Source organism: Pongo pygmaeus, chromosome 3 (assembly GCF_028885625.2).
Source record: "Pongo pygmaeus isolate AG05252 chromosome 3, NHGRI_mPonPyg2-v2.0_pri, whole genome shotgun sequence".
Classification (NCBI taxonomy): domain Eukaryota; kingdom Metazoa; phylum Chordata; class Mammalia; order Primates; family Hominidae; genus Pongo; species Pongo pygmaeus.
Window position 1 is genome coordinate 65,350,450 of NC_072376.2, and position 72,089 is coordinate 65,422,538.

Below are 72,089 nucleotides of genomic sequence, written 5' to 3' on the forward strand. Positions count from 1 at the left end.
AGGCAGGCCTGGCTCTATGGTGACATAGCCTTCTTTTTCTTGAACATACAAATATATCTTAAGTTAAATGTATAAATCACACAGGGAGTAAAATAAACTTAGATGTTTAAAGAAGGTGGATAATGAGAAACAAAGAGTATGCTCATGATCTCCCAAGGCGCAATAGTTGTAAGTATGGATGGGCTATGAAACTGAGCCAACATCTAGTGAGGTAGTCATAGGCTCTGGTAAGTTGAAAATAAATGAACATGGAAAGAAAAATACAGTAAATATGAGAAAGTGTCAATGCAAATATGTAATCAATAAATGGTCATATTTAAAAATATAACAGCCCCTAGAAAAGAGAGTTGATCTCTTTTATAGTATTTTTTATTTGTAAAAGTAATACTTTCTTGGTTTGAAAAAAATTATAGAAATATATGAAGCAAAAAGTACAAGTTCTCATCCCTCTGCGTCTGTGCCTCAACGATTTCCCCAAGGTAGGTATTTTTTTGGTGTGTACACTTCTATATATTTTCTGCAAAATTTTCTATTATGCATGTATGTCTCCATGTATCTCTTCTCTATATCTATATTTATATCTCAAAGAAATATAGAAAATATTATCTTTTTTTTTTAGTCAGTGTGTCACTCTGTCACCCAGGGTGGAGTGCTGTGGGGCAATCATAGCTCACTGCAGCCTCAGCCTCCTGGCATCAAGCAATCCTCCTGCCTCAGCCTCCTAAACTGCTGGGATTACAGGCATGAGCCACCATACCTGGCCAGGAAATATTTTTGAACAGTTGATGTTCTTAGGCGATGAAGGTATGTGTGGAAGACACCTAATGAAAGGCCTTGGTAACAAGTACTTTAAGGAAGAAAATTAAACATCTGTTGAATCCTTATTATCACCATCACCATTTTACAGTTTATAGAGCACTTTCATGAGATGATCTCATTTGAGTCTTGTAACAGTCCTTAAGGTAGGTAAGAATTATTATTTTCATTGACAAATGATGAAGCTGCTGCCTGAAATGATTAAAAGATAATGCTCAAGGACATTCCAAATCCTTATTTTCACCATATCAAGGAAAAGACAATGGAAAAGTTAGTGTTATATTGGCCTGGGCATCCCTTTGATTACAGTCATTTAAAACAGATTTTTTTTTTTTTTTTTAAATCATGGAAACTTTCAAACACGTAAAAGTAGAGAGAATAGTCAAATTAATCTTTAAGCACCCACTGTTCAACTTCCACAGTTTTTCTTTTTTTATTTTTTTAAAATTATACTTTAAGTTCTAGGTTTAATGTGCAGGTTTGTTAAGTATGTATACATGTGCCATGTTGGTGTGCTGCACCCATTAACTCGTCATTTACATTAGGTATATCTCCTAATGCTATCCCTCCCCCCTCCCCCCCACCCCACAACAGGCCCCGGAGTGTGATGTTCCCCTTCCTGTGTCCAAGTGTTCTCATTGTTCAATTCCCACCTATGAGTGAGAACACGTGGTGTTTGGTTTTTTGTCCTTGTGATAGTTTGCTGAGAATGATGGTTTCCAGCTTCATCCACGTCCCTACAAAAGACATGAACTCATCCTTTTTTATGGCTGCATAGTATTCCATGGTGTATATGTGCCACATTTTCTTAATCCAGTCTATCATTGATATTTGTGTTGGTTCCAAGTCTTTGCTATTGTGAATAGTGCCACAATAAACATACATGTGCATGTGTCTTTAGAGCAGCATGATTTATAATCCTATGGGTACATACCCAGTAATGGGATGGCTGGGTCAAATGGTATTTCTAGTTCTAGATCCCTGAGGAATCGCCACACTGTCTTCCACAATGGTTGAACTAGTTTACAGTTCCACCAACAGTGTAAAAGTGTTCCTATTTCTCCACATGCTCTCCAGCACCTGTTGTTTCCTGACTTTTTAATGATAGCCATTCTAACTGGTGTGAGACGGTATCTCATTGTGGTTTTGATTTGCATTTGTCTGATGGCCAGTGATGATGAGCATTTTTTCATGTATCTGTTGGCTGCATAAATGTCTTCTTTTGAGAAGTGTCTGTTCATATCCTTTGCCCACTTTTTGATGGGGTTGTTTGTTTTTTTCTTGTAAATTTGTTTGAGTTCTTTGTAGATTCTGGATATTAGCCCTTTGTCAGATGAGTAGATTGCAAAAATTTTCTCCCATTCTGTAGGTTGTCTGTTTACTCTGATGGTAGTTTCTTTTGCTGTGCAGAAGCTGCTTAGTTTAATTAGATCCCATTTGTCAATTTTGGCTTTTGTTGCCATTGCTTTTGGTGTTTTAGTCATGAAGTCCTTGCCCATGCCTATGTCCTGAATGGTATTGCCTAGGTTTTCTTCTAGGGTTTTTATGGTTTTGGGACTGACATTTAAGTCTTTAATCCATCTTGAATTAATTTTTGTATAAGGTGTAAGAAAGGGATCCAGTTTCAGCTTTCTACATATGGCTAGCCAGTTTTCTCAGCACCATTTATTAAATAGGGAATCGTTTCCCCATTGCTTGTTTCTGTCAGGTTTGTTGAAGATCAGATTGTTGTAGATGTGTGGTATTATTTCTGAGGGCTCTGTTCTGTTCCATTGGTCTATATCTCTGTTTTGGTACCAGTACCATGCTGTTTTGGTTACTGTAGCCTTGTAGTATAGTTTGAAGTCAGGTAGTGTGATGCCTCCAGCTTTGTTCTTTTGGCTTAGATTTGTCTTGGCAGTTCAGGCTCTTTTTTGGTTCCATATGAATTTTAAAGTAGTTTTTTCCAATTCTGTGAAGAAAGTCATTGGTAGCTTGATGGGGATGGTATTGAATCTATAAATTACCCTGGGAAGTATGGCCATTTTCACGATATTGATTCTTCCTATCCATGAGCATGGAATGTTCTTCCATTTGTTTGTGTCCTCTTTTATTTCATTGAGCAGTGGTTTGTAGTTCTTCTTGAAGAGGTCCTTCACATCCCTTATAAGTTGGATTCCTGGGTATTTTATTCTCTTTGAAGCAATTGAACTTCTACAGTTATTAACCTTTGACAAATCTTCATATAACTTGTTAAGACATGGAGTCCAAAATACTGTTGGTAATGTAACCAAATTTGGAGATCATGGAGAGTAATTTATGCAGTGTGCTTTGAGTATGAACAATGTATATTCTGTATGTACAAGCCCAGAAAAGTAGCTGGAGACAAGAAGTGCTTAAAGATTAAATTAAATTTGTCTTGGGTGAGGCTATTACAATGATTCCTCATTTAAGCTCATCTTGACATTATTTTCACCATCATAACCCCAGTTCCTGGTTCAATGCGTAGCATATGGTAGGTACTCAAAAACTGTTGAATGAATGAGCCTGCTTTGCAGTTTAGATCTCAGCAGCATGAAGAAGCCCATGCATTGTAGTATAACTAACCTTTGCGGAATGTTTCTTAATGTGTATCTGGTACTTACTATGTTCAAGATCTTTACTAGCTGTGTTGGGGCCTACTCCAAGTGACTTACATGCAGTAACTCCTTTAATTCTTGTAAGAACCCTATGAAGAAGGTACTATTATAATTTTTTTTGTATTTCATAGTTAAGTTACTTGTAAGTTGGTAAAGATCACACAGATTGTAAGTGGTAGATCTGGGAATAAAATCCAGGCAGTGGCCCCAGAGTCTGTGCACTTAGCTACTACTCTGCTGTAGCATCTGAGTAGCATCTATGGAACACTCAACACATTTGGGGCACTTTGCTAGGTGCCGTACTGTTGGGTCAACTCACAAAAGTCACTCCTTTGCAATGCCAGATAACGAGAGGGTGCTGCACATGGAACAGACTTTCTTTTCTTTTTTTTTTTTTATTTTAACAGACTTTGCCATTTTTTTTGTGAACCTAAGGCACTTCTAAGTGCTGTGTGGGAGGGAATGTGGTAGACTGATTTCATTGAGACTCTGCCAAATTCTGGTCTTGCAGCCATCAAAGACGCATCATTTCCTCCAAGACTTCTAAAGGGGGCTATTACCACGGGCCTGCAGGTTCTGGTTTGCATTCAGAGGAGACACTATCTTCCTAAATGAGACATGGAAGAGGAAGTGTCATGAATTGTAAATAAGGCTGATAGGGAATTGTTTGGTGATGGGGATGGAGAAAAACTGCCCTCTCCAAACCAGTTTCCATCTCCCACCCCTTTATCCAACTCTGCCAGAGTTCATCCTATTTTATTTGCTAAGTTTACTAGCAGGAAGAGAGGAGTTTCTTTAAAGATTCTCTCCTCTCCCCAAATAAATACCTCCCAGATAAATATGAGTACATCTATACAGTAGAGCACCATGCCAACATTGAAAAGATGGAAAGATGGAGCTTTGTTCGCAGCCAGCTTGGGCAACATAGTGAGACCCTGCCTCTATATAAAAATAAATAAATAAATAAATAAATAAATAAAAGATGGAACTTTAAAGGTTGATGTAGAACGAATCTCCAATGTATATTATAAAGTGAAGGCTGGGCAGGGTGGCTTATGCCTGTAATCCCAGCACTTTGGGAGACTGAGGCAGGAGGATGGACTGAGTCCAGGCATTGGAGACCAGCGTGGGCAACATAGTGAGACCTTGTCTCAGATAAATAAATAAATAAAATTTAAAGGGAAAAAAGCCAAGGCTCAAACAGCATTTATATCAAGCAATTGTGGGAAGAGAAGGGTGACATATCTACATACTTGTGTTCAAGAATCTGCTTGGAAAAAAAAGGAAACATAAAAATGCCTCTGCCAAAAGAAAAGGTTTCACTCTAAACCTTTTTGTGTTTTTCCAAATTTTTTTTTTTGGCCATATACATTCATTATATTTCAGCATTAAAATATTTCACCTGTCAACGTGGAAAAGTAAAAGCGTGAATACAGTAAATATTTAAAAACAGATGAAGATAAGTAACAGGTTACATTAATTGTATACAATCAATCTAGTTTGAATTAGGTGTAGATATAATAATTCTGTGTGTTTATCTTGGTGAAGAATGGTCCTTTAGGTTGTCATTAAAAAGCACCTCTGGGAGGTAAGAGACATAGGCATCTGGAAGATTCATATTTAATGAAGTTAGGGGACATTTGATGTCACTCCCCAGGTGTGGGGAGATATGGACAGAAAACCAGAAGGAACGAATGTGGTCAGGAAGGAATTGGAGTTCCCCTCCAAACAGCTGCCACAAGAAGTCCACACACGTGGAGACAGTTGTGCAATTTGGTCACAGAGTGTCCTAGGTGCTTTTGCTTCATTGCTCCTCCACTGAAGCCCGCTGGCAGCTGGCCTCCTTCCCCTGGGCTTAAGGATATCTTGGCTGGAAGCTCTGCTCTGAAAAGGGGCATGGCCAAACTTTCACTAGGGCTCTTCCTTGGGGAACACGATGGACAAAAGCCTTCTAGGCAGGTCACTTCAAACTTGGAGCCGCCAAATATTTTGGGAAGTAGCGGGAATGTTGGCGAACTGGGCGAGTGAGTTTTCTGATTAAGAGCAACCAGATTCAGCTTTTTAAACTACAATTATGCTGGTCAAACAAAATACCTTAATACAAAAACCAAAACTACTGGCAGGAGTCGCTGCCAGCTTGCGACCCGGCATACGTGGCTGAGTATCCGCTTCTCCCTTGTGGCTCCAAACTGCTGCAGATTCTCGGACACTTCAGACGCGCGCGATGGCGAAGAGGGTCCTGCACTTTGACGCTCCTGGTGAGGGCGCGGTGCCCCTCGCTGCGCTCCTGGTGATGCTCCCCAAATTTCGGGGACCCGCAAGAGATTAAATCTTGGAGTGGCTGAGCGCCCGTTACCGACTACTTTTTATTTACACCAGAAACAAAGTTGTTGCTCCAGGATGTTCTCTCCTGGGAGACTTGGGGCCCAGCGCAGTCCAGGTGTGTGAGGAAATGGGGAGATGTAAATGGGCTTGGGGAGCTGGAGATCCCCGCCGGGTACCCGGGTGAGGGGCGGGGCTGGCCGCACAGGAGAGCCCCTCCTCCGCCCCGGCCCCGCCCCGCATGGCCCCGCCCCCGCGCTCTAGAGTTTCGGCTCCAGCTCCCACCCGGCACTGAGTCCCGGGACCCCGGGAGAGCAGGCAGTGTGTGGTCGCTGCGTTTCCTCTGCCTGCACCGGGCATCACTTGCGCGCCGCAGAAAGCCCGTCTGGCAGCCGGGATATCCTCTCCTACTGGCATCCGCAGACGCCCCTGCAGCCGCGGTCGGCGCCCGGGCTCCCTAGCCCTGTGCGCTCAACTGTCCTGCGCTGCGCGGTGCCGCGGGTTCCACCTCCGCACCTCCTTCTCTAGACAGGCGCTGGGAGAAAGAACCGGCTCCCGAGTTCTGGGCATTTCGCCCGGCTCGAGGTGCAGGATGGAGAGCAAGGTGCTGCTGGCCGTCGCCCTGTGGCTCTGCGTGGGGACCCGGGCCGCCTCTGTGGGTAAGGAGCCCACTCTGGAGGAGGAAGGCGGACAGGTCGGGTGAGGGCGGAGAGGACCTGAAAGCCAGATCTAACTTGGAATCGTAGAGCTGGAGAGTTGGACGGGACCTGACACTTTGCGATCTTTCATTTACCAGTGGGGAAACTGAGGCTCAGAGACTGGCCCAAGATTACCCAGCGAGTCTATGGTCGCCTGTGCTCTAGCCCAGTTCCTTTTCCAGGACTCTGGTTTGCGACAGGGACCTCGGCTGGAGCGTGTCCTGAGGTGCAGACACACCCTCAGGCTCTTGGGAGGCAGGGGTGGGAAGGCTCCCGGGGCTGGCAGGCAGGAGGTGCCTCCGCAGGCGGGAACAAGCGGTGAAAAGTTGTCTGGCTGCGCGCAACATCCTAGTCCGGGCCCGGGGAAGGAAACCTTGCAGGAATCTCAGGCCGGGTCTCCCGGATCGCACGGTACACTCGGTTCTGCCTCTTTGCGGGACCCGGCCCGTTGTTGTCTTTATGCTCCAACACACTTGCACACCCACTGTGTGAAATGGGGTCTGGGGCGGAGAGAAACCTTTTTTCCTTCCTTGGTGCAGGACGCCGCTCTCCTTGCAGAGCGAAGAAGAGGGGGAATAGGGACTTGTCCTGGGGGTTTGACAGCTTCCCCAAGTGTCTCCAAGTAACAGCCAACTGTCCTGCGTAAAGCATTGCACATCTTTCAAAGCGCTGTGGTCCTTGGAGTAAGCGCATAGTCAGAAGTTCAAGCTCCGAAAACCTTTCCTGTGGGCCTTGGTACCTAGCTTTAGTGCCAGTCCTTCCTCTCCCTGCCACCTAAAATTTCCGTCTCCTTCAATTAGAACACACACGTTCTTCATGCAATAGCTGTCTGTCTTTTCTTCCTCACTTCCCTTTCTCTCCCCACCCCTTAGATAATATTTCTTTCCTACAGCCAGTTTGCTGATGTCCAGATTTCCACCCTTTGCAGGGTGAGAAAGGGGAAAGGGTCAGAGAAAGAAAAAAAAAAAGTCGAATAATTCAGGGAAAAAAATTTCTCACTTCCTAAGACAAGAATCACATGTCTTAAAAGACACTCACACCCACATACAGTACCAAGATCATCTGTCCATGGTTACTGAATTTTCTTTATAATGACTTGTCATGGTCCACCATGGAGACTCATTTGTCCCTGACAAGCCCTCTCTCTCCCCCTTTATGGGAAGAGAATGAAGGTCTGGAACATGTGGTTGCTCTGTATTCCACAAAGAAGTGAGTTGCTTTTAAGCCTGGGGTGTTTCCTAGCGCAGTAGTAACGGCAGGCGGGTCGCCCTGAATATAATGGTGAACTTGCCCTTTTGGAGTGCATTACTTGCTTAATTGGATTGGGCTGTAATTGGTGCCATCAAATTCTAGAGACAGAGGCACTGTTGTTTTTCCTTCCCGTCTTTGAGCTGGAAGGGTAACAGTGCACAAATTAATTAATATTGGTTATGGGATTTGAACATAGAAGGGCTTTTTATTGAGTAGTAGCATATGTACCTCTTACAGTTATTTCTTTAGAACTTTCTGAAGAGTCCAGCTCAAGCTTGCCAATGAAAACGAATGAAGTTTAATGGAGCAAAAACAAAAAACAAAAAACGGTGTTGGCCTACAAATATGAATTTGAAGTTATTGAGAGCCTTGTTGAATAGATTTTTGTTGCAAATGTATCTCTAGAATAGTATGGCATTGTCTCAGCTTCCTATGAATGAAGGACATACCTTTTCTTTTTAAAAATATTTGTTACATGGGAAAGTGTGTCTAGAATGTGATCTGTGGCAATAAATTATGAGGGACCTTCAAGAGTTTCTGATTTTGGTAGCCGAGTGGGCACAGCTTATTAAGAGTCATTTTTACTGCCATTTGTTTTCTCATAAGAATGTGCCCAAATAATGGTTTTTTTCTCATTTGGATTGCAGTGTGAATTGTACATCATGTTTTCAGCATCTTTCTCAACCTAGCGTTCCCCAGTCAAATTTGAAATCTGTGTTATCCAAATGAATTGTTTTCATTTTCCTTTTCTTAGACAAAGTAGGACTCCAGGTTTCATTTTGCTTTTAAACATTTTGGCTTTTTGTTTGCCTGTTTTGGGGGCAGTTATTTCTTTCATATTAAAAAGTACTGTGCAGGCTGGGTGCAGTGGCTCATTCCTGTAATCCCAGCACTTAGGGAAGCAGAGGCAGGAGGATCGCTTGAGTTCAGGAGTTCAAGAAGTGCCTGGGCAACATAGCGAGACCCCATTGTCTATTTAAAACATAAATGTAATCCCCCTTCCATGCACAAAGTACTGTGCAAATTAATTAAACATGACCACCCAGACCAGCAACTGTCCAAGAGTGGCCCATAGACCATCTGTGGTAGGATAACTTGAAATGCTTGTTAAAATGCAGATTTGTAGACCCAGGGATATTCTGACACAGTCTAAAGTCTTAAGAACAAAACTGCCCTGAACATAAGTCAGTACCAATGCCAATTAATTTCTGAGATATATTGATATAACTTAGTTTCCAGTTTTTTAAAAACCATATTATTGACTTAAAAACCATGATATTGACCAGTTATGTCAGTAACTTATTTTGCACATCTGTGTGGTGTGTGAGAACATGTGCAGTCACTTATTCATTTTGCCTGCATTTGTTCACATTGGGATCCTCAGATTCAATGCATTGGATGTTTGCACTGGATATTTACTTATACTCTCTCTATTTATACCGTCTCATACTTCCTCCTATTTGTTCATACTCTCTTATTTGCCCAGCAAGGTCAATGCCAGTTTAGGCCTAGGGAGTCATTTTTTCTTAGTTGATATGACTTAGAAAGCTTGGGTGCCTGCCTAGCATCAATTACTTTTTTAAAGCTGGTATTTTCTAGGTCTTGATATTTATTAAGACCCTAGCATAGTGGACAATTTTTCTTTCTCTCATGCTTTTTCAACACCTTGTAGCTCTTCACATTTAGTTGACAGAGAATTCAATTATCTTGCTGTAGAGTGACCCATGGTGAGGAATCTATGCCGTCGTACTTTTCTGGCTCTTATCCCTTATAGGTAAAGACAAGTTTCTTATGTCTGAAGCTTGATGTCAGGATGAGTTGAGGGCTTTGATGAATAAGTTCAGATTTCCCAATTGTAATTCATTAGCATTACACTCAAAAAAATTTATATACGTTTTTAAAAAAGGGTAATGCTAATGAATTACAATAGAGAGAAAAGTACATTAGTTTGCATGTATGTGTGAAATTGGGAAAATTTTTCACCAAAAAATTCATATACTTTTTAAAAAAAGGGTACTGCTAATGAATTACAGTAGACAGAAAAATATATTAATTTGCACGTATGTGTAAAATTGGGAAAATTCCACACATACATAAAAGTATATTAATATGCATGTATGTGTGGATTTGGGGAATGTTTTCTCTTCCTCAGTTTCTCTCCCTTCCTTTTAATGTACAGTCTTTATGAGCCATTATTTCAGCTGTGGCAGTTTGGTTACCAGAGGAAGCGCACTAGAAAATTGATAAAGGAAAATGAGACAAGGTCATAGATTCTCTCACTCCCTTCAGGGTACGTAGATGAACTGTATAGAAATCCGTCTAAGTGGGATTCGTTAATCAGCAATTTAGTCAAATGTGTACATCCTATGTTTTATAAGAAATGTCAGTGGGTCCTTTCCCAAGGGAGTGAGATCATCAGATGAAGGTTCATTTGGTTTCAATGTCCCATATCCTTTTGTAAGACCTTGAAGTTGGCAATGCAGGAAAACAGGAACTCCACCCTAGCTCCATGAATTGCAGAACTGTTGTGTTGGTTTATGACCATCTGCCCATTCTTCCTGTTATGACACAGCTTGTGAACTTTTACTGAGAATGGTGAAAAGTAAATTCCCAGTTTTATACAATGAATTGCTGAAGAGGCCTTTTAAAGTATAGAGTATGCATTGTTTATGGAAGGTGTTTCCTATTAGGTCTAACTCAGTGGCAACTACATTCATTTATTTAATTTGTTTCTAGGTTTGCCTAGTGTTTCTCTTGATCTGCCCAGGCTCAGCATACAAAAAGACATACTTACAATTAAGGCTAATACAACTCTTCAAATTACTTGCAGGTAAGGATTCATTCTAGATCTAGATTTCTTGTGTTAAGTAACTGATTGTTTATTGAGTAGAAATAATTTCCAGTAGAGCAGAATTATAATAGAGCTTGTAGTAATTGTTCATAAGTGGTGAGGTTTCTAAGAACTGATGTAATAATGGAAAATGAGAAGAATTTTCTCTCAAAAATTCTGTACAATTTTGCTGGTGTTTTTATACTATTCTCTGCCAACATGCATACACACACACACACACACGCACACAAAAACACACACACACCCACATTCCAATAACCAGTACAGCCACCTGGCATATAGTAGACATACGCTCAATAAATATGAATGAATAAATGAAGTTGAGGGCATACATTTAAGGAATAGAGTTGAAAAAATTGGGGACTATATTTATTATGCTCAGTATGATTCTTGAGCATCTTATTATCCCTTTCCAAAAACTTTGCTTTATAAGAAATTTATTACTGTAATTACTTAGGCAGTAATATTTAATAGCAGTTTAATATTTAGTGGGTAATATTACTGAGCGCATGATCTACATAAATAATGGACTTCAGGCTCTGCCTTGATATTCTGGAATGCATCTTTCCCCATTTGCTAGCAAGAAGTCATGCTATTGATTTTTGATAACTGGAGAAGTAGACTTCTTTGTCAAGAAGAAGAGGTCTTTAAATTTTGCCTTTCAGCCCTTACCCCAGGATGAAAGATAGAAGACCCTTGGGTTTAACATAGTGGTCACACATGAAAGGCATGGAGCCTTCTCGGGACCTGTGTGTTTTTGGTAGAGACTGTGACAAGTGGAGGTGATGTTACCCTCCTGGAAGAGTGCTGGGGGTCCACAAAGGACCTTGGGTAGCTTATTGCCATTGCTTCATACTTGTTGAGTACTAAGCATTAAACCGAATGACATACATCTATTTTAGACTGCAGTATAAAGAACATCCTAGCCCCTTTCCAATACCCAGCCCTTGGGAAAAAACACAGTAGCAGGTGCTGTTTCTCTAGCTTTACTTCTTTAAGACACATTTCCCATTAGATTTTCCTTTTACCGACCCTCGATAACAAGGTTATTTGAAATCCCCAAGGATCCCATGCTCCCTTTTTAAAACTCTGCATAAACATTTCTTATGTTCTGAAAAAAACCATAGAGTGTGTTAAAAGTAACTTCATTGATTTAGCTGCAACTTCCTGGAAATTTTAAGTTCTTTGAATGAAGGGCCAATAATGTTACATTCTTCTTGATGTTGACTATCTTCTTATCTTCCTTGGGGCCTTGTAGAGCAATGCTGCAGTACAAGCCATCTATGTTTTAATGGGAGGTCCTTACAAGGTCCTGAGGGACTCTTACTTGCACCTCCTTCCTTCCTAACCTCACTTCTTACTCCCCTTTGCTCACTCTTACCTGGCTGCTCTGGCTTCCTGGCTGTTCCCTTAATACTCCAGATATGAACCTGCTCCAGGGCCTTTCCATGTGCTGTTTTTGCTCCTGTAATACTGCTCTTCATGATGTTCCTATGGCTAGCTTTAACAAGACCACCTCCTGCAAAATTCTTTACCCTTTTCTTTGCATCTTCTATATTTTTCTCCATAGTACTAAACACCATCTTTTATACAATAAACTTTACTTACTTTTTAATTGCCTGTTTTCTCCAGTTAGACTGAGGTTCCATAAAGGCATTGTTGTCTGATTTGTTCACTGCTCTTTCTCTAGTCCTTAACAAGTTTGGCACATAGTAGATGCTTAATAGATATTTGTTGAAAGAAAGAATGCATTAATTAATGGAAAACTCAGGAATCTCTATAAGTGACTTCTGAAGCTGAGTTTATAACTTTTCATCATATGTCAATCCGACTTGTTGGTAGAAGACTTTGTTTTTTTTTTCTGTTTTTTTTTTTTTGAGACAGGGTTGCCTTCTTGCCCAGGCTGAAGTGCAGTGGCATGATTTTGGCTCACTGCAACCTCCACCTCCCAGGTTCAAGCAATTCTCATGCCTCAGCCTCCTGAGTAGCTGGGATTACAGGCATGCGCCACCACACCTGGTTCATTTTTGTATTTTTAGTAGAGGCAGGGTTTTACCATGTTGCCCAGCCTGGTCTCGAACTTCTGGCCTCAGGTGATCCACCCGCCTTGGCCTCCCAAAGTGCTGGGATTACAGGCATAAGCCACCATGCCTGGCTGTTAGAAGACTTTGACTGTGTCTGTTGAAGAGTTTATTTAAGTTTCAAAACCAAATTTTCTGTTTTCTTAGAAATAGCCTCACAGTCTGGCACTTCATATTAATACCTCCCTGAAATTAATTTTTCAGGGGACAGAGGGACTTGGACTGGCTTTGGCCCAATAATCAGAGTGGCAGTGAGCAAAGGGTGGAGGTGACTGAGTGCAGCGATGGCCTCTTCTGTAAGACACTCACAATTCCAAAAGTGATCGGAAATGACACTGGAGCCTACAAGTGCTTCTACCGGGAAACTGACTTGGCCTCGGTCATTTATGTCTATGTTCAAGGTAAGTGGTGAAATAAAATTCATTTCCCACATCTCTTTACCAGTTATGAAAGACAATAGGCTCAAAGAAGAATTGAGCACAACAAAGGGCTTGCTCTAAAGGCTGTTTGCCAAGAGGAATACACAAAATTCTTCTCTCCTGAGGCTTTCTCTGAGAAACAAGACTCATTGATTCTGGAGCTTGGGCCGTGTTACCTCTCTTTTGCCCAGTTAGTTTGGGTCTGATCTTTGTTTCCAAGGTAAATCTGTGTTCACTATTGGCCATTGAGACTTATAAAAAGTCTTCTTATGTTTGAGAAGAAAACCTAAAATTCTTGAAATAGAGGAAGATTTGGGAGTGAATTATGGAGAAATTTCTGTGGAGAGATAAGTTATCTACAGCAGAGTAGGAGATTTTCCCAAGAATGCATAGGAAAACATTTTTTGCCAAGGGCTCTGGAGTTTTTTGCACATAGGAACTTTTTTTCTTACTAGTACTTCATAAAAAACAATTCCCATACTCATGTGCAAATAAAGACATTGCTTCAGACTCTTTTCAGGACAATGTTTCTTTGCTTTGCTTGTTTGGTGTGAGATCTTGGATGATATGCTGTATCTTTCTAGGATGTGCAGTTTGGGATTGATATTATGAAGGCTGACTTAACATCCATAGAGTATAAAATAAATGTCACACATATTCTGCATTTATGATGAGTTATGCATTCTTTTGTGTTTCAAAAATCTTACACTATCTTATTTTTTCTGTGAAAACCTGACAACTAATGAGATCCCTATGATATAAATTTAAGTAATGTAAGGGCTACATCATAGTTTGCTTGGATGTACCAAATATTTTTCTTTTCAGTGAAGATAAACAGACATTTTATGTATTTACGTATATGCCTTTTTACATCCCAGAGTATTTGAGACAGGTGAAGATGACTTAGACTTTTTTCCCAGAAGCAGCTTTTACAGGGCAAGAATTTCATCAGCTTTGGGAAACACACTTGTATATCTCTGCTTACATTTCAGTAGTGTAATATGGTCAGTGCAATGAAAAAGTGGAGACCACATCAAAATAACCTATGCCACTGGATTCACAATGTTTGAGAAATATCTTTGCCCAGAGTAAGCACTGTCCAAGATAGAATTCTGTGCGCTCCTCCTTCCCTCCACAAGATTTGAAAGAGACAAGGCTCACATCTTGGAGAATTTCTGGCTCCTTTTGACCTGGCAGTCTTGAGAGATGCAGCTCGGTCAGAAGATTGCAAGGATTTCCTGCTTTCAGCCTGTCTAGAAATACTACAAGATGAACCTCCCCATATCTCATTATTTACTTCTTCCTAAGTCAGGAAACTTGGAGACATGTGAAAATTCATTTCATGAGTTTCAGTAAATATTTTATTTTGAGAGGCTGGGTGGTTGTTTGGGTTTCTTTTGTTTATTTCCTTTTTTTGAGATACCGAAATAGAATTGATTTACTAAATAGGTTTAGTCTTACGTCAAAGGGTTAATTTAGCCTCCAAAGGCTTGCTCTGTAAGCAAGTTATGTAATATTTCATAACATGTGGATGAAAGGTAGGCAATATTAAGAAGTGGCAATCCCTAGCACTGTTTATTGGTACACTGCCTGTCTTTGGGTATACCATTAAATTCTGCTTCCTGTCTAAGCCTAAAGTTCTAGGAGTTGGGCTGTCCAAGATTTTGGCCATGAAGTTAAACAATGGGAAAGGAAACACTGAAGTATTCTCTATGGATAGGTGTTTAATGTCCCCTCTGGTCCCCACCTTACTTCCCTAGTCTTCTGACCCTATTCTCTTCAGCAATGGATGGAGCCAGGAAGTGAGCCCTGGCCTCATAAGATAATGGCTATGGCATGTGGTGGGCTAGATTGGCTGCTTTTCTGTGCTTTCCAGCTGGGAAGGAAATCAAACTTCTGCTGTTGCAGGGAATTAGCTGCCTTTGTCCCCTGTGGTTTAATTAACTCTTTCTTCACTTTGACTGACTATTATGAAGCACTCTGAAAATGCTTGATCAGATGTGTTGGGCATAGCAATGTGAAATTTTATCTCTCTGAGATTTCAAGCATGACTCCACACCACATCATCTCTATCTCTGGGGAATGGACTAGGTTTCCAGCAGCGTGTTAACATTGTATGAGTAATGTTTGAATGGCCTTGAAATCTTTTTTTTTTTTGAGACAGAGTTTCGCTCTTGTTGCCCAGGCTGAAGTGCAGTGGTGCTATCTCAGCTCACTGCAACTTCTGCCCCCCTGGTTCAAACAATTCTCCTGCCTCAGCCTCTGAAATAGCTGGGACTACAGGCGCGTGCCATCATGACTGGCTAATTTTTTGTATTTTTTATAGAGATGGGGTTTTGCCATGTTGGCCAGGCTGGTCTCAAACTCCTGACCTCAAGTGATCCACCTGCCTCAGCCTCCCAAAGTGCTGGGATTACAGGCGTGAGCCACTGAACCCGGTCAGAATCTCTTCAGTTTTCTTCTCAGTCTTTGGAATGGCGACTTTTCAAATGTTTGTCATTGAAGATATCAATGACTGCTAAATGTTAAACTAAGTGCAAAAACAATTAAACATGGTTTTAGAAAGAAGCATATCCCTAGTCTTTAGAATCTTAAAATGCTCACATGAATGGTCCTCTTGAATAACCAAATTCAAAAATGTTAGCTGTTTCCTGTTAATCTAAAGATCCTTTGGGATCCATTCATTTATTTTAATGGAATTTACATTACTTACCTAAAGAGAGAGCACAAGTATTTTAAACATCAGTAAAACTTGTCGGTAAAGTGTATAGATTTAACTTTAAATTTTAAAGTAAATATTATCCTTCATTTTGAAAAAATTATAATGATTAATCTTTTAAAATGTGAAATCTAAAAATATATTCTACTTGACAGTAAACTTTGTGAAAGGAGTTAATCTCAATTGGGAGTTTTTTTCAAAATTTTTATACACACAAATATATACACATGCATGTGCACACACACACACACAAACCCTCCTGTAGCACAGATATCTATCAGCAGAATAATCTGTGGATGCCTTTGCTTGTGTGAGGTGTCACTTCCAGTCATTCACTTGTTTAGTTAGAGTTTAGGAACCTGAAAAATGACCAACTTTTCTAGTAAATACTATTAACTCATTAATAAAACTAAATTTTCTTCTAGATTACAGATCTCCATTTATTGCTTCTGTTAGTGACCAACATGGAGTCGTGTACATTACTGAGAACAAAAACAAAACTGTGGTGATTCCATGTCTCGGGTCCATTTCAAATCTCAACGTGTCACTTTGTGCAGTAAGTTGCATCTCCTCCAATCGTCTGTTAAGTTTTTATAATTTTAAGCTAATATTAAGATGGGTAGCCTGTTTATAATATTCACAATGAGTTTTAAGGATCCTTTAGGAAGGGTCAAATGCAATGAATAAAACTAATTAGTATTCTTAAAAATAAGATGAATTCTTCAGTGATCATTGTACATGGCTCTCATTTTTGGTACTGGATTAAATATTTGATATGTCTTTTTATTACCCAGAGGTACCCAGAAAAGAGATTTGTTCCTGATGGTAACAGAATTTCCTGGGACAGCAAGAAGGGCTTTACTATTCCCAGCTACATGATCAGCTATGCTGGCATGGTCTTCTGTGAAGCAAAAATTAATGATGAAAGTTACCAGTCTATTATGTACATAGTTGTCGTTGTAGGTAAGAGGAAAGTTCCTTTCCATATCATTAATAACATATCCTTGTATTAATATCTTGGAGATAACGACATACAGTGAAGAAGGATATTGAAAAGTATAGGAACTCAGGATATGGTGTTGGGCAATTCATCTGCTCTTCCCTACCAAATAAACCCATGTGCAATTGAGGTTGTCTCTTTTCTTGCCAAGATCAAGGAAGAAAAAGAAAACTTTTTTAAAAAAGGATGAAAACGAATGGTATTACTCAAGCACATTTTATGAAGAATTCAGTGTTCAGAGCATTGCTTGCTATCAATTATTTCAATTATGCCTATTTTATGGAAACTTCAGCAATTTGCTAAAGCTGGCCCTACTGGCCTAGGGCTACTGACCACTGAAAGTTTACTACTTTTCTATCCACTGGGTTACAACATCTTTGAGATCTGCGAAGGTAGTGCTTTGTAAACCTCTGTTGGCCATTTTCCTGGGAGCTACCAAGTATTGGTGAGGCCTGCAGGGAAAAACAATGTGGCATGTTTTAAAGTTGCATTACTTTAAAAAATAAACCTGTGCAAAGTTATAGGCTTATTTTCTCTCTCATGTTCTGTTTTTTCAATTTACTTGCTCTAGGGTATAGGATTTATGATGTGGTTCTGAGTCCGTCTCACGGAATTGAACTATCTGTTGGAGAAAAGCTTGTCTTAAATTGTACAGCAAGAACTGAACTAAATGTGGGGATTGACTTCAACTGGGAATACCCTTCTTCGAAGGTAACGCTAATGATTCAAAGCCAGACCTCCAAACACTTAGATAATAAGCCCCAATGACGTTTGCTTGAGAGATAGGGGCCTCTTTGGCCAGATAAAATTTAAGAGCCTTAAACACACACACACCCACCCACCCACCCACCCACACACACACACACACACACACACACAATTTAAGGGAATTGCAGAACAGATAGCACCCACAAAAAGGTGAAATACCAGGAATTTTGTCCTATTCTGCAATAGCCAGGCTATGAATATTAGTTTTCTCTAGGTGATTACATCTTTCCACATTATGTCATTTCTCTGTTCTCCAAAGTTTTTGATCTACATTCCTTTTAAGGGAATTTCTCTTTAAGAGGTGGCATGAGATACACTGCTCCTTAAACAGTGGTCACATTTACTTGTGTTTCTGCAGTTTATATCCATCTCACTTTCACCATGTGAGGTTTTAAAAATCCTAATTCAGTTGGTTCCATTTATTTCTCCTGAAACAAAATATATTTGTTGTCTGCATGAGGTTAAAAGTTCTGGTGTCCCTGTTTTTAGCATTAAATAATGTTTACCAAAGGCCAGATTTAATTCTGTGTGTTACTAGAAGGTATTGGGTAATGTTATATGCTGTGCTTTGGAAGTTCAGTCAACTCTTTTTTCAGCATCAGCATAAGAAACTTGTAAACCGAGACCTAAAAACCCAGTCTGGGAGTGAGATGAAGAAATTTTTGAGCACCTTAACTATAGATGGTGTAACCCGGAGTGACCAAGGATTGTACACCTGTGCAGCGTCCAGTGGGCTGATGACCAAGAAGAACAGCACTTTTGTCAGGGTCCATGGTAAGCTATGGTCTCCTTGGAAATTATTCTGTGCCTTGACAAGTGAGATAATTTAAATAAATTTAGGTCATTTAGTGATTCCTATTTTGTTCATTCAGAAGATAGTTTCTAGTTCTTCTTGTTAGGGAGGCCACATGATCTAGAGGTCAAGAGCGTAGCTTTGTAGTCAGGAACTTGGGTTCAAACCTCAACTTTAAAGATGAGATGTGCTGATATATAGTGAGAGTTCACTTAGTATTACTTATTATAGTTATTGCTGCTATTAGGATTGTTACTATGATAAATAGTATTAGCTAAGGTAGTTTTTAAATTTTCATTTTATTGCAAGGCTAAGAGGCCTACTTGAATAAGCATGAGCTTTGCAAACTGGGGAAACATTTAGCAATATACAGTTGACCTGTGAACAACTCAGGGATTGGGGGAACTCAGGGGAGTTCCCCTAACTTTCCCTCCTCTGCAGTCAAAAATCCATTTATAGGCTGGGCGCGGTGGCTCATGCCTGTAATCCCAGCACTTTGGGTGTCTGAGGTTGGTGGATCACCTGAGATCAGGAGTTCGAAACCAGCCTGGTCAACATGGTGGAACCCCATCTCTACTAAAAATCCAAAACATTATCCTGGTGTGGTGGTGGGAGCTTGTAATCCCAGCTACTCAGGAGGCTGAGGCAGGAGAATTTCTTGAACCCAGGAGGTGGAGGTTGCAGTGAGCTGAGATCGTGCCATTGTACCCCAGCCTGGGCAACAAGTGTGAAACTCCTTCTCAAAAAAAAAAAAAAAAAAATCAAGGTATAACTTTTGGCTTCCACAAAACGTAACTAATGGCCTACTGTTGAATGGAAGCCTTACTGATAACATAAACAGTCAATTAACACATATTTTTTATGTTATATGTATTATATATTGTATTCTTCCAATAAAGCTAGAGAAAAGAAAATGTTATTAAGAAAATTGTAAGGAAGAGAAAATATATTTACTATTCATTAAGTGTAAGTGGATCATCATAAAGGTCTTCATCCTTGTCTTCACGTTGAGTAGGCTGAGGAAAAGGGGGAAGAGGAGGGGGTGGTTTTGCTGTCTCGGGTGGCAGAGGTGGAAGAAAATCTGCTTATAAGTGGACTCATGTAGTTCAAATTTGTGTTATTTAAGGGTCAACTGTAATTGAACTAGAATTAAATTGAACTGGCCTTGAGTAAATCACCTTAATTTTTTGTTTATTCTCTTTCATTTACATAAATGTCTGAGTTTACATGGCAATTTGTGTGGCATCCTACTTATAAGCCTTGGAAAGGATTTTGGAGTTTATATTATGAGAATGCATCAATACAGTGAAATTTTAAAAATACCTTAGATAATGCTATTTATTAGAGTTGTAATCATAAAAGTGGCAACAACTATAAGAAGTATGATTTAGTGAGCACTTACTTTATTAGCTCATCTCATCTTTGAATCTGAGATTGGAACTCAAGTTCCTGACTACAAAGCTATGCTCTTGACCTCTAGGTCATGTGGCATCCCTAGCAAGAACTTGAAAATTTCTTCTGAATGAACGAAATAGAAATCACTAAGTGTCCTAAATTTATTTAAATTATTTCACTTGCCAAGATGCACTTGTCAAAATACACAGAGAGAGATGTGCTCTGGCTTATGTTTTTATAGAATTACTCTTGTTCTCCAGAATACTTCAGAGAAATAGGGGCAGAAATAAGGAGGTCAGTTGGGAGGCTAATTGCAGTTATCCAGGTGAGAGTTGAGGGGTGGCTTAGACAAGGGTAGTTGAGGTGGAGGTAGTGAGAAGTGATCTGCTTCTGGATATATTTTGAAGGTAGAGTCAACACGGTCTGCTGATCAATTCATTGGTTGTGGAGTATAAGAGAAAAAGAGTGGAAGATGACTCGAGCATTAGCGTGAGCAACTGAGTAAATGGTGGTGTTATTTACTGAGATGGCAAAGATCGAGAAGGCAGTGAGATTTAGGGAAACAGTGTTAGATATGTTTATCTGGAGATGCCTGTTAAACATCCAAGTGGAGATATTTAATATATCAACCTGGAACCCAGAGGAGTCAGGGCAGAAGATAACACATTTAGCAGGTACGTGAATGATACTTTAAACCTGAGGCTAGAGGAAGGTGTAAATAAAGAGGAGGTCTGAGGACTGAGTCCTGGGGCCTCATGGTGGAAGAGGTGTGTGGAGGCTGTCATGGGAGTGGAGGAGAAGGAGCACCCAAGCATCCCTGGGGGACTTAGAGAAAGCTGCACAGAGGAGCAAGTGTTTGAGTTGAGACTTGAGCAATCACTAGGCTTGTGGGAGTGCACTAGTGGGGAGAGAAAAGCAAATGCAAACACAGGAGGTGTGGGAGAAACACGGGAGGTGTGGGAGAAGCTGAAAAGTGACCCACTGAAAGGTAGTACAGGAAATCTTGGAACTGCAGCTACTCAGACCCTCAAGGTCTTCGACGTTTCACTTGAAATGAAAAACTAAACCAAATGACCATTTACAGTAAGTTGACTTTTTTTTTTAATTCTCTTCCAGAAAAACCTTTTGTTGCTTTTGGAAGTGGCATGGAATCTCTGGTGGAAACCACGGTGGGGGAGCGTGTCAGAATCCCTGTGAAGTACCTTGGTTACCCACCCCCAGAAATAAAATGGTAACTACTGGAAATAAATGCAAAGCATCATTTCATGTGAGAGCAAATCCTTTGACTATACTAATTCCTGAGAATTCTTTTTCATAGGTATAAAAATGGAATACCCCTTGAGTCCAATCACACAATTAAAGCGGGGCATGTACTGACGATTATGGAAGTGAGTGAAAGAGACACAGGGAATTACACTGTCATCCTTACCAATCCCATTTCAAAGGAGAAGCAGAGCCACGTGGTCTCTCTGGTTGTGTATGGTGAGTCCATTCAATTTTCCTCTCTGCCCAAGATTTATTATGATACATTTTCTTCCAAATCAGCCAAGCCACCATTCCTCTGCCTCCTGCTGCTTCACTCACATCATGGCTGGGCCTGTGTACAAAAGTCATCTGGCATGGTGAAGCTGAAGTGAAACGTAGGACTCTGTGCTCTGGCCATGTTTGTTTAAGAGGCCATGTAAATGAGCTTTGTGGTAGTCAAATGCAAGATTAAGGTAGTGATACCCTCGATAGTTAAATGTTGTGAAATAAGAATGCCCACAGGGACAGTTGTCAAGCTAAGTTATACTACCATGTTCCCCTCTCACGGAATTGCCCACCTGGTACACAGATGTGTAAGACCCTTCTCCTTAGATTTTGTGCAAAGCTTCTAGTTTGATATTGTAGTTGATGTATCAGAGATGTACAGGCACATTCCAACTCTGAAGGCTTTTGAAGTTGACACTGTTGGCTTGGTTGGGAGCTTTTTTTTTTTTCCTTTTTGACAGGAGTTCAGGATCTGATTTTGAGTCTGTAAAGGAAAGATAGTAAGTTTTTGATTTAAAGATAATTTGAACTTTGTTTTCTGAAACTGAAAGGTACAAATAAGTGTTTGGAATGGAGTGGGGAGAAGGGTGCCATGGTCAAGTGAGGATGAGAGGTGCTAAGGTGATGTGTAGATGTGTAACAGGTTTCTTTATTGCAGGACTTCTCAGAACCTTTTATATGCTAATATATATTGGTATTCTCCAGGAGGACAGACATAGAGTATTCAAGGTTTAACAAACCTGTTTGACCAGAGCACCTTTTTTCCCCTGAGCAAATTCATTAATCTCTCACTCCAAACAGTTTGAGAAATGCTACTCTGTTGTAATTCTTTGTTCCCCCTTCTGGTGCGGCATATTAAAACTTCGGGATATTTTCCCATGATATTAAGGTGCTTCCCTACGTGTCCTGATACTCTTCTGTAGGCCGCTGAACTTGGCTTTATTATTCTTTTTCAGGGAATATTTTAAAGATAGGCTGGGTGCCGTGGTTTGCATGTGTAATCCCAGCACTTTGGGAGGCCGAGGCGGATGGATCACCTGAGGTCAGGAGTTCGAGACCAGCCTGGCCAACATGATGAAAACCCGTCTGTACTAAAAATATAAAAATTAGCCAGGCGTGGTGGTGGGCACCTGTAATCCCAGCTACTTGGGAGGCTGAGGCAGGAGAATCACTTGAACCCAGGAGGCGGAGGTTGCAGTGAGCCGAGATCGCACCATTGTATTCCAGCCTGGGCGACAAGAGCAAAACTCCATCTCAAAAAAAAAAAGTAAACAGGTTCCAAAAAGGTTGTTTAGAAGCAGCATAGGTGTAGGGGACTGGGAAGAGGAGAAACTGGAAAGTGTATAAGTAGGATGGGAGGAGGAAATGAACAGGAAATAAAAACAAAACACGGACAGCAAATAGCCCATTTTATCAGTTCATGAAGCCACTAAATATTTTATTCACTTTAGCAAATTCTCTGCTATATGAAATAAACATAAAAAAGAAGTCAAGTCTTGAAAGCATAATCTGAGGCTTTAGGTTGACAGTAATAAGGAAATAGTTTTGACTTTGGAGTCAAAAAAGAAAGAAAGGAAAAAGGGAGAGAAGAAAGAAGGAAGTGAGAGAAGGGAGAAGGAAGAAAGGGGAAGAGGGAAAGGGAATGGAGAGGGAGGGAGGGAGGAAAAGGGAGAGAGAATGAAAAACTCAGCTGATGGTGGCAGGAATGCATTCTCTAAAGATTTACACCTTCCTTTAACATGGGGTGGTTTACGTATTTGGGTTCAGAAGTCAGAGTGTCTAGGTTTGTTCCAGGTTTTGCTGTTCGTTAACTGAGTGACCTTGGGCGAGTCATTTTTTTCTATGTTTCATTTTTTCTCATGTATAAAGCTGTGGACAGTAATAGTGGTTGTGAGGATTAAGTGAATGAATTCATGCAAAGCACTTCAAACAATGCTTGGCACATAATAAATGTATTTACTATGCTATTTCAGCTATTTTCTGTAGCCTTCCCCTGACCTCGTGAACTTGAGAGGACAGAGAGAACTATCTCTGTAATACAGATGAGAGGCACAGGATTTCAACACTTCCATAAAGTCATTCAGCTTGTTGGTTTATTATTATTATTAGCTTATTGTCATTTTTATTTTATTTTGTTATTTTATTCCTTTTTTTTTTTTTTTTTTTGTAGAGATGGGGTCTCACCATGTGGCCCAGGCTGGTCTTGATCTCCTGGGCTTAAGCGATCCACCTACCTTGGCCTCCCAAAATACTGAGATTACAGGCATGAGCCCCCATGCCTGGCTAGTTATTATTTTTATGAGTATCACTAGAACTCAGGTCTCTTGTTTCCACATCTAGGTGTTCTTCGAAAAAGAAAGTGGAAGCAAAATCATATGCTTAAAGAAAGTCAGCTTTAGTTGCTGAAATCCTCTATTTCCCATTCTTCAAAGCTGACTGACAGTTCAAAAGTTGTTTTTCCTATCTTCAGTCCCACCCCAGATTGGTGAGAAATCGCTGATCTCTCCTGTGGATTCCTACCAGTATGGCACCACTCAAACGCTGACGTGTACGGTCTATGCCATTCCTCCCCCGCATCACATCCACTGGTATTGGCAGTTGGAGGAAGAGTGCCCCAACGAGCCCAGGTGAGTAAGGCCACACGCTCTTTGCTTTCCTGCCATCTTGCATTTCTTACAGCTGAGCGATGATATGACTCCATCCTAGATGGAGAAGCCTAAACCAAAAAAAGTTTTCTCTCAAGAGGTAGCCTGAATCTCCATCCATCTTTCTCTGTGTCTTACATTTTAGGGGATGTCTTTGCTTGGAGTATCCTACTTTGGGATTAGCTAAGCTCAGCCTTGTTAGGTTAGCCCTGAGGTACACTTCTCCAAACACAGGCTATTTGCTCAGTTTGCTGATTGCCAGTCTTTGGTTTTTCTCCTGATACCAATCAGCTGGTGAATAACACATCGCTCCTTCTTGTCTGTGTGAAGATCCATCTCTCAGAGGAAATGCTGATAGATGAGAGGCAGTGATAGACCCAGCCCCAGTCCTCAGGGTCTCAGGCCCAGCTTATCACGCTCTGACACAAGTCCAGACATCCTTAGAGAAAAACACAACAACAGCAGCCAACCCACCACCACCCTAAGCAGTCCACTTCCTGTTGTTGTTTTTGAAATGGCCACTATGAGCTTCTTCCTCAGCTGCTGATCATTTCCTTCACAGAGACCATTGGTCCCAGAGAAATTACTTTAAGGAGCCCAGTGGCTTCTAAGTTTCCTTGCCTTCCTTTGAACTAAATTAACTTGAATTGTCTTGTCGATCCAATTTATGAATGAAGGTTTGTTCCCAGAATAGCTGCTTCCCTCCTGTATCCTGAATGAATCTACCTAGAACCTTTTCCTTCATTGTCAATGCCTATTTTTAATTGGCGCCAAGTCTTGTACCATGGTAGGCTGTGTTGGAAGTTATTTCTAAGAACAGAATAACCAAAGTCTGAATCTTTTCCTTACTCTTGACTCTAATTAAAGAAAAATTAAATCATAATATGCGCTGTTATCTCTTTCTTATAGCCAAGCTGTCTCAGTGACAAACCCATACCCTTGTGAAGAATGGAGAAGTGTGGAGGACTTTCAGGGAGGAAATAAAATTGAAGTCAATAAAAATCAATTTGCTCTAATTGAAGGAAAAAACAAAGTGAGTTTGAAGTTTTAAAATTTGAAAATCTCTCTCTCTTTAATGGAAGGATGGTACAATAATATGTGAGGCATACTGGAGATTAATAATCAAATAGTCTGGATGATAAAATAGTAGCATATTAAGTCACTTTGAAAATACCATTGACTTTTAGCAGTACCATTAACTTATTAATAGCTTATCAGAGAAAAATAAGAACATCTATGACATTAAATCTATGCATCTGTGTAGGGTGATTCTGATTTTATAAACATGAGAATGAAAAAATGTGTATCATATCATATTAAAACACATCATTAGTTTCATGGCTTCCAAAGCCCTTTTTATATAATGTGTGAGCTCCACAGCAGCATAATTATACAAACTGAGTAAATATCCCAAACCTAAAAACCCCAAATCCAAAATGCTCCAGATTCTGAACCTTTTTGAGTGCTGACATGATGCTCAAAGGAAACGCTTGTTGGAGCATTTTGGATTTTCAGATTAGGGATGTTCAACTGGTAAGTATACAATGCAAATATTCCAAAATCCAAAAAAAAATCCAAAATCCAAAACACTTTTGGTCCCAAGCATTTTGAATAAGGGATACTCAACCTGCAATTGCATAAATTTGAGAGTGTCCAATCACTGCAGAAGTGGGAATGGCATAGGCAGGTTGGAGTGATTGTGGAGACTGCTAGACTGAGTGCTTGTGCACAAACAGCCTGCATTGTTTATGGCCTGGGATTTGTTTTTTCCCCCCACAGACTGTAAGTACCCTTGTTATCCAAGTGGCAAATGTGTCAGCTTTGTACAAATGTGAAGCGGTCAACAAAGTCGGGAGAGGAGAGAGGGTGATCTCCTTCCACGTGACCAGTAAGTACTCTTCTCTGGAGGGTTGGGCTGGATCACTCACACAGTGGGTACTAAGCCATGTAATTCCCTGTTGTTTTTGCCATTCATGTGAGTGGCATGGCATTTAGGAAAGAGGACTTGGATTGATCATTGATGCTTTCATTCATAAATTAAAACTTCTCAGGTATCTCCTGGGCTTATGTGAAGTCAGTGCGTCTAACTTCACTGGAGAGAGAATGGTTTCACAGATGCTTTAAACCACAAGCTCTGTGTGGTATTTACATCTCAGTCTTCAGACTCTGGCACAGTGCATGGCTTATTGAGCTTCAGTACATATTGGTGGGCTTGCTGTGGAACAGTTGATGAGGGTGGGCTTTATGGAGGCAATCAGAATGACATAGGAGCAGTGCCCTCCCAATGTTGTTGATTTTGCCTGTGCATCTTAGTTTTATGGATAAGCTTTAGCTGATTGTGCTGAAAGGAATATTATAGCCAGGGCTAATTCATTGGCATAAATGTAGCTTTCATATCATTCAGGTTAGTGTTAATGAAGACTAATTTTAAAATTCTGTTAGGATTAGAGATTTTGCTTTGGGTTTTTAAAATATTAAACATTGCGTAGAGCTCATAGTGGAGATGTGGTAAATATCTGAGGAATTCGTTTACATTTTCAAGTAATATGTTTTGGCCAAATAAGATATTTTGGGACCTGAATTGTCTAGTTTGTTTGTCAAGTTGTAGTACATCACCTGGAACTGATAGAGCTTCATTTCTTTTGGTACTTTGTAGTAGTCTGAAAGAAGCAAGATGATAGTGAGCTGTACCAAATTAAATCACCATTCAATAACTATGGCCTCTTTATTTTAGGGGGTCCTGAAATTACTTTGCAACCTGACATGCAGCCCACTGAGCAGGAGAGCGTGTCTTTGTGGTGCGCTGCAGACAGATCTACGTTTGAGAACCTCACATGGTACAAGCTTGGCCCACAGCCTCTGCCAATCCACATGGGAGAGTTGCCCACACCTGTTTGCAAGAACTTGGATACTCTTTGGAAATTGAACGCCACCATGTTCTCTAATAGCACAAATGACATTTTGATCATGGAGCTTAAGAATGCATCCTTGCAGGACCAAGGAGACTATGTCTGCCTTGCTCAAGACAGGAAGACCAAGAAAAGACATTGCGTGGTCAGACAGCTCACAGTCCTAGGTAGGGAGACAATTCTGGATCATTGTGCAGAGGCAGTTGGAATGCCTTAAATGTAGTGCAATTCAGGTGCTATGCAAATATTACTGTCCTCTAGGAGATGATGTTGTAAACTGGTGCACACTTCTTCACCGAAAGTCCTTGAGGCAGAAAGAAGCTGATAATAATGAAATGATGTATCGAAAAGAGGAAATAACAAAACCTGATGATGGAGTAATTCACTAGTATATGCAAGGGATTAGCTTGAACCAGGGAAACTTCTGCCTTATCTTGGGCATCCATTTATTTAAATAGACACATATTTGTGGAATGCCTGCTATGAGCTAGGAGAGTGTCAGAAATTCACAGTGGTAAACATGAAGGAAAGGAGGAGAACATAGGCAACCACTGGGAAGTCACAGCACAGTGAGGTCTCTGTGTCCATGAGGACAGGAATTGTTCTCTGTTTTGCTCCCTGCTGTAGCTCTAGTCATAGAGCATAGCAGCATATGCTGAGTGCTCAATAAGGCACCTGCTGCATGAAGAGTGGGATGATGGGCTGAGTTTAAGACCTAGAAGACTCCATGGGAAGGAAGCTACATTCACTGTCTGTACCTCTGGGTCATCCCACATGATCCAGCGTAGCCCAAGGTCAATGGGACAATCACTTCAGTGAGCAGATAGCCCTGTAAATTCCTCCACAGAGGCACTCTCTACCCCTTGTGTAACCTCATGCCTTGTGCAAAAGCTGGGCAGCCATGGCTTTGTCTGTGGGAAAATCAGGCAAATTTGGGGACTGTCTCTTTGTACCACTTCTCTCCGTTTTCTCCTCTTTTGGTGTCCCTTTCCAATTCCTAGGATATATGTGCCCTCTGTTTTTTTTTTTTTTTTTTTTTTTTACTGTTAGGAAGGGAATTGCCCAAGTAAATTCACCTATACCACAGTTTTAGAGGGTAACGTCTTCATCAGAGGCCTTGGCGTATTTGAAGAGGCACCTTCTGACAGACACTAGCATAAAGTTCGCTAGTTTTAAGACTCAGGTGTCATAATAAGAGATACTTTGGGGTCAAGTCATCCCCAGCATCCTTCAAGTCACACCACATAGATCACCATGGATTTTCTGTTGGCTTGTCTGGCTTCAAGGTTATGGCAGAATTGAGAAAGAGATGTGAAGTAGGCTCCTGGCCTAGTTGTGCCCAGAAAATATGTGCTCACAGTTAGCTGCTTTGCTTCCCTAAGGACTCCTAACTTGTTTTCCTAAAACCTATTCTTAGAAATAGGCTAGAGTCCAGTACATTTGCTTAGACTTCAATGTAGTACGCTATTGAGGTAATCTCATTTTGCTAAGTGTTGATGTGGATTTTTTCAGCATGATTCCTTTTGATGTTCAGTTGGTTGGGACAAGATATTTCCACAGCACTTTGATGATCTGAAGAAAGAATAAGTCTAAAGTGTTCTTGTACACTTAAACAAATACCCATGGGCTTCATTTTCTTTAAATCCAAGACTTCCCTTACGGTATTGTTGTTTTGTTTGTGTTTTAGTGGAAATAGCACTGAACTGGTCTTTTAGCCTCACCAGATTCCGTAAACAGTTCAACTGTTTACTTAGTTGTAGGGACATGGACAAGTGGTTTAATGTCACTGAATGTCATTTATTTCATCTGTGAGATAACGCTAACAGTCCTATTCTGCTCATTACATAAGATCAATAGTGAGGAACACAATTTGTATAAACAAGTTTTATAAGAATTGCCAAATAAATGTAAGGCATTATTTGTTGAATGATATTAAAATTTGGCACTTCCAAGAGAAATTTGAAGGGATTCTAGGGTATTATTGACTAGAACCTTCACGGGAGGGAAGTTTTCACCAGGAGAGGCTGTGTCTGATTAGAGGAAAAATCCATAAAGGTGACCCTGAACCTTTCTTTTGTGATGGGATTTCCAGCTAGTATCACTAATATGAATGTTAAAAGCCATTAATCTGTTTGCAGAGTCCTGACTGACTTGTTTCATGTAACTTTACCCAGTGACCAGTGGTGCTGTTATTAACTTCTGTGTATTTTCACAGAAGTTAATAAATCAAGTTCCTTTTTACTAAATTTAAACTGTTTAAAAGTTTGCTGATACTAGAACCATTTCAAAAGTTATAATTCGATGTTCTGTGATTTTCTTTTTGTGTGTCTAGAGCGTGTGGCACCCATGATCACAGGAAACCTGGAGAATCAGACGACAAGTATTGGGGAAAGCATCGAAGTCTCATGCACGGCATCTGGGAATCCCCCTCCACAGATCATGTGGTTTAAAGATAATGAGACCCTTGTAGAAGACTCAGGTAAATAGAATTTGGCTATCACTCTTGGGTTGCAGAACTTTCCCAGGGATATTATCTAAAAAGCCATATTATTTCTTGATGTAATGCAGAAAAAAAGCAGTATTGGTGTCCATGACCTGGGTCATTTCACAGACTTAGAATTGGAGTATGGGACCCTGTTGAATTTTCATGAAAGCCGTATAGGAGATTAGTCAGCAGTAGATCCCATGTGACTCTACAGAGTTAGATAATAGAACAAGATGAAGGGCAGCATTTATATTTTCTAAATTTCCCTGAAAAGCTTCACAGACTACATCATCATAAATGAGAATGATCGTTTTCTTCCTCTGTTAGGCATTGTATTGAAGGATGGGAACCGGAACCTCACTATCCGCAGAGTGAGGAAGGAGGACGAAGGCCTCTACACCTGCCAGGCATGCAGTGTTCTTGGCTGTGCAAAAGTGGAGGCATTCTTCATAATAGAAGGTCAGTGGGATAAAAAAAAATGTGATACATATACACCATGGAATGCTATGCAGCCATAGAAAGGAATCTGATCATGTCCTTTGCAGCTGCATGGATGGAGCTGGAAGCCATTATCCTCAGCAAACTAACACAGGAACAGAAAACCAAACACCACACATTCTCACTTATAAGTGGGAGCTGAACAATGTGAACACATAGACACAGGGAAGGGAACAACACACACTGGGGCCTACTGTGGGGTGGGGAGAAGGAGAGCATCAGGAAAAATAGCTAATGCATGCTGGGCTTAATACCTAGGAGATGGATTAATAGGTGCAGCAAATCACCATGGCACATGTTTACCTATGTAACAAACCTGAGCATTCTGCACATGTACCCCGGAACTTAAAAGAAAAAAAGAAGGTCAGTGGGAAGTCATAGATACATCCTGTGGTTTTTGAAGATTATTTTGTATCTTATAGACACACATTCACTTTGAGTAGGGCAATGACAGATGATTTTTAATATTCTTTGTACTTTGTAAATTTTCTCAGTGAGTGTGTATTCTTTTAACCAGCAAACATAATTAATGTTGTTATAATTCTGCTTGCATCACATTTCCTGTTCCTGCAGTTCTTATTGTGGAAAAATTCTTAACCAGGCAGGATGAATGGCCTCTTCTCCCTGATTCCGTCTTTGTTTGAATGGCTTGATTAACTTATAGAAATGATGCCTTTATATTTATTTGGAAAAACATTAGAATTGCTGCCTAATCATGGCAGTCAATGCTATCCAGATAGTCACAAGGATTCCGAGTTTTAATTGGACTAGAGATAATTAAGATTCACTTGTGAACAATAGACCATTGCTCTTCTGACATGGAAAATTTTTGGTTTTTATCTCAATATGTGTGTATGCAGGAGTGATGTGAAATCTGTCATTTTCTTAGCTAGGAAAAGTAATTTGTGGCAGAATATTTTATCTTAAGAAGTATATTCCTATGGCTTTTTTTTTATAGCCCACCAGGGAAAGAATAAAACTATGTTGTGTGGGTAAAAGAATAGTATGCAAGGGTAAGAAAGAAGTATGGTGATAGGAAGGATCGATGGATTTCTATGAACTCATCCTAACTTGTCTCTCAAAGTCTAGATTTTGGTCCCTTTACTCTGCCAAATCTATGATGCCAAGTATTGCATCAAGATATGTTGACATATTTTCAAATGTATAAGCTTATTAGCATTTCATAAACTACACTTGCAAATAAAGATTTCAAAGACCATGGCAGTTTTGTCATTTCCAAAGTGATTCATGTTTCAGGGCAAATCCACAGAATGACTTCTAGATTGTCTCTGATGCTCTGCATTACCTCTTGTTGGTGGCCCGCAGCTGGTTACAGATGCCTAACTAGGTAACACTGGCACAGAGATTATAGTTACTTCTTACCTGTAGTGAATGCTAAGAAAGGCAGAGCTAGATATTTAATACTCCTGCTGGGTTCCCAAATGTTATGTGAGAATATTAATATACAAACACATAGAAAATAGACTCTTTGAACTTTTTATCCTCTATGTACAAGTGGACTTTTAAATCTGTGTGTATAAATAGAGAATTACTTCCCTAGGACGACCAGAGAAACAAAATTTACTCCAAGCGTAATTGTGCTTGTCTCTCAATGATTAAGTTAACTTTTATTTTGCAAACCAATTTATTACTTATTTTGCAAACCAGTTTATTACTTGTCTTCTGCTCTCTTGAGGCCATGGTGGGCCATCCGCACAGCTTGTGGCCCGGTTTGATTCTCCTTGCATTCTTCTGATGGGAGGCCCCAAGTGATGACTGCTTCCTTATCATCTCTTTGCTAATCACTCTTAGTGGAAAGCCTGTTTCTGCATTTTGTTTCTTCCACTCAGAGCTGTCCTCTGAAGCCCTGAGCTTCTGCAGCTTTGCTTGCTGACTTCTAGTTTCCTCTTCTCTTTCCTTTCATGAGTGATTTGAAACTCCCATTACCAGGCCATGTGTGATGTGCTCATCTTGGCTCTTCCTCTTCTCCTCACTCAGGCTCCTGCCACAAGGGACCGGGTAGTGTATGTAATGGTTAGTTCATGTTGGACAGGCCTATTTATCTCTTGACTGAACCACTGACTAGCTATGTGCCCTCAGTCAAGTAGCTTAAGCTCTCTGGTCTTCTGTTTCTTCACCTGAAAACTGAGGGTTGTTGAGGAGGTTAAGTGGAATGACATATTTAAAGTAATGAGTGCATAGTAGATACGTGGTCATTAGTAACTCTCAGGTCAAAAAACTTTGTTTATTTCCCTACTTGGTTTCTTATGTGATCCTTTTGCAAACTCTGCACAGATCAAAATATTGACTATCAGTTTAAAAGAAGACTTTTGTTTTCCTCAAATAGAAATATATTTTTTTTCTCTGTAGAGAATGATCTGTTTTCTTTCCATCAAAGACTGCTCTTCCTCTAAACACTTTCTATGTTTGGCTTTTAAGACATTACTACTTCTATGCTTAATTACTTTAGAATTTTATTGTTGTAAGTTTACATGAGCAATGTTTTGCAAGCTTTAAATTTTCCATTAACAATTCTGTAGGCCAGGTGTGGTGGCTTATGCCTGTAATCCCTGAACTTTGGGAGGCCAAGGTGGGGGGATGGCTAGAGGCCAGGAGTTCGAGATTAGCCTGGGCAATGTAGTGTGACCCCATCTCTACAGAAAATAAAAGAAAAATTAGCTGGGCTTGGTGGTATGCACCTGTAGTCCCAGCTACTTGGGAGGCTGAGGTGGGAGAATTGCTTGAGCCTAGGAATTGGAGGCTGCAATAAGCTATGATTGTGTCATGGTACTCCAGCCTGGAACATAGAAAGAAACCCTGTCTCTAAAAATAAATAAATAAATAAATTTAAAAAATTAAATTAAAAAAGAATTCTGTAGACTCCATTCAAGTTAGGGTGTGTGACTATTGTCCTCTAGGATTTTTCGAAGTTGGTAAGCTTGGGATCTTGCTTTAGTGCTAAAATTTGTCATCTTACAAACAAAAAATATAAGTTTCCAACTGTTGATACTCATTCAGTTGTGTCTTTCCAGGTGCCCAGGAAAAGACGAACTTGGAAATCATTATTCTAGTAGGCACAGCGGTGATTGCCATGTTCTTCTGGCTACTTCTTGTCATCATCCTACGGACCGTTAAGCGGGTAACAAAATAATTTCCCTTCTGTCCATGCACATTGGTTTTCATGATTAATGAAAACTGACTGGGGTTCTCTGAGTTGTTTCTTCCCATTGTTATTGGCTCAATGGGCACATTTTTATTTCAATACAATAACATTCTTGCCCACTTTCTTTTGGCTGCATCTCAGGGATTTAATTGATAGAAGCCACTAGAGAGGAAAAGGGCTTAGACTGTCTAGTGTAATTAAGCTTTAAAACCTTAATTCTGAGCTCCTTTGGGGGACAAGGGAAACTAGAAGCAGGGTTATAATAGGACCACTCACAAATTCCATGAGTTTTATTGGAAAATGAGACAGGAATGAGGCTCCAATAAACAGCAATAACAAGCACATAAAACAGCAGCCAAACAACAGTGTGTTTATGACTGGAAGGATTGATGCTTTCCAGGCCAATGGAGGGGAACTGAAGACAGGCTACTTGTCCATCGTCATGGATCCAGATGAACTCCCATTGGACGAACATTGTGAACGACTGCCTTATGATGCCAGCAAATGGGAATTCCCCAGAGACCGGCTGAAGCTAGGTGCATTTTCAATTGCTATTAATTTGATATTGTGTTTACCAGGCCATCTCTTCCTCCATTAGAATGATGACAAATGTGGTATATTCAGATGTTGGATTCTGGTTTAGAAATATTAATTCCATCTCTTGAATTTGGATAATCATTCATTTAGCCACTTAGAGGTAGGGTCCATATGTAATCATCCAAAGCAGGACATTTGGAGAGTGAAGGGGGAGTTATTAAATAATTAAGCTAGGACAGAGGAGTAAACTGGACTATCCATGTTAAATTGGGATGTATGGTCACCCTATCTAGTTGATGTCTCTGCGTATCACTTTGGTTGTATAGTAATCCAAGTCCGTTTTCTTGTTGCTATTGTTGTTGACTCTAGGTAAGCCTCTTGGCCGTGGTGCCTTTGGCCAAGTGATTGAAGCAGATGCCTTTGGAATTGACAAGACAGCAACTTGCAGGACAGTAGCTGTCAAAATGTTGAAAGGTAAAAGCAAAATTATGTGGTGATCTATCTTTCTGTTTTATCTAGTCTTTAAACATGTTGCAAGGCTTGTATCAGTAGCTTTGTGCTTACGTGGGCCTACTAGCCACACATGCAGTCAGCCTACATAATGCCCTTGTGCAAATTGGAAAAAGGATCCTCCTTTGTAGCTTTATGCCAGGATGCGTGGTCTGGCAAGCAAAGTTGGGGATGGGTTTCACCTTCTTGCCTGGTTACCCTTGTGAAGGGCTCAGCCAACACAGTTGTACTTAGTGGTTCTGGGTACAGGAAAAGGACTGTGGTTATATTAAAATTGTTTCTTAATATATTGTGGAATCAGATAATTATAGACCATCTAGAGACATGGAAAGGAAAATAGTGGAATGCAAAAATAGCATGTTCTCCAGAATTGGAATATGTAAAAGATGTTCATATGTAAAAGATAATTTGCAAAACAAGAATGGTTGTGTTAGAAAAAAATGTAATGGGTTATATTTTTTAAATTAAAAGCTTTATAAGTAATTGTTAATTCTAATAGTAATGGAATTCTTGTCTGGCCATTTTCATTTCAGGAGGTTAGACAGTAAAGCTTCTTTCTTCAATTGTGATGTTCTTTCATTGATGAAGGCAGTGCCAGTGACCCTTTGCCAATAGGTTTTGTGCATTTCAAAGCTATCTTTCTCCATTTGCCTTTTTTCTCTTGTGGCCAAGGGAGTATGTAATTTTGAGGTGGCTCATCAGAGCCTTAGATGTGGACCATGCCTGTGAATTAGCGGGAAGTGTAGCAGTCCATACAGGATCAAACACATAGTCTTAGTGCCATCAGCCTCATGTGCCAACTGGTCTTTCCAGCTGGCCTTAATTTGCCTGCACAGATCGGCACAGATTGGCTGGAACATTCGGTATAGCCCCTAACACATGAAGATATTTAATACATGGTGTTGCTTCCTTATGAGGAAGCACTGAAATGATCAGACCCTCAGAATCATAGTGAACCTGAAATGCAAAAATCCAGTTTAGTAAAAGAAGAGAATCTGGGCATGATTCCACTGCAGATGTATTTTCCACTTTGCAAAAGATTTCACAATGGGTTTCTTTAAATATCAAAATTTCTGGCTCACTTAAAATATGAATTTTATTTCAAATTAGAAAATAGAATTTACACTTGACTTTTGAGGAAATGCATGTGGTCTGTAAACTAGGTCATAGCTGTGTTACCCCTGGAGGGCAAGTTGTATAGTGGCATGCAGGAAGGGAGGGACCCCAATTATCTGAAGGAAATGTCCACACCGATGATTTCCCTCTTTGTACTGTATTTGTAGAAGGAGCAACACACAGTGAGCATCGAGCCCTCATGTCTGAACTCAAGATCCTCATTCATATTGGTCACCATCTCAATGTGGTCAACCTTCTAGGTGCCTGTACCAAGCCAGGAGGTGAGTAACTGTGGATGGTTTTGGTCACCAATTTTAACATGTCTCTCTGATAGCATTTGAGGGAAAGCAGTCAACTCCTATGGCCTTGATTTTCTTAGCTTAGAATACTTTGTGGATTCCTAGGAATAAATATATTTCATGGAGGTTTAATTGGCACTAGAATTAAATTATTGTAAAACTTCCTCTGAATTAAGAAATGTCATGCCACTATGATACAGTTTGTTACTTGTGTAACAGATGTCCAGAGGAGAAGAGTAAACTTCCCTAAAACTTGAAAGCTTAAGGGTAGTCACCCCCAAAATGGAATCATATCAAGTGATTGCATTGAAAAGCAAGTAGATGGGTGGGTTTTCTTCTGAAATTTTGGTTAATCTTGTGAAAATGTGTTCTGGAAAAAAGAAAAGCTACAATATAAGGGGATTGGGACCAGCTGATTTCTACACTCCTGTCCCAGTGAAAGGTTGTAGCCTTCTTCTAAGGTGTTTTTGGGTTCATCACTATATTAAACACTTAGTGAGGAATACGAGTGAAAACCCATTTTCCTTCCTGGACGTGCTGCCTGCAGGGCCACTCATGGTGATTGTGGAATTCTGCAAATTTGGAAACCTATCCACTTACCTGAGGAGCAAGAGAAATGAATTTGTCCCCTACAAGGTATGTCATCTCCTAATCCTGCTCTGGCCATATTATAAAATGAAGGGAAACTCAAAATGGTACAGGTTAGATTTTTAGTTGAAATTTTGTGAAGAACTTGTGAGGAATCTTCTCATATTACCTCTTGGCTGTTGTAACTTCCTCTTTTACCTTCTGGGGGCCATATATTTCTGTTTTATGTTTGGGATTTTAATCTACTGACCCATTACAGAGTGTGGACATGGGGGAGAAGGCAGGTATGAGCAAGGCAAGGGGAGGGCAGAGGGTAGGACATCTCTGGGTTATTCTGTCACTCCCCTAGCCATATTTGGTCCCGTGGAGTGTAAATCCCTCTGTGAAGAGCATCCTAATGCTGAAAGTGTGTCTGAATGCAACTCAAAATGTGGCATTTGTCACTTTAAGCTAAAGAAGGAGCTAGGCTTTGTGGAAGAAACCGTATTATGCACAAAACTTGCCCCAAATTTCAGCTCAGAGATTGCATAATCCTGAAATTGATGTCCTCCTTGTCTGCTTTTTAGTAGTTTCAATTATCTCCATGGTCTACTACATTTTAAAGGTTGTAAACTTTTAAAGACTCATTTTGTTTTCAAGGAGTTTGTTTGTTCCTTTGCTTTTTTATAGACCAAAGGGGCACGATTCCGTCAAGGGAAAGACTACGTTGGAGCAATCCCTGTGGATCTGAAACGGCGCTTGGACAGCATCACCAGCAGCCAGAGCTCAGCTAGCTCTGGATTTGTGGAGGAGAAGTCCCTCAGTGACGTAGAAGAAGAGGAAGGTACCAGCCAGTGCTTCCTGCACGCTATGGCATGCTCTTGTCAGAGCAGACAGGGTGATGGGGTGTTACAAGGAATTTGATCATGGGAAAAGTCCAATACTACCTCATAATTTGAAAGAGACCTGAATTTCTATAATAGACTGCCTCCATTCTGTCTCCCCAAAAGTGAAGTGTGGAGGCCCTAGACTGGGAGGCAAAGCAGGGCTAGCCTGAGAAATCTGGGTAGTCCAAGTGGGCTAAGCAGTCAGCTACAACCACAGCAGAGTTCTTAAAATACTGGTTCAATATTTATTAGTGAGAGAGGCTACAAGTTTTCTGGTAGTTGACTAGCCTCTCCATTGCCTTGGAGAGCCCCAGAGTGGTTCAGCCCCACGTTGCGTGCTTTACCTGTGCAGAAGTCTTTCTTTTCATTATACCTAACCTTCTCAAAGGCAGTTTAGGAGCCATCTATTGTTTCTACCCTACCCCAAGTGGCTTATCAAGTCTTCCTTCCAACCGTACTTCCTCAGGGGAGTCTTGATAAATATCCTGGCCTGTATTAAGTTATGTTTCCAGTGATATTTTATTTATTTGTTTTTATGTTTATTTTTATTTTTTTGAGGTGGAGTCTCATGCTGTTGCCCAGGCTGGAGTGCAATGGTGCAATCTCGGCTCACTGCAACCTTCGCCTTTGGGTTCAAGTGATTCTTGTGCCTCAGCCTTCCGAGTAGCTGGGATTACAGGTGGCTGCCACCACGCCCAGCTAATTTTTTTTTGTTTGTATTTTTAGTAAAGATGGGGTTTCACCATGTTGGCCAGGCTGGTCTTGAACTCCTGACCTCAGGTGATCTGCCTGCCTCAGCCTCCCAAAGTGCTGGGATTATAGGCGTAAGCCTCCGTGCCTGGCCTCAGTGATATTTTAGTGCTCTTTATGGGTGGAGCTGTGGTCCCAGCCTAACTTCCAGGACTTCAGCCGGCTCCAGGACACACTGTATTTCTGCCTTCTTCAGAAGGAGCAGAGATAGCATTGTGGATGTAGAGATGGGTGACAGGCTGGCTCCCCTTGAGGCATAAGTCTAGAAGAATAGTGGAAGAAACCCACTCTGTTTCCCTTGACATGAGGCTACAGAGAGAATTTGCATTTAACTCCTTTTCCTTAGAAGCTGAGAAGGTAGTGTGAGGCTGGGACTTGGTCTAGAAGCACATGGGGAGGTGGTCTAGGCTTCATTTAGCTGGGCCCACACTGAGTGGTGCTGCCTCTACCCTGCTCTTTGTCTTTCAAAAAACAGTGGCCAGTGAGCCAGAAACCTAAGAGATTGAGTTGTTGAGAAAAAGGCTCACAGCCTTTTAAATAGTTACGAATTTATTACTACAACTAAGTTTTTGTTTACTCTGGTATTTGTCTCCAGGAAAGAAGCCATAAGTCTTATCTGACCAAAGAGATGATTTTGAAACACACATTTAATATCTTAGTGTTTATTTGTACCAGTTGCACTGAAGTAAATACCACCAATTTACGTAAATTTATCTTTCCATGTTTCTGTTATCTCTCAGGAAAAAAACATCCTCCCAGGCCAGATTTAATGTATTTACAGCATTTTTTAAGTTTGAAAATGAATTAAATATATTTCTAGTATTTTTAGTTATCTGTTGCAGATTATAGTTTGACTTTTGGCCTTTGTCCCAGGACAAAGCCTGGAGAGAAGAGATTCAATGACCCTGAATATTGTTGTTTTATTTTTAGAGTTCTTGATATGAAACTATTGTTTATCCCTCTGAGTACATGACAAAAAACAGTGTAAGTGGCAAATTTGGAAATGTCCTCTTTCTCTCCCAGATTATCTAGGTCAATATTACCTTATTCTACCTCCTGGATTTACTGGTTCAATTTGGCTAAAATGGAAAGACCAGTATTGTTCCTAAGGGGTATGATGAAGGCTAATGGTACCAGGATTCAGGAGATTTACAGAAGATAGAAGCATTGACTCTCTGCTTCTATTTCCTAAAAATTTAACTCCCAAGTCTTAAAAAGATTATTACTCTAGCAAACTTAGAAACATCACACTAACTCGTGGAAATACTGTTCTCCATCCTCCTGCCTCTTTGGACAGCTCCTGAAGATCTGTATAAGGACTTCCTGACCTTGGAGCATCTCATCTGTTACAGCTTCCAAGTGGCTAAGGGCATGGAGTTCTTGGCATCGCGAAAGGTAAGAAAGCTTGAGGGGAAATCAGCTATCTTTTCAGATCACAGGTTTGGAAATAAGATGTCCAGTGTCAGCTGTTGGTGCTTGTTTGGGATTGTAATTCATTCACCACTTTTACGTCTCTTAGAAGAGCTCTACTGGGGAGGCTCTGTTTCTGCTGAGTAAGAGTGGTTAAGGAGTTCGTGAAATTAAGCTGTATAATAAAGGGTTGTCAAGCATCTACTAAGTGTGAAGCAATCTTCTGAGCACTGAGGATACTGTGGTGAACAATCAGGCAAAGCTCTTCACCTTCATGGAGTTTACAGTTCTAGTGGGTAGAGCAAACAATAAGCAATATAAACAAATAAAACGTGTTGTAGGTTAGATGGGAGTAAATGCTATGGGGATAGAAATAAAGCAAGAAAGGGTTATAGAATACACAGGAGCAATGCACTTGTGTATGTTTATGCTTCTCTGTGTATGTACATCCATTTTAAACAAGGTAGACAAGGAAGGCTTTACTAAGAACTTGACATTTGAGCAATGACCTGGAAAGGGGAGGGGCTGAGCCTTACAGATATCTTGGCATGAGAATCATTTTTAATTTATTTTACATTCATCAACATCCATCAAAAAGTATTTGTTAGGAGTATAATTAGAAACGAGGAAGGACAGGCTTCAGATGAGAGCGATTAAAAGAGCTAAAATTAGAAAAGTAGGCCAAACAAAGGCTGAGGTGGGGACGTGACAAGTTACAACTATTCCAAAGGTTGTAAACACCAAGCGGGGAGCAAGGCTGGTGGCAGTGACTCCCCTGGAAAGGATAAAATGTGTAATTTTATATTAGGTAACAATACTTCAAATTAAGGATCAGGAAGAACTGTCAGTTGACAGAATGTATTCATGCAGCTTAATGAAGAAAGAAAGACTTAAGTTATATCTATTTTTTTGTGTTTCCTAAATTAGAATGAAATCTTCAACCCATGTTTTCCCCATCTCATAGCATTAAAGGCCTCAGGCTCTTTGATGTTTCTGCTAGGTAGCTCTTGTGTTCTCTCTCCCAAGGGGAAGGAGGAGAACTGGGGCCTTACAGGGTTTTCCCAAAGAGAAAGGCCCTTTACACTTCTTGGAGATTATGACTTATTCTTACCATTTTTTTCTGGCTGGAACTCGCCACTTAGTCAGGGTTCCTTTTGGGGACTAGGAAGAGAATGGAAATGAATGTGGGAATCCTTTAACTTTCCTTACATCTACCAGACGATTTCTTGAATCCACTTGGTTGTTGGGTTAAAAAAGGAAACTTTTTGTTTGCGGGGAAAAGTAAAAAATACTGTCTGTTTTTCGGAATTGCCAGTGTTGCTCTGTTGTGCTAGATAATGTGCTTCTGAATATGCCTTGTTCAGAGGAGAGTGCCATACAGATTTGAGGTGTGGGAAGTTCAGCAATGCCTGGCTTACATGATCACTTCTCCAATGAGTTAAGAATTCTCCTCTTGGCCGGGTGTGTTGGCTCACGCCTGTAATTCCAGCACTTTGGGAGGCCAAGGTGGGTGGATCACCTGAGGTCAGGAGTTTGAGACCAGCCTGGCCACCATGGTGAAACCCTGTCTCTACTAAAAATATAATAATTAGCTGGACCTGGTGGCACACCTGTGGTCCCAGCTACTTGGGAGGCAGAGGCAGGAGAATCACTTGAACCTGGGAGGTGGAGGTTGCAGCGAGCTGAGATTGCACCACTGCACTCCAGCCTGGGTGACAGAGCAAGATTCCTTCTCAAAAAGAAAAAAAAAAAAAAAGTTTTCTTCTAAGCCATTGATTCATTTATTGTGCTCCCCAAGACTCATTTTCTTACAAAATATCATGTGGAGCTAAAGCTGCCGAGTAGTAGGAAGTTAGCTGAAGTTTGGAGGACACAGAGAAAGGAGAAACTGAGGAGCTAAAAGGAAGAGAAAGAAAGTCAAGATGAATCTCATTGTATTATTAATGCACTAGAAAGTCAACCTGACTTGTGATAGGCTGAAATTGCCTTAATAGACCTTTATAATAACCCAGCACTTTGAAATCAGGGGAAGCCACACTGGGAATTGTTTATCAGAGCCAGTCTGGCTTCAGCTTCATACGGAAGGGGGAAACCAACAAAGAGCACTAAACCAATGAGAGCCCCTTGTTTCTGATTTCCGTGCATTCATTCAAAAAACAAATCCCATTCTGGGACCTCCTTAGAATAACACGTTTTTAACCAAATATGGGGCCAGGCAAAAGGAATGTGTGGATGTGACCAGAAACACATTTTTTTGTGTCCTAGAGGAGCCTATTTATGATTCCATCATCACATTATAACTTAATTATTTAACTCCAAAGGCTGGAGCTGTTTATGGAATAAGCAGATGTGTGTCTCAGCAAAGCTCACAGACTTTTTTCCTGAAGTGTTGATAAAAGATACTAACCCAGTCCTTGTTAATCAGTTGGCTTTCTGATATAGGATTTTTTTTGATGCATGAGGTCACAACAGATGTGAAAGAGATCAGCTGTGCCGAGACCTAATGCACACACGATTCTCTTTGCAGTGTATCCACAGGGACCTGGCGGCACGAAATATCCTCTTATCGGAGAAGAACGTGGTTAAAATCTGTGACTTTGGCTTGGCCCGGGATATTTATAAAGATCCAGATTATGTCAGAAAAGGAGATGTAAGTTTCAAACATGAACCCAGTGCTTGGTTAAATAACGGAATTAAAACTCCTCGTAGAGAGCTTCAGGACCTGTTTTCAGGAACAAAGGAAGTTTTTTTCTTCAGATATTTGCTAATTTGGGTTCTGAATCCTTGTCTTCTACCCCTGTAGGCTCGCCTCCCTTTGAAATGGATGGCCCCAGAAACAATTTTTGACAGAGTGTACACAATCCAGAGTGACGTCTGGTCTTTTGGTGTTTTGCTGTGGGAAATATTTTCCTTAGGTAAGTCATTTCTTTTTGTCCTTCCATCCAGACTCCAAAAAGGAAGACAAAAGTTGTCTTTTCCTCTCCTGTACTTCACGTCTATCAGGCGAAACTTCTCGGAAGCTTTGAAAAAAAAAAAGATACATAGGTGATGAGGATGTGCAAGATTCAGGCTCAGGGTTTTCTATAAGAGAAAATCAAATCAAAGAATGTCTCCTCCCTGTTTTATTCTAGGTGCTTCTCCATATCCTGGGGTAAAGATTGATGAAGAATTTTGTAGGCGACTGAAAGAAGGAACTAGAATGAGGGCCCCCGATTATACTACACCAGAAATGTAAGACTTTAAGAAGTATTCCTCTGTTCTCTTTCTTTGCTCGCAAATTCTCCTTGCCTGGAAGACTTTCCATTATATAAACCTTCTTCATTGCCCAGTTAGTGTCCTGCTTTTACTTTGGGGCCTTTCTTGATAATTTCAAGCATGGAGTCATCACTTCTTGAAAAGATAGTACTTTATTATTCAAAGCAACCAGTTAGTTTTTATTAGATGTTGCTTTAAATGTTTTGTTTTCTATACACATTGAGCCTCTGGAGTATGGGACTCTGTGTCTTACACAGTTTTGTATCCCTATTTAGCATCTCAACTTGTCGGCTCTTTATAAATGGGTACTCATTTAAGTGCTTATTTTCAGCATTCAGGAAGAAAGAGGCATTTAATGAAATCAGTGTTTTGCTTCTCTAGGTACCAGACCATGCTGGACTGCTGGCACGGGGAGCCCAGTCAGAGACCCACGTTTTCAGAGTTGGTAGAACATTTGGGAAATCTCTTGCAAGCTAATGCTCAGCAGGTTTGTCACCTCCATCCAAGAAGCACCTACAAAGAGTACTTAGATGTCAAGGACTTCCCTACTGCCTGAACTGTCTCATGGCTACCATGCTATCCTCTCAGCCATTGAATAATCTACTGTATTCTTCTACATCTGAGTAATAATGCTTTTCTAAAAGCTGTAATTACCCTTTTAGACAGATAGGATTCTAATTTATAACCTGGGAGCAGACCACTCTGATTTCTACCTACTTACCTTTTTGTTATATCTTCAAACGCTCTTCTAAAGCTAAAACAAAGAAAAAATCTGGTTGATCGACAGAAGATCAACAATGGAAGAAATTTCAAGAAATGTTTAATAAATTCTGCAGGCAAAAATACATCTAAGCTATGCAAAAAGATGGTTTCTATCTTGGTATCATCCCAGGTTCTTATAACTTCCACTGGAAGATTTTAGAGTTGTAGTCTTTACTATTAGAATGTTATTTAATCTCCAGTCAATGCCTCTTACTACAATGGAAGCGAATTTCCTCTTTCTTTTCTTTTGAACAGCTGGGGGACGATAGGTCAGCTCTATTTTTATCAATAAACCTTCCAAACATTTACAGATATCAAATAGCCCTTTATTTCTTTTTCTTGACGCAATAATATTAAGTTGTGCAACCTTTTCTCAAAAGACCCATTTTCCTACCCATTTATTGCTTTTCTTTAGACTGTCAACAGTTTTTCCATTGCCTTGAAATGTGGTGGCTAAAACTGGATGCCATGCCCTTTGAAGGGCTTGGCTCGTGTGGTTAGGGCTTTGTGAAGGAGTGATTTTTTGTTCTATGTAGCTCCGTGTGTTCTGTTGTTACCTCTCTGACCACAGCCTGCTTTCTCTTCATTGTAACTGCACTTCGCTGTGGGCTCCTTACCCATCTCGTTTTTTCTCTCCTTTAATATACCTTCCATTTCAACAGCTTTTTGTTTCTGACACATGATTTGTATTGTTGTCTTAAAGTTCTGTGTTCAGATATGAAAGCCACACACCCTATGTAGCCAAGAAGCCCCTGTGCCCTTTGTTTTTAATGAAAAGGCACTTGAAGAACTGAAGCCATAACAACAGTCTTCTGTGTTTATTGTTTCAGGATGGCAAAGACTACATTGTTCTTCCGATATCAGAGACTTTGAGCATGGAAGAGGATTCTGGACTCTCTCTGCCTACCTCACCTGTTTCCTGTATGGAGGAGGAGGAAGTATGTGACCCCAAATTCCATTATGACAACACAGCAGGAATCAGGTACTGTATATGGCCTAACATCCCCTGGGGGAGGGTGACTTCAAGGCCATCTCTAGGAGGGAGATTGGAAGTGGAAGGAAGACCTTGTCTAAGGCTGCTGCATCCCACTTCCACATAACCTTAGCCCTGAGGTTAACATAATGGGGAATGCTCCTGGAAGAGGGCCTGGGTAGGTGTGCTTCCTCCCATCTGTAGTCCACGCTGCTGCCACAGCATTGCCTTTAAGAATTCCAAGCCCTGCAGCTGCAATAGCTGGAATGCCACAGTTTGCTAATTTCCAGAATAAAGAGACCAGTTTTACAAAGACATCTGCATTTAAATTATCCCCGTGTATGCTTTTATTAATGTGAATTAAATGGCTTAGGAGAGATTCAGAAAGGAAGAGTTCTGTGCATGCATGAGAACATGCTTATGGCTCTCTGGCAAGGATACAAAAAGCCATGGGTTTGTATCCTGAATGAGACTGGACACTGCATCTCAGAAGCCCCTCCCACGTCTGATTTTCAGCATTTTATTTGCATAATGGATGTCTGGGCGTATTTAAAACACATGCACTGCAGTCCTTTCCTGATTTGCAGAGGGGTTCTGAAGGCAGCTTTCTTTTTTTCTTTCTCCCAGCACCTGTGCATAAGGAAAGAGTTGGTGTGGTTTTCTACAATATGATATTAAAATTGCCCTTTACTAAGGCTGGGACTACTTCACTTTGCTTTGTTTCTTTCCCAGCCCCTTTGGGTGTTTTCCTGCTTTAATGGAACCCCTGACAGCATGGGTCCAGCCTGCCAGCCCGAGTGTGCCTGGGCTGCAGGGAGGGGCAGGGAGCTCTCTCATGTCCAGAACTTGGCCAGGTTGCCACATGGCAGGGGATGCTAAGGAGCAACTCGTGGACAGTTTGCCCTCTAGAGTCATGCGGGGCAGCAGAAACACTGACAGGAAGGAAGAAAGCTTAGAAGCCAGCAAGTGAGCTGACCGTTCCATTGAAGTCAAAAGCATTAGGCATATTTTTAAAGAACTTTGCCATATATTATCAGATGTTGCCCACATCATGACACTCAGAGTGAGGCAAGGTAGAAACAATGATCTTTTTTTTGATGTATTATTGAACACGAGGCTCAGTTCTATTACCTGAGGGCAATACAAACTTGTAGTTAAAGATCAGGTGTTAGAGTCAGATAGAACTGAGTAGCACCCCAAGTCTGTCTTGTAGCGGTTGTGCAACTTGGGGCAAATCATCTACCCTCTGCCTCAGTTTCTTTATCTGTGAAATGAGACAAGGTCAGTGGTGCTGTTTGAAAATGGCTGTTTTGAGAGTTATAAGATATAATCTATTTCTAAGCACCTGGCCCTTGAAAGCACTCAGTAAAAGATATCTATTAAGTGAGCTGCTTAAAATCACATCCTTGAGATGAATCCAGTTCCTCTGACACCTAAGTCCATGTTGTTTCCTCCCATGCCAAGGAGGGCCCTCAGAGAGAAACAGTAATGAGATGAGACTACAGTTCCACTCCTGTGTTCACACACTTCCAGTTCAAGTTGAGCTGGCCTTTTAGTGTGACAGTTGTTCCCACACACCATTATTGCCTCCCCCTTTATCAGAAAGCCATTTGATCATGAACTATATTCCATGTGTTTTCTGTGACCAAGTAGAGCGATGATCCGAGTCGGCAGCCTCCTGGCTTACCGGGTGCTTTGCATATGGTGCTGAGCAGGAGAAGAAATCATGTTTGTATAATGGAAGCACCAAATACGATGTTGGATATATAAAAGGGCTGCTAACATTTATCCCCAGAAGCGTGGACAAATGTGACACCACACTCCCAGCACAGGCCTGGCTCCTATTTTCTGTCTGTGATTTTTGAATCAGTTTTTCCAGCCCAGTTTCTCTTTTATCCAGCCATAATTTGAAAACTAAAATGGAAATTGGAATCTTTTGTCTGCATCTCCTCTCCACCTCCTCCACCTTTTTTCCTTTTTGTAAAATAAAACTCACGGTCACATTTTAATCATCTGGTCTCGAAGAAAAGCAGATAGAGGCATTTGCACATGGCTTGCTTCATTCTGTTGCTCTCCTGGGGTTCTGATTCTCTGGCGAGAATGAGTTGAGGCTGGGGTACTTCTCAGGGGGCTTGTTCCATCCTCTTACGCATTTCTCACCAAGTACAAAAGCTGAGCAGTCTTTCTCCTTCTAATTTTCAATTCTATTGCATTATAAATAGAGGTGGACAGAGACATCACTGTGGGAGCTAGCCCCATGATTTGTTGCCCCTTTAAACCATTTGAAAAATATTTACTTAGCATTTATTTAGAGAAAAGGCTGAGAAGTGTATGGGGGAGGGACCATTCATGTCTAGACTTAGCTTTGCCTCTAATTTCCCCTGTGGATCAGCTCTGGCCTCAAGTTTGCATGCTTCCTGCAAGAAAACACATACTTGCTGGCTCATCTTTCTTTGAGGGCAGTTTGGGGACCATCTGCAATTGCTCTGTCATTTTCTCTGGGAGTTTCACCTCCCACATCAAGCAGCTTATCAAAAATTTCTTTGCAGTTCTTTCTTAGAGAAAGATTTTGGTACATACCATTTTCTTCATTTTGTAATTGCTAGTGATGATTAAATGGCCCTTGTAGATTGATGCTTGAGACAGCCTGCTAGCTAGGTATTCCTGAATTTGGCTCTACCATTAGACTGCTTGCAGTGGAATGTCCTTTCTGGACTTTTTGTCTGTTTCATACCCCATACTTACACCCCTGACCCTGCTACTGCATGATCAGTGCATGCATGACAAGAGAACAGCGCTGTGCAAATACTGGGTGCTTAATAATGGCTTGAACAATTGTGTCTGCTGTTTTCTTCTTTCTTTTCCCTCCTGATACTCTTCCAAGGGAGTCTGTATGGAGTAGAGTAAAACAAAACAAAAACTTCACATGGGCTTTGGTATCTGAAGGCCTAAGTTTAAGTCCCAGTTCTACCCTTTATTAGCCATTTTCTCCCTAATCCTTGGCTCCCTCATCTCCAAAGGGGAAATAGTTAAAAGACATGTTTCTCCGTCTTAGGAGAAACAGATGCACCATTGTCTGTGGAAATGCTTTGTCAATCATGAGAGGACATGCCATTTAAAAAATTACTGGATCAAGAATTTAAGGAGCTGTCCTTTCTAAGGCAGCTGAATTATTGTCCAAACTCACCAACCCTAGTTGATTCAATCCCCTAGATATCTCTAGAATGAGCCCATGTCTCCAAACCTCATGGGCATTCCCTTTTTCTAGCCAAGCTGCCTTTCTTTCTCCTGAGGAAGTGCAGTATTTGTCTCCTGGGTCTTACGCCTCTAGTCTTATTCTTTTCAATCCAGAGTCTATTCTCTAAAGGGCATATCTGATCTTGTCAATCCCATGCTTAAAATCCTTCAGTGGCTCTTCATTGCCCTCAAAATAATAATCCAGACATTCCAGTTATGTGATTTTGGATAAGTTCCTCAAACTTTCTATGCCTTGGTTTCCTCATCTGAAAAGTTGGGATAGTAATACTCACCCCTAGAGAGGTACTGTGGTGAACACGTCATGAGATGCTGCTTAGACAGCATCTGGCACAGTGTCAGGCATGCGGCAGATTATCAGTGAGGGCTTCCTGAACAAGTGAAGGCAGGAATGATTGACTATGGTACCAGTAGTTTTTGACAACTGTTACTTTTAGGGGTTGGACTTAGAAAGTAGGCTTCGCTTGCACCCTGTGTATCATATCCTCTTAACTTGTGGAGTTTCCTGAGTGAAGATGTCACCAGGAAATCTCATTCTCTCCTCTCTGTATAGGGAGGAACCAGCCTCTTGGGGTAGGGGAGAGATAATTAATTTCCATTCTTCTCCTTTGGCCCAAGGTCTATGCAGCATGTTCCAGAAGGCTGCTTGTAGTGGGAAGTAGGCTGGTATAGGAATGAAGAATGCACTTTCTGTCTCGGTGGGCCCTTCCAGTGAATAGGACTTCCCTTCCCTCCACTTGGGCTGTAAGTGATTTTGATAGCATCAACTAGACTCACCCAAAGCCACATGGCCGGGAAGGAGCATTCCCAAGAAGGAGAGGATCTGTTGTTCAACAGGTCTTATTCTTTGGACTCCTGAAGGAAGCTTTGGAAGTCAAAGGAGAAAAATGAGCTTCATTTGAGAGGGCATTATTCCTCCTAAGAACAATAAGCCCAACATTCTCTATGTCATTCATCTTCCCAACATTCCTGTGAGCTAGGGAGGGAGTGCTTCTGCCAACACATTTTATAGATGGGACAAGAGGGTCACAGAAATATTCATGACTTTCTCAAGTTTCTGCAGTCAGTGGTAGACTCTGAAATAGGCAAAATATCTTGTTCCTCTCAAACCACTGCTCTTTCCTGAGACAGCAGCTCTGGGGGCGAAAACGAGGGGACAGTGAGACTCAGCCCACCTTCTCTTTGCACACTAAGCCTCTGTTACATGTAGGAGGAAGAGGTTGTCTTCAAATCACTGCTGGGTTCAGTATCCTTTAAGGAGGCCTTCAGATGTTTCCTTGCCTAGCTTTCATTGAATGGTTGCTCTGTGAGCATTATCCAGAAAAACTTTCCAAGGAGATGGCCAGACAGATGTGAAACACTTAGTAATATATCCAGAGCTCGATGGAGGAATCCCATGCAATCAGGAAGCCAAGCAGAAGGCAGTTGATCACTCCATCTGCTGTTGTTGTCTTTAGTCCAGAACTGGACCTCAGAAGTAGGATTCAAAAGAACAGGCTCATTGAAACTCCTCAGTTATATTATACTTTGAAATGTACATTCTCAGGAAATTAAGCCTTCCATGTGTGCTAGCAGAGAAAGATTTTTATTTTGTTCTGTTTTTCTAAAGGATGTTTTGAAGGTTGCTATTAAGTTTGTGGTTGAAAGATAATGAACTTAGGTATCACTTGTGGTATCTGCAGTCAAATATACCACCACTAAAATATAAATATTTGCTCTTTTGCAGTCAGTATCTGCAGAACAGTAAGCGAAAGAGCAGGCCTGTGAGTGTAAAAACATTTGAAGATATCCCATTAGAAGAACCAGAAGTAAAAGTAATCCCAGATGTAAGTACATCTTTTAAAAATAGTCTTAGAAATAATACAAAGGATGAAACACTAGCTGGATAAATATTAGCCTAAGCATTAAAGTCTTGGAGCCTCATTAGAAGGCTGCCCTCGAGTGTGTGTATCATGGGGTCATTATGGAGATGGAACTTTGTTTTTTTCATAAGTAAAGCCCTTGGTCCAAGGTTCAAGACAGTGTAGCTTTCTGACCAATTTCAATAAAGTGCAAGTAGTGTCATAGTGAAGACAGCGATGGTAACAGGCATTGTCAGCTGCTGATTTGTAAATTTTCTCTTCTCCCTGGCCTGTGTCTACTCATAGGAAGCAGTTGCTTCCTTTTGTAGCTTGGACAATTCGTGGCTATGATACCTTTATGTTCTTCCACAGGACCTTATTTGATAAACATGATAGATGGGTTGAGAAATCAGCTTAATTAAATAGTTGGTAATTTTATATGCTCAATTAACTGTGCCATCTCATTGTCTCTTAAAAAGGACAACCAGACGGACAGTGGTATGGTTCTTGCCTCAGAAGAGCTGAAAACTTTGGAAGACAGAACCAAATTAGCTCCATCTTTTAGGTAAGACTCAGCCACATTAAAAAGACAAATTTCAATAGGAATTTTTGGAAGGAACTTAGGACTTTCAATGTAAGTGCAGAATTTTCCCTATGGGGTCTTTGTTGGAGAAATTAGCATCAATTTAACAAATAAAGAATGGAAACTAACCACACAATAAAATTAAGTGACAAATCTAAAAATAATCTGAAATAAATTAGAGAATTTGGTCAATTTTTATGAGAATTCATGAATACTAGGGAATTTCTGTGTATATTTACTGTGGTCAGTAAGTAATGGCTAAATGAAAAAGGTGATTGGATGTGATCCCTAAAGCTGGCAATATGATTACAATCTTTGTGGACTCTGAAGAATTTTTAAGTCTGTATACAAATGGGTGCATCTGTGCTTAAGAAGTATGATATATAAATAAGCCAATATCTATTTGTTTGAGACATTTAAATATTATTGTCTGAATTCATAAGTATTTCATTGTGAGAAAAGTATTAAAATTAGTTTTAAATATAATCTCCACTCTGTGGTTCAGTAGGAATTTGTAGGTGTCTTGAATACGTGTATGTTCTCTTAACATAACAAATCAATGAAAATCTATATTTATAAGAATACTAGAATAAGTATAGTTACATATTTGCTGGAGTTTATTTGCTAGAGTAGTCTTACCTAAAGGTAAGAATAGAGGAGGTTTTGATCTGCTTATAATCTAACTTTTATACAAAATGGGAATACTCACGGGTTTTTGAATAATGTTCATACCAAAAAGAAAACAAACAAAAAAAACCCCAACACATTAAAAGGTGCCATTGTGCTATTTTATTGTTTTCTTTAGTCAAGGTAAGAAATTGTGAAAGTCAATGATATGTTTCATTCATTGATTCAAAAAATGTTTATTTGGCAAGTATCATGTGCAGAGCACCATGCCATTGCTTGAGACACCTACATTAGTTTTGTTGGGGTTGAATTGAAAGAAAAAATTGTATTTCTCATTATTTGAAGTAACTTTTAAACTATGTATAAACACGAGTTACTAAAATTCCCTTTTGCAGTTTTAACATGAAGAAGTTGGGTAAAACATCTATTACCGGGAAAAAACACCTTAGAATGGCTTGTGAAAGTGTAAATCCTGAAGTTTTAGATCAACACAGCCTGCATTTCTAGGCTTTGACATGATTACCGTCTGTCAGGATTCCATGCCATTGAAAACATTTTCTAGTTGCTGCTGAGTGACTGGGGTCCTCAGTCCTTCCATGGAATGTGGTTTTGATGAGTAAAAAGCAGCATTTGATATGTCTGGCTTGACTGCACACATGCTTCAAGTTATTAAAGTTTAAAGTTGCTCAAGAGCTTTATTACCACCATACACATGCCCCGTAGTTCCCAAATTGCCACAATAGGAAAAGCAGAAGTGAAATTTAAGAACATCCCAATTTCCTTGAATATCATGCAAAGGGCCCTTTGGCACCTGTCACTGTATACAAACTTGTCAATCTGTGAGGCCATAAACATGTTCCATCAGTTGGGGCCTTTGCATAACTCGAGAGAACTGCCTTTCATCCCATTTGAGGCTTGAAAGACTTGGACCTGAGTAAGAGGACTTATCTGCAACTACTAATTCATGCGAGTACCTGAAAATAGACCTTGTCCCTGTAAACCTGCTATGCTGATTAACAACTGGGAGAGATACGGGGCTGCGGTCCCCAGGGAGATGGCAGCCATATGGAGTTGGGAATGGGGTGAGGGTAAAAAGCAAAAGAATTGTCTTCTCTCTGCCAACTCATTTGTTTTCCATTTCTTCTGCAGTGGAATGGTGCCCAGCAAAAGCAGGGAGTCTGTGGCATCTGAAGGCTCAAACCAGACAAGCGGCTACCAGTCCGGATATCACTCCGATGACACAGACACCACTGTGTACTCCAGTGAGGAAGCAGAACTTTTAAAGCTGATAGAGATTGGAGTGCAAACCGGCAGCACAGCCCAGATTCTCCAGCCTGACTCGGGGACCACACTGAGCTCTCCTCCTGTTTAAAAGGAAGCACCCACACCCCCAACTCCCGGACATCACATGAGAGGTGCTGCTCAGATTTTCAAGTGTTGTTCTTTCCACCAGCAGGAAGTAGCCGCATTTGATTTTCATTTCAACAACAAAAAAAGGACCTCGGACTGCAGGGAGCTAGTCTTCTAGGCATATCCTGGAAGAGGCTTGTGACCCAAGAATGTGTCTGTGTCTTCTCCCAGTGTTGACCTGATCCTCTTTTTCATTCATTTGAAAAGCATTTATCATGCCCCCTGCTGCGGGTCTCACCATGGGTTAAAACAAAGACGTTCAAGAAATGGCCCCATCCTCAAAGAAGTAGCAGTACCTGGGGAGTTGACACTTCTGTAAAACTAGAAGATAAACCAGGCAATGTAAGTGTTTGAGGTGTTGAAGATGGGAAGGATTTGCAGGGCTGAGTCTGTCCAAGAGGCTTTGTTTAGGACGTGGGTCCCAAGCCAAGCCTTAAGTGTGGAAATCGGATTGATAGAAAGGAAGACTAACGTTTCCTTGCATTGGAGAGTACTGGAGCCTGCAAATGCATTGTGTTGGCTCCGGTGGAGGTGGGCATGGGGTCTGTTCTGAAATGTAAAGACTTCAGACGGGGTTTCTGGTTTTAGAAGCTTGCGTGTTCTTCGAATTGGGCTAAAGTAGAGTTCGTTGTGCTGTTTCCGACTCCTAATGAGAGTTCCTTCCAGACCCTTACGTGTCTCCTGGCCAAGCCCCAGGAAGGAAATGATGCAGCTCTGGCTCCTTGTCTCCCAGGCTGATCCTTTATTCAGAACACCACAAAGAAAGGACATTCAGCTCAAGGCTCCCTGCCGTGTTGAAGAGTTCTGACTGCACAAACCAGCTTCTGGTTTCTTCTGGATGAATACCCTCATATCTGTCCTGATGTGATATGTCTGAGACTGAATGCGGGAGGTTCAATGTCAAGCTGTGTGTGGTGTCAAAGCTTCAGGAAGGATTTTACCCTTTTGTTCTTCCCCCTGTCCCCAATCCACTCTCACCCCGCAACCCATCAGTATTTTAGTTATTTGGCCTCTACACTCCAGTAAACCTGATTGGGTTTGTTCACTCTCTGAATGATTATTAGCCAGACTTCAAAATTATTTTATAGCCCAAATTATAACATCTATTGTATTATTTAGACTTTTAACATATAGAGCTATTTCTACTGATTTTTGCCCTTGTTCTATCCTTTTTTTCAAAAAAGAAAATGTGTTTTTTGTTTGGTACCATAGTGTGAAATGCTGGGAACAATGACTATAAGACATGCTATGGCACATATATTTATAGTCTGTTTATGTAGAAACAAATGTAATATATTAAAGCCTTATATTATATATAATGAACTTTGTACTATTCACATTTTGTATCAGTATTATGTAGCATAACAAAGGTCATAATGCTTTCAGCAATTGATGTCATTTTATTAAAAAACATTGAAAAACTTGAAGGAATCCCTTTGCAAGGTTGCATTACTGTACCCATCATTTCTAAAATGGAGGAGGGGGTGGCTGGGCACAGTGGCTCACACCTAAAAACCCAGCACTTTGGGAGGCCAAGGTGGGAGGATCGCTTGAGCTCAGGAGTTCAAGACCAGTCTGGCCAACATGGTCAGATTCCATCTCAAAGAAAAAAGGTAAAAATCAAATAAAATGGAGAAGAAGGAATCAGACATAATTTCCATGTGGTTGTTTTACATTTTTACTGGTTTTCTTACTCTTCTTATAAGGGATATTTTCATAAACAGGTTATATATTTTACAAACCAATAAATGTATTTGTAGTACAAAGTATGAGGGTATAATATCACCACAACTATTTTGAGGATAAGTATGTCTGGTTTAAAGTTTAACTGCTCCTTCCCTCTTCTTCTTCATTACAAAGAATTCACACACACACACACAGACACACTCATCCCCCACGCATACACTCTCCAACACCCACACCTCCTCCCAGCCCCCTCCACACCCACACATCAACCCCCCATACTCACACTCACACTCCCTCACAGTCACACCCACCCCCACACACCTACACACCTACCAGCACACACATACCCACATACAGATCCACCCACACACACCACCCACACACACCCACCCACATACACACACCCCACACACACACCCACACACACCCACCCTCACACCCACACCCACCCACATACACCCCCACACGAACACCCCCATGCACACCCACCCCCACACACCCATCCACACATACACCCACACATCCAACCCCCCCACACTCACACCCACACCCCACATACACACCCACACACAACCCACCCCCCACAGTCACAATCCCCCACACATTCCCCCATATACCTCCTACACACCCACCACACTCCACCCCCACACATCCACACTCCCACACACGTCCCTCCACACACACCCCCCAACACTTTTTCATATTATATTCTAAGCACTTTTGAGATTGTTAAAACAGAGATATGTGATTCCTTGGCCCTCCAGTGAACTCCGTATCTGTTAGAATAGCCAATCAAGAAACTCAGGGGGTGAAAGACCCTGAGACAGGTGATCAGAACCATGGCAGTGCAGGGAGGCATGGACCAGATTTACAGTCTCTAATATTCTACTCTATACTTACAGAGTCAGAACATAAGATCCATTATTGCCATTTTGAATGATTACCATCACCCAAATTCAGTAGGTGGAGTTAGTTAGTAAATTATTGGCCCAAATAAGTGACCTTATTTTTTGTGATTTTTTAATACAAGATCTTGAAATGTTTATCTAGTCAAATATGCCTCTCTCTCTTTTTAAAAAATGGCTCCTAGGTTTTAAAAAATTTTATTAAGGAAGATCTTCCCAACTCTAAACTCCCAATTCTAAATTTTCTTCTTTTATTGCATTTAAATCCATTTGGGATTATTTGCATATATGGAGCAAAGTGAAATAGGAGTCTAACTTTATTCCTTTTTTCAAGCAGACCATCAATCATGGCAGCACCGTTTATTAAATATCCCTGTTTTCCCTGTGGTTGGCAACAACCCTATTGTATCATTGTTCAAAACTAGCACATCACTGAGACGTTCTGCATAGCTTTGTGATGAAGGGTGGGGCTGTTGCTGTTGTGTGTTCTTGGGGATGGATGGCACTTCCAGATCAGGGATGAGAACATTAGGGTCTCCTGAAGGACATTGGTAAACTGTGGGTCAGGCTGGCCTTGTAGAGAGTTCCTCATCTGTTCCTGTTGTTACAGTCTCTTTCAGTAAATGAATGGAAGAGTCTAGGTTATTTGGGTTGGAGAAGACCTTGTACGAAAACACAGGATTTTCTTCACTTTAAGAAAAAGAGAAGATTTTCTTTTTCGTAAGTGGCTCTGGCATTGCTTCCAATGCCAGAAATTTGGATTCAGCTGAAACTTCACACTTTATTAAGAAATGCTTTCAGCACCTCAGGCAGAATGATTAGGAGGTGAGGTTTGGCCTTCTTCCTCTCTTTCTGTCTTCCATGCCTCTTGTTCTTAGCATTTTTTTTTTCTCCTCATTTGCCCCTGTATTGAAGAAAAATCTGTGGTTTCTAAAAGTGCTTCCTGCAGGGTCTTATTTTCAAAGCTTTCTTTGAAGGCTTTTGGTGTGTTTTAGGTGGGGCTACTGTTTCTCCCTCTGGCTCCTGCCCTCCCTCCTTCACTCCCTTGATCCACTTCTGTCCTTCTCCCTCCCTTTAAATCCTTTTGTATCCTCATCTTCCATTTCTCTCTCCACTCACCTTCTTCTCTGCACCCCAGACCCCAGCAGGAGAGGTGAGAGCTGTGGGGGGTGTTTCAGTTCACTACCCCGATTAGGTTTTCCTATCAATGCACATTCCTTTGTCCTCTTCAACAAAAGGAAGAAAAGCAAAAAACCACAACCCACAACTTTCTAGTTGCTGACTTAACCCAATTTTCCTGTACCCCCAGCATGTCTTTCTTTCTACCTTTGACTCAGATATTTATCAGCAGATGATAAAATGCAGGCAAACCCAGAAAGCTAAAGTCTTTGAAAAAAATAGCTGTTCATACACATCTTTTCTCATTTGCATGGGCCTTTCCCTTAGGGGCACTGGGCAGTCCATGTATTCTTGGGTATGCAGTGAACACAGCTCAAAGGGGGTTCTAACACATTTTTATAAGATTGCGTTTCCTAAATGAATCTCTTCCATTTAAGGGTTTAGGCATAATTAAAAATCTGTAACATTTTTGTGAAAGCAAATTTAAGTTTAACTCTTGGAAAAGTTACAGACTGCTCTTAGGTGCTAAAGAAATTAAAATGGTAAAATACGGTTTACCCTGTTTTTGATTGAAATGGAGAAAAGTGGTAGAATCTGGGAGGAGCAACCCAGAGAGAAATTAACAGTCAAGTTGACCTGAAGTTCTGGTAGTAGAACATACTGGCCCCAGGAGAGGTCTAACTCAGAGATAAGGAGGGAGTTATCTGAGTTAGGAAAAAGTATTCTAATGAAGACTACTGATAAGACAAGGTTTACAGTAAACTGTGGTTGATATCAAGTGAATGTTACTGAGAAGACATCAAATTGCACCATAGATTTTATTTGCTTTATAACACAACATATGACTTTCCTGTAATTACTTAATGCCTCCTAGATGTTAAATTCAGCAATTTTGTGAATTTTTTTTTGTTTAAAAATAAAAAAATGAAAATATGTGGTTTAATTTTTTGTTTTATACGCATCTGTTGTTTATGCCAAGCACTTTAGAACATATAATCAGTGTACTTACCAAAAGCTGGTGACAGTGGACCCTCATCCCTTAATTGTTTGAAGCTCTCAACTTTTAGACATTGCAATAGAAAAACAGAATAAGAAAATGGTTTTTACTCTAACTTTATTTCATTTTTTGCTGTGTTTATCTTTTCCTTTCTTCAGGAAATAATATTTTGGGGGAATAAATTCAGGAAAGACACCGATTCAAAAAAATTTTCATTACATATTTACTGTTTGGTGCAAACGTATACAAGAGCTTTGATTATCTCTAAAGAAAATAAATGGGCAGGGACATGAATAGCTAGACACTTGCAGCCACATTTCCTTTTAGCTATATCTCTGGAAATCAACCCATTATTTTCCTTTAGCACAATAAGAACAAAGAAACGCATGCTATCAAGGCTCACTAACCCATAAAATTATCCTTTCTTAATCACATCATGCAGGACCAACACTTTCAATAATGCCAAACTAGCTTGTTTCCTATATTTTTCATGATTTCAGATTTTAGTTAGAAAACACATGTATTTGTAGAAAGGTCCTTTTGTGGGTTGAATTCTTCCAGTTAAAGGTACTGTCATAATGTCCGACTCTGGGTCTATGTGCAGCTCACAGGATCCGGGCATGGAATGACTCACCAGGAGCCCTCCGAACAAACCTTACCAGGAGAGGTTTAACGAGACTCTGGTGCTTTGCATGGGAGATCTCTTTAAGCTGAAATAACTTATCCTGACCAAGGGGATTGAAAACATTCCATTCATTGCCACAGAGAGAACGTAACCGGAGTGAAAACCCAGATACGAGGCAGAGAACTCAAGCTAGACAGAAAGTGAACAGCAATATCTCATAGTCACTCCCCAGGTTAACAAGAAAACTGGCAGACATCCCAAAACACATAGTGGGGAAAAGCAAGGCCTTCCATAGAAACCAAGTGTCACGTTCAGATTCAGCCCTTAATACTAAACATTAAGTGAGTAATATTTAATTTATATATATTTATTTGCTTATATTTAATTGCATCTATAACGTGCTTAAATGTGCCAGACATTATTTTACAAAGTTGGTTAATATGAACTCATTTAAGTAATTGAGACCCTAAGCAAGATGTAGGTATCAGTGTAGACCAGGTGAGTAGGCCAGAGTAGGATGCACAGAAAGAGTCTCATTAATGATTTCCACAAGTGTTTGTTAAGGATTTACTATGTGCCAGACAACCTATTAGGCAGTGGTCAAAATTATTTCCTTAGGTTCATGGTTTAAGGGTTATCAGCAGAACCACAGAGAGGAGGAAGGCCACTCTTATTCCAGAACAGTCTACATATCTTTATGGTCTTACCTTGATGAATCGAGCATAGTTCTCACTATTGGCTCAGTTATTCTTTATCCAGTCATTCTTATGTAAAGAGCTGAGTTCAGGAACCTCTTTAAGTATTGTAATGCATAGATTTACCATGGAGGCACCTAAGCTGACTTTAGAGTCAGGGAGCTCATGGGAAAAACCCAGGTAAGAACTCTCTTACAGAAGGCTGAGGAAATTAGGCTTATTTCGTCTGGTTCACCTCATGTTGCAAAATTTGCATTTCATTTGTAAAGCAAGATGAAATTGTGTTGGTGCTCTGGAAGAACTCCGTGTTAGCAGGGACTGAATGGCAACGTGGAAGGAATCTTTGGTGTAATCATTAAGTAATGCTATATTGTCCTTTTTACTACTGTTCTGTATTTTACTTTACTTTTTTTTTTTTTTTTTTTTTTTGAGACAGGGTCTCACTCTGTCACCTGGCTGGAGTATAGCAGTGTGATCTCAGCTCACTGCAACCTCCGTCCCCCCAGGTTCAAGCAATTCTCCTGCCTCAGCCTCCTGAGTAGCTGGGATTATAGGTGTGTGCCACTACGCCCAGCTAATTTTTGTATTTTTAGTAGAAACAGGGTTTCGCTAATTTGGCCAGGCTGTTCTTGAACTCCTGACCTCTAGTGTTCCATCCTTCTCGCCCTCCCAAAGTGCTGGGATTACAGGCTTGAGCCAAGGTGCCCATGCTGCATTTTACTTTTCTAATGGATGAACATACAGAGTACAGAAAGAATACATTCTATCATCTCATTAGTTTTACTAGGAATTATTCAGTAAGGATTGTTTCATCTAATGATTTTTTTCTTGGGGATTTCAAAAACATTATCAAGTAACACACACAACACTTCACAAATACACCTGTTTCACCAAGCAAAGTACTTCTGTATAAATCACCTTGAGAATCTTTTCAGCAGCCTGTACTTGAGTCAACAGAAATGAATTTTCCCTCAATTCAATCATTGTGGATAGATCATGATGTATTGCTGTGCCATTCTCCTGCTCCTCTGTCTAATATGGTTGGCAAATTACCTTGAGGATCTGTCATGAAGAGAGAAAAAAGCATCCTCATTCTTCTCTTATCATCTTATTCATCAGTGAATTTCAGAGTTTGGTCCAGCCTTTTTTCCTGTGACCTTTTGTACTGGAGGAAGGCTTATTGCTTCTTTGATAGAGGAGCAAAATGTTATTCCAGAATCCATTCGTAAGTTGGCTCTTACAAAATTAGTTAATAACGCTCACTTAAAACAAATACCAGTGAGCATTAATTTTGGACAACAGATATGCTGGAGGAAATTTAATCACAGCATAATAGAATTTAAAAATAAATATATATAATGTACTTAATTTGCATTATTTTTCTCTATTTCATGGTGATAGGCATCTAAGTAGCTCTGCAGTCACTCAGACATGAGCAGCTGGAAGGGTGGAGAACTGCTATTGATCATCTGCCACATGCCAGGCATCGAGCCTCATATATTATCTCATTAAATCCTTGCAAAGGCCCTTGCATTAGGTGCTGTTATCACCATGTTACAAGTGAAGATGGGAAGTTAAGGCTTGAAGCCTCAGTATGAAAGGTCACACATACCAGGATTGAATCCAGTCTACTGAAGACATGGGGGACATGTTCTTACTTGAGATAAAAGCCAGGATGAGATCTCTCTTGATGGCAGGCAATAAGCTGACTCATCCTATAATAAATCAACCAGCCAAATGACAGGTACATATTAAGGTGACCTGGACCTTTAAGTGTCTTAGTCAGTATGTCTTGGCTTCAACATTCCCTTCTTTAAGGTAGCTTTACTTATGAGATAATTCCACTGAGCAATGACTAAACACAAAAGCTCAGCGTTGTAATAAACATCTAACTTCCAGAGGAAAGAGTGTGTTACTCACTAGCTATGTGGTCTTGAGCAAGTTACTTAACCTATCTGTGTCTTAACGTTCCTCATCTGGATGAAGATTAAATGAGATGTGTGTAAAGCAGGTAGCACACTACTTCATATGTGGCAAGCATTCAAGAAAGCTTAGCTATTTTTACATTCTTGTGATGATGCTAGTGGTAGCGTAGTGTGGTAGACATACCTTGTTGAAAGACAGTTCTCAAAGATTGTCAGTTAACCTGCCCTCAACAAACTGCATGTAGGCCTTCAAAGAAATGTACTGCTCTTCTTGGTTCCTTTGGTTTAAAGATCTGCACAAAGACTTTCATATCATGAAGAATAAATTGCTGGGTGACAGGTGCCTGGGGAGGCTGAAGTATAATAGTCAAGACTCAGAAAGAGCTCACTGGTCACGATTCAAAGTAGACAGGGGAAGATTTGAGGGCAAGGGCTCTCTTTCAATATATGAAGAGGTTTTCAAGGAAAGTGTTCCGGCTTTTTTTTTGTCTTCCCAAAGGGCAAAGTTAGACAACAGATAGAAACCGTGAGAATAGTAGACCCTGGGTCATCTGATTCCCAATCACATGCCCTTTCCTTTATGTCTTTCAGGTTCTTCCCATCCTGGAGTAAGAGGAGGTTGCTCTGTAAGGCTGTAGGGAAGGAGTCAAGAAGTTGCCAGGAGTTAAGGAGTCAGGGAGGCATTTGGACCAGGGGACCTCCAAGTTCAAGTTCCCTTTTACATCAGCATATTGGACACCAAGCAGCTGGGCTCTCAAGTGAGACAGACCTGTGTTTGAATCCACCATTCAGTGGCTGTGTGATCATGTGCAACTTACTCAACCTCTCAGAGCCTCAGTTTCCTCATTAATAAAGTGGAGATAATAATAGAACACACCTTATAAGGTTGCTGTGAGGATTCAATAAAATACTGTATGTAAAGCACTTAGGACAGTGCCTGGCACATAATAAGCAATAAATGCCTTACTTTTTTTTTTTTTTTTTGTAGAGATGGGATCTTGCTATGTTGCCCAGGCCTCAAGTGATCCTCCTTGGTCTCTCAAAGTGCTGAGATTATAGGCGTGAGCCACAGCGCCCAGGCAAAATCACTGTGGTGAGGATGTCAATTCTGCTATAATTCTATGAGGAAAATGTGTTTTCTCCACTTCGCTGATGAGAAGACTAGGGCACACAAGTGGGGAATCAAACACAGGGTCATTTGGCTCTATAGCAGAGCAATTATCCACCAGGCCAACTCAAGGGGCCGCCTTACCTATTATTACAGATCAATGAAAATGAACGCACTCTGTCTGCCTCTCTTTTTCCAATGAGTGATAACCAAGTTTTCTGTCTCAAATGGTTAAATGAGACACTTCTAAGAGCTCACCAAGTTCTTCTGAGGGCAGGAAAGTTATTTTTTGTTTTCAAAATAGCTGCTTCCACAGATGACGCCCAAATATATACACAACACTTCAGTCTTCGCCGTGGACTTCAGACTTCTGCTTTGTTCAGGGGTCTGGTCGGAATGGAGACAGGAAGAGGAGCTGAGACACAGTGGCCAAGGAGCCGAGTCCAGGATGGGGGAAGCAGGGAAGTGACTCTGTGAGTCACAGGCTGGAAAGCTACAGCCTGCCCCTCTGCTCCGGGCTCTTCACACAGGGAGACATTTCCTGCTCTTTGCACTCTGCATCACCTCCCTGCATGAGTTTCTTAAGACAAGGTCTTTAGCTGAATTGTTATAAGCCAAGGGAAGGAGTGTTTTTAGTGTCTACCAAGCCTGGGAATCTCCCAAGCCTTGAGAAAATAGTATGTGAGGCAAATTGGCTTCCCTGCGGGAACCTCCCTTGCCATGGTGGCAAAAGGAAGCCAGCAGCATTGACTTGTTTCCTTGGGGGTTGGAAGGGTTTAGCTAGCTTGTGTTAAAAAGCCAAAGACTTTTATCCTTTAAACAAAAGTGTTGTTACTATTATAATAGTCATCCCACAGCATCCTTGGGAAGGACAAAGACTTCACTTTGACTTTGGCTAAAGATGTCCCATGATCCTCTGGGACTTGAGCACCCAAGCTCCACATTGCATGAAGGTTGACATTGGACATGCTGGTCACCTTGTGAGTAGAACTGACATGTGGTCATCTGGGTCTGGACCCTTGACCTTGGACTGGTTTATGGAGGATAGAAGGCAGGGAGGAATCTTCCCCCTTGGCTTTGGCCTGCTGGTTTCCAGTTCAGGATGGGACCCTGTTCAGGCCTGTCCTTTGGCCTGTAAACTAATTAGACCCCAGAGAAGACGTTCGTGGAGTCATTTGGAAACTGCACAGGCGCTCAAACATATGGCACTGATAAGGATCACAGCCTTAGAGATAAGGAGCTATTTAAGGGAATCTGAGGAAGCCCAGGGTTTGTTTTCATAAAGCTGGACAATGTAAAGTGTAATCCCTACACAGATGTAATTAGCTGTTAAGCATATTAAGTCCGAGAGGAGAGGACACTCTGGCTGGTTCATAAATTACTGTGAGTCCACCCCAGGGAAACCGAATCAATGGCAGGTATCTTTTCCTGATAGATCATTAGAATGGCAACTAGTGATGGATCAGGAGGGTGATCTTATGAGGTCCTAAGGAAACAGGACATGGAGGAGCCACAGCCATGAAAGACCAAGGGCCCTGGGGCCTTTTGTTTCCATAAAAAAAGGCAGCTTTGAAGAAGTCACAGCTGCCTTAACTCAGTACGGCAGCCACTCAGCGTTTTCTGCTAATTCCAAGGTTTGGCACTTTGATGTTAGGTTGCATGGAAATGCTAGCGGATCCTGGTGAAGGTTGCTTCCCCTGCAGAACAGCAAATGGATGCTGGGCAAGCCTATTAAAGCTGTAGCTTTGCATAGGGTTAACAGTCTGGAGGCTCTAAGTCTCATTTCTAGCCAAGCGGTTACTAAATGGCTTTCACTTCATGTGCCAATGTCATTTCCACTGATTTAATATTAACAATAATAACAAAAATGATAATAACCTAAGATTATTAAGAGCTAATTCCACTAGGCAGAGTAATACACAGTTACATATCTGTTATCTAATGTATTTCTCACAACAACCCTATGAGCTAGCTACTAATATTATCACCAATTTACAGATGAAGAAACTGAGGTTTAGACATGTTAACTTAATGTGTCCAAAGTTATACAGTTAGTAAGTAGTAGATCTGGGTTTTCACTCCAGAAGCTGATTTCAGAATTTATGATTGTAACAAATAATTTGGGGGCTCATTAGTAACATTTCTCGATGCCTTGTGGAAAAATCTGCCATTCTTCAGATTCCAATTGATATCAAGACCATCCAAAAATAAGTGACAAAGATGTATCGACAGAGCTTATAATAATATGTTCTTTCATATATCCTCTCTTTGCCTGGTCTAGCCTGATCTTTGGAAATACATGGGGGCTTTTATGTCATAATTAACTTTATGTTGTTTGGGAACTTTTTGAGATGGTGAAAGCACAGGGCAGTTGTGAAAAGCACTTGCTATCAGATCTTTGGATTTCTTCAATATTTTATAGAAATGAGACTTCTCAAGCAAATAACCAACAGTTGGGATGGGATGCTGGGGAGATTATCACAAGTTAAAATTTAGGATTTTAAAGTAAAATGTGGCTGGGCACGATGGCTCACACCTGTAATCCCAGCACTTTGGGAGGCTGAGGCAGGCAGATCACGTGAGGTCAGTAGTTTGAGACCAGCCTGGCCAACATCATGAAACCCCATCTCTACTAATACAAATATTAGCCAGTTATGGTGGTGGGTGCCTGTAATACCAGTTGCTCAGGAGGTTGAAGCAGGAGAATCACTTGAAGCTGGGAGCCAGAGGTTGCAGTGAGCCAAGATCATGATATTGCACTCCAGCCTGGGCGACAAGAGTGAAACTTCATCTCAAAAAAAAAAAAAAAAAAAAAAAAAAAAAAAAAAAAAAGAAAGAAAGAAAGAAAAAAGAAAAAAGAAGTAAAATCTGGAGAGTGTGGGAGCCTGGGCAGCAGCAGTTGCTTCTGGGGAGATGGTTGTTATACAGATACTACCTTTTTGCAAGTTGACATTCTCTTTCTCTTCTGGTCTTCTCCATGCATCTTTCATTCAGAAATATTTGACTACTGAAAATATCTGCTTTGCAAATACAATTTACATTCACTAGAGGCAAACTGTGATGTCACTGCTTTCTTTAAGATGCTATCTGAATCTTCAATCCACTGACATGTGATGAAAAAAAAAATACCTAAGGACAGAATCACTTTAAGTGGAAGCTTAAATGATTTCTCTTAAACAACAAGAGATTCTCCCACCAGACACTCAATTAAAAGTTAGTCCCAGGCCACTCCTGGCCTCTGCAACCTGCTGGGTTCTTAGTCTGCAAGAATTAAGCTCTGTATTGTAATACACTGAGTCCATACATGGAGACAGTATGACTGTCCTGAACATTTAACACACCAGGTGAGCAATAGACATAGAATGGCAAGACAGTAAGTGGCCTTTGCGGCTAAGCAAGGACCAGGTAGGTCTGGAGCAGGGAGTGCCCAGCTCAGCCAGGCTATGCTGGGAGGAAAACATAGCTTACTCTATATCTTATCAATTGCCATTTTCTGTGATTTAAGACAGCACCATATTCAATTTTTTAAAAGTGTGTTGGGGGTGGGGTGGGGCAGGCATGGATGGAAATCTTCTAAATGCCATGGTGCTCATTTCCAGAGCCTTCACGAGATAACGTCCCACCAGGAGCTGTGTGGGGGCACTTAAGGGTAGCTTTGCCCTAAGGCAAAATAATAATCACAAAGCGATCTTTACTTTTTCTGATAAAGCTCTCCCTCTTGCCTACTGGCAGAAGCTGGTGAACGTTATATTTGAGTTAAGCACTAAAAGCAGCAGGGAGCATTGAGATAAATTGCTGCAATTATTAACTTACTTGCTGTTTAATGGCACAAAAACCATCAGTAGTGTGGAGGGCTTGACCGGGTTCCCACAGTGATCGTGAGATTTTTGGGTTTGGCTAATTATGTTTTATTGGTAGCCCACAGCTTGTGCTGATGGTACAGCCATGACTGGGAAGGGTTAGTGCCTGAAAGGTGCATGGTTGTCTCCTCAGGCAAGTGTACTCCCAGGGCCAGGGCAGATAGAGTGGTGGGCCAGTTTGGAGTTGTCATTCTCATTTGGGATTCTCTGATTTTTTTTTACTATTTATCTCAAGAGACAGCTTTGTTATGCCGTTGCACCCACCAACTGTTCAGATATGGTACTTTCAATGATGTGTATTAAGAACTGATGCCGCAGTAGATATCCTAGAGCTTGTTGAACTCTCTTTTAAAAAGGTACTATTTATAACAGCCTTCTGCTAAACATGATTTTAAGAATGTACTTGCATAAAAAAAACTTTTTGAAGTTTGTTGGGAATTTATAGAAACTCAAGGTATGAAGATTGTAAAGGCCTGTACTTTCCACAATGTACCAACCAAAACCATGAGATATTTAAATACTGTATTCATTTGACAGTCCTACCCAAACTCAATATTTGCTAAAAATACAGTACAAAGGTAACTCTTTACAAAGTATTTCTGGAAAACCTAAAATATATACCTTTATTAAATGACTAAGCAGGTTCTTTCACGTCTTTAATCCTTAATGTGTTACAAATATCCAAAGTCACCTGGAATTGGCTTTGGATGGGTTTTGTTATAAACGCCCGGGAAACAGAAGAAATCAATAATGCTGCACTTTAGAAGCCAAGATCTCAGTTCCAGGAGGAACCTAAGTGTGAAAATCTCAAAAGAAATCTCTGCTTTGAAGGTTTTAAAAAAACCCAAAACAACAATAACAACAACAACAAAAACGGTGGAGATAGCCTCAAAGGTGTCTATATCAGTCAAGACGCTTTCTGATGTCACTAACAGAAAACCCTGACTCAGAGTGCTTGGCCTCTGAAGACCCTGACTTTACATTAGGAAAACTTGGGGATCAGTGTTATTTAAATCCCCCTAGGGATTCTGAATCATAGCAAAAGTTGGGAACCACTGGTTTTAACAATAAGAAAACTTATCACCTCACAAAGCAGGAAGTCTGGAGGTAGAACGGGCTTCAACCTTATTGAAATCAGCAGCTCAGTGAAACCTTCAAGGACCCAGGCTTTCCAAGCTCTTGCTTTTTCTGCCTTCAGTGGCAGTTTCAGCATCACACAGGGAGCAAAATGGCTGCATTTGGTCAAAACACATAAATTTGGAGGAAGAAGAGATACCATCTCATCCTGAGCTCTCTCTCAGAAGCAAGCAAATGATCCCCAGAAGCTCTCACCCCTACCTCAGACCTCACCTCACAGTTCATTGGTCAGAGGTGGCCCATTGCTAACTCTGCTACTAGCAAGGAGAATGGGATTATCCTTAGACCAATCAGGGCTTCTCTTGGAACTTGGGGTGAGATGGTCAAAGCTTAAAGCTTCACTATGAAGCTCTTGACTGTGTGCCTAAACGAATTGGGGTTCCTTATGAAGGAAAAGGAAGTACACATGAGAGTAGGCAACCCAATGCCCACCAGGGTATCATTTCTATGAGGATGAGTTGAACTAGAGTGAAATGTTTGGCCTCATTTTTCTTTTCACTACTTTTTCTTTGGGCCAGAAAAGTACTATATGTTCTTTGTGAAAAAAAAAAAAAATTCGAGATATTAAAATCACTTATGACTTTTTACCTTGGGATAACATTATTAATATTTGGCATTTAGCCATATATATCATTATACTATACATATGGCTATTTAATATTTATATGTTTATGTATGATTATATATATCTCTATGTAAATACACAGATATACATATATACACATAAATAAATGTATATACACATATGTATAAATATTATGAGATTATAATATACATGGTGTTTTATAAATCTACTTTCTCACTAAAGATACAATGTGAACATTTCTTCATATTATTAAATACTCTTCTAAATTCTGATTTTTTAAAAAAAGAGATGGGGGTCTTGCTATGCTGCCCAGGCTGGAGTGCAGTGGCTATTCACAGGTGTGATCCTACTACTGATCAGCATGAGAATTCTGACCTGCTTGGTTTTTGACCTGGGTTGATTCACGCCTTCTTCGGCAACCTGGTGGTCCTTGCTCCATATTAATGTTGAACTTGGTGCAGATAGATGATCATATAGTGTATTACAGCCCAGAGCTCCTGAGCTCAGGTAACCCTCCCAGCTCAACTTTGCCTCACCAGTAGCTGGGACTACAGGCACATGCCACTGTGCAATAGTCACACAGTATTCCGTTGTGAAATGTGCTGTAATAACCTGTCTTTTGTTGTTTGAGATTTATTTCTTGTCCATGTTTTCTTTATTATAAATAGTGATTTGATAAACATTCACTGTGTCAATTTATTTTCTTTTGGAGATCTATTCCTGGAGGCAGAATTAAGGTTAAGAACATTTCTAAATCCTTTAACAACTATTGCTAATTTATAAACAAGTGGTACAATACCTTAGGAAAGCCACTTAGGTAGAGCATGGATTTGTCCAGCTGTATTGAAAACCTTAAAAATATTTATATTTACTAATTCCTATTCCTAGGAATTTATACTGAGGAATTAAACTGAATCAAACAAAAGTAGGGAGAAGGCTATCTGTATGAAAATTTTATTAGTAGCATTATTTAAAATAGTAAACTTTTGGAAACAATCTAAATGTATTTTTTTCTTTTTTTCTTTTTTTTTCCTTTTTTTTGAGGCAGGGTACTGCTCTGTCACCCTGGCTGGAGTGCAGTGGCACAATCATAGCTCACTGTAACCTCAAACTCCTGGGCTCAAGCAATCTTCCTGCCTCAGGCTTCCAAGTAACTGGGACCACAGGTGCATGCCACCTTGCTTGGCTAATTTTTAAATTACATTTTTGTAGACATGGGGTGTTGCTATGTTGCCTAGGCTGGCCTTGAACTCCTGGCCTCAAGCAATTCTCCCTCCTTTGCCTCCCAAAGTACTGGGGTTACAGACATGAGCCACTGGGCCTGGCCCCAGAATAAGTTAACTGTAAACTATCTCCTTATCCATTTTCCATGTATATTAGTCCATTCTCACTCTGCCAATAAAGACATACCCAAGACTGAGTAATTTATAAAGGAAAGAGGTTTAATTGACTCACAGTTCAGCATGGCTGAGGAGGCCTCAGGAAACTTACAATCCTAGTGGAAGGGGAAGCAAACCTGTCTTTCTTCACATGGTGGCAGGAAGGAGAAGTGCCAAGCAAAAGGGGGAAAAGCCCTTATAAAACCATCAGATGTCATGAGAACTTACTCAATATCACGAGAACAGCATGCGGGTAACCAACCCCATGATTCAATTACTCCCCACCAGGTCCTTCCCATGACATGTGAGAATTATGGGAACTGCAATTCAAGATAAGATTTGGATGGAAACACAGCCAAACTATATCCCCTTCTTAACTAGTATTTAAATTATCTAGGCTGGGCATGGTGGCTCCCGCTTGTAATCCCAGCACTTTGGGAGGCAAAGACGGGTGGATCCCTTGAGGTCAGGAGTTTGAGACCAGCCTGGCCAACATCGTGAAACCCCAGCTCTACTAAAAATACAAAAATTAGCTGTGTGTGGTGGCATGTGCCTGTAGTCCCAGCTACTCAGAAGGTTGAGGCAGGAGAATTGCTTGAACCTGAAAGGCAGAGGTTGCAGTAAGCCGAGATCAAGCCAGTGCACTCCAGGCTGGGCAACAGAGTGAGACTCAGTCTCAAAAAAAAAAAAAAAAAATCTAAAATTAGTTTTCTTTTTGAAAAATTAATTCTTATTTAAACTTAATAACATTTACCATTTTTTCTTTGTTCCCCATTACTTATACATTCCATTTCTTCTGGTTTCAATTTCTTTTTGGATACATTCTTTTCTATGAGGATTTATACATAAAAAAATTCCTTAACCTTTGTTAATCTAACAATGTGTTTATTTCACCTTTACTCTTAAGTGATAGTTTAGTCAGTTACACAATTCTTTGTTAAAAATTTTCTTTCATAATGTAAACATATCATTCCATTGTCTTCTGGTACCTATTACTGCTAATGAAGAGTTTGCTGCCTATCAAATTGCTATTTCTTTGGATATAGTTGGTTTTCCTTTAACTGTTAACTGCAGCTTTAAGCTTTTTTCTTTTTGAGTTTAATATTTATAATTCTACTGCAATGAACCTAGTTATAAATTTGTTTTTATTTATGTTATTTAGGACATAGTGTGCTCCTTCAACCTGAGATCTTATTTCTTTATTTTCAGAAAAAATTTTGCCTATAATCTCTTTGAATATTGCCTCTCTTCTATTATCTCTGGAATTTCTATTAGATGTATGCGATGCTGGAGATTTTCATTCTATTTTTGAGGTTTTCTTGATTTAATTTCCTCACCTGTGACTTGTAGATCAAATAGTTCTCACATACCAAGGGTTTATGGAAAAGTTAAGTGAGTTGTGGTAGGCAGCCTATAAGATGGCCCCCGGTAACCTACCTCTTGGTGTTCATACCCTTGTGCAATCACCTTCCCTTGAGTGTGGTCTGGACCTAATGACTTGCTTCTAATAAATAGAATATGATAGGAGGGATGGGATGTTACTTCTGAAATTAGGTTACAAATTGACTGTGATTTCCATTTGCTTGCTGTCCTTAACTCTCTTGCTTACTTGCTCTGAGGGAGGCCTGCTGTTATATTGTGAGCTGCCCTATGGATAGGCCCAAAATGTGTTAAGGAACTGAGAAAATCCTCTGGCCAATATCTAACAAGATACTGAGGCTCTCAGTCCAGTAGCCCACAAGGGACTGAATCTGCCAATAACCATGAGTGAGCCTGGAAAAGTATTCTTCCCCAGTTGAGCCTTTAGATGAGACTGCAGCCCCAGACAACACCTTAGTTGTAGACTTGTGAGAGACTTGAAGCAGAGGCACCCAGTTAAGCCACGCTGAATTTCTGACTCAAAGAAACTGTGAGATAATAATAGTTGTTGCTTTAAGTATTTAAGTTATGAGGTGATTTTTAATGCAGTAAGAGGTAACTAATACATGAATTGTTGTACAGAAATCACTTAGAATAATGACTGAATCTTCCAAAAAAGTTAGTCATTAATATTCTTGCTAGTAGTCATTCTAACACTATTACATTCTACTTTGATAAATTCTGTTTTCAGTTGATTGCTGCCTAACCCAATCCATTAAGCTTTTGACTATGTTTCTAGAATTTCTATCTCATTCCTATTCAAATCCGTTATTTTCCTTAGCAGTCTCCTTATACTTATCTTGTTGTATAATATAGATAAGTAGATATCAATAGATTTATGCATTTATTTTGGAAGGGGTCTCTGTCTTAGTCTGTTTGGGCTGCTATAACTACTATAGACTGTGTGACTTACAAACAACAAAACTTTATTTCTTATAGTTAGAGAGGCTGGGAAGTTCAAGATTGAAACGAGCAGATTCAGTGCCTGGTGAGGGCTCTCTTCTTTATTCAGAGATGGCACTTTCTCATTGTGTCCTCAAATGGTGGAAGAGACAAGGGGCCTCTCTTGGGCCTCTTTTATAAGGGCACTAAAACTATTCATGAGGTCTCCACCCCATGATCTAATTACCTTCCAAAGGCCCCACCTCCTAATATCATCACCGTAAGGGTTAGGATTTCAACATGTGAATTTTGGGGGATCACATCAGACTCTGGCAGTCTTATTCAGATTATTCTTCAGATTATTCCATTATTTTTTCTGTTTTTTAGGTGTGATTTCTCCCATTTGCTCCATTTGCAGAATCATTCTTGTATAAGTAATTTTATTTTCTGTGAACCTATCTTCACCAGTGGTTTGTTTGTCTTGTGGTTTTCGTTCAAGTCTAAGATTGCTGTAGAAGGGTCTTATATGATGGTTTCACACATGCCTCTGACAGCTTTTTATAGATATTCTAGACCGGGACCATTTTTTATCAGTTTCTTAGCTTGAAGTTCCTGTAGTACTCATACCAGATTTGGGTTCTAATTTCTCACAAATGATTTCTTTCTTTTCATTCCTTTTCACTCATAACCAGATGACCAGCTTACTCTATTGGTGTTCCCAAGCACCAAGATAACCTTTCCTCTCTCCTGACTTCATGAGGGAGCCCAGGTCTTCCTCCCTGACATGTGAGTACTTTATCTCCTATCCTTGTTAGACATTCACATTCCAGGCTCTAAAGACCTTCAGGTCAGAAATACCTGTGATCTATTAAGCTTTAGTTACTTGTCAGGGTACTGGCACCTAAAGATTTTCTTGCTTTCTTTTAAATATCTTCTGTGGATCCCATATTTTGTAATTCATCATTTCCATGTGTTTGAGAGGTGGAGGAGGCTGTCTATACCTGTGTGGCATATTATATTGACCTACAATTGTGTCTTACTGCAGAAAAATGTTTCCATCTTTGAGGGAAACTTGAATGTTAAATAGAAAGGATTGTTTTAAGATTACATATTTTTCACTATGGAAAAGACTGAAACTAAAAATACCTGTGACAGATTTCAGGTGAGGTGTATCCAGTCAATCTCCAAACCTCTTGGTGGCTGCCTGAGAGTGGAAAAGAAATAACTATTGATCAACTCTGTTGGCATTAAATTAATGCAGTCAACAGAGATGAGAATGCATGGCCTTGTCTGTGAGATGTACAACTTTGATTGTTTCTATGCATAATCACAACAGTGAATTCAAATGCCTCATACTAAGAGAAGATTTAAGTAAAGGTATTATTTCTCTTTTACCAGTGGTAAAGCATCAAAGGAAGAAGTTACCATCCTGAGCAAAATGTGTTAAGGAACTGACACATGTGGTTTGATAAGTTCAGGGAGGCAAGCTTAGGCATTGTGTAGTCTGCTTGGGCCACCAAAACAGAAATTTATTATTTTCACTGCTCTGGAGGATAGACGTCCAAGATTAAGGTTCTGGACAGTTCAATTGCTGGTGAGGGCTCTCTTCTTGGCTTGTAGATGGCTGTCTTCTTGTTGTATCTTCACACAGAATTTCCTCATTGCATTCATGAGCAAAGGTGGAGAGAGAGAGAGAGAGAGAGAGAGAGAGGTAGTTTTCTGATGTCTCTTCTTATAAGGACACTAGTCCTATTGAATCAGAATCCCACTCTTATGACCTCATTTAACCTCAATTACTTCCTTACTCCAAATACAGCCACACTAGAGGTTAAGGCTTTAATGTATATATATATATATATATATATATATATTTTTTTTTTTTTTTTTTTTTTTTTTTGAGATAGAGTCTTGCTCTGTCACCCAGGCTGGAGGGCAGTGGTGTGTTCTTGGCTCGCTGCAACTTCTGCCTCCTGGGTTCAAGTGATTCTCCTGCCTCAGCCTCCCAAGTAGCTGGGACTACAGG

At 40.5% G+C, this 72,089-nt stretch overlaps 1 protein-coding gene across 1 annotated transcript; it reads left to right on the forward strand.

Moving 5' to 3' along the window:
- Positions 1-6,046: 6,046 nt before the first annotated feature.
- On the forward strand, positions 6,047-53,340 carry KDR (kinase insert domain receptor). Its single transcript, XM_054485807.2, has 30 exons — positions 6,047-6,415; positions 10,442-10,535; positions 12,842-13,038; positions 16,201-16,331; positions 16,570-16,738; positions 17,347-17,486; positions 18,140-18,317; positions 20,848-20,962; positions 21,050-21,213; positions 23,732-23,888; positions 24,816-24,939; positions 25,686-25,794; positions 26,641-26,982; positions 29,148-29,294; positions 29,628-29,759; positions 32,831-32,937; positions 33,362-33,497; positions 33,868-33,972; positions 35,292-35,405; positions 35,971-36,059; positions 36,681-36,834; positions 38,925-39,022; positions 41,565-41,687; positions 41,841-41,952; positions 42,169-42,268; positions 42,674-42,779; positions 43,885-44,036; positions 49,009-49,108; positions 49,603-49,688; positions 51,483-53,340. Exons 1-30 carry the CDS (start codon positions 6,349-6,351, stop codon positions 51,703-51,705), a joined length of 4,071 nt encoding a protein of 1,356 aa, XP_054341782.1. The 5' UTR covers positions 6,047-6,348; the 3' UTR covers positions 51,706-53,340.
- Positions 53,341-72,089: the final 18,749 nt, after the last annotated feature.

Bases quoted from the DNA above. Each gene is read 5' to 3' on its own strand.
- KDR (XM_054485807.2), top strand. From the start codon at position 6,349: ATGGAGAGCAAGGTGCTGCTGGCCGTCGCCCTGTGGCTCTGCGTGGGG. The intron at 23,889-24,815 runs GTGAGTAAGGCC...TCTTTCTTATAG, and splicing joins GAGTGCCCCAACGAGCCCAG to CCAAGCTGTCTCAGTGACAA. The intron at 41,688-41,840 runs GTAAGTTTCAAA...CTACCCCTGTAG, and splicing joins ATTATGTCAGAAAAGGAGAT to GCTCGCCTCCCTTTGAAATG.